The 71,879-nt window shown below is 38.5% G+C and overlaps 2 protein-coding genes across 6 annotated transcripts; one reads left to right on the forward strand and one right to left on the reverse strand.

The window, feature by feature from the left end:
* Nucleotides 1–8,013: 8,013 nt before the first annotated feature.
* On the reverse strand, nucleotides 8,014–13,668 carry ENY2 (ENY2 transcription and export complex 2 subunit). Of its 3 annotated transcripts, none has more exons than XM_055799454.1 (5): nucleotides 13,554–13,668; nucleotides 13,069–13,162; nucleotides 11,169–11,239; nucleotides 9,189–9,263; nucleotides 8,014–8,273 (listed from the first exon to the last, which is right to left on the reverse strand). In XM_055799454.1, exons 2-5 carry the CDS (start codon nucleotides 13,134–13,136, stop codon nucleotides 8,197–8,199), a joined length of 291 nt encoding a protein of 96 aa, XP_055655429.1. In that variant the 5' UTR covers nucleotides 13,137–13,162; nucleotides 13,554–13,668; the 3' UTR covers nucleotides 8,014–8,196. The 3 variants fall into 3 exon arrangements, with proteins under 3 accessions (XP_055655429.1, XP_055655430.1, XP_013161111.1); XM_055799455.1 differs by having other exon boundaries at nucleotides 13,443–13,554; XM_013305657.3 differs by lacking the exon at nucleotides 13,554–13,668 and adding an exon at nucleotides 13,257–13,395.
* Nucleotides 13,669–13,749: 81 nt separating this feature from the next.
* On the forward strand, nucleotides 13,750–55,279 carry NUDCD1 (NudC domain containing 1). Of its 3 annotated transcripts, XM_055799453.1 has the most exons (11): nucleotides 13,919–14,039; nucleotides 16,253–16,344; nucleotides 23,456–23,610; nucleotides 33,469–33,654; nucleotides 36,071–36,254; nucleotides 40,220–40,405; nucleotides 41,581–41,788; nucleotides 42,951–43,095; nucleotides 45,309–45,434; nucleotides 48,347–48,506; nucleotides 52,276–55,279. In XM_055799453.1, the coding sequence occupies exons 3-11, from the start codon at nucleotides 23,518–23,520 to the stop codon at nucleotides 52,566–52,568; spliced, it is 1,581 nt and encodes a 526-aa protein (XP_055655428.1). In that variant the 5' UTR covers nucleotides 13,919–14,039; nucleotides 16,253–16,344; nucleotides 23,456–23,517; the 3' UTR covers nucleotides 52,569–55,279. The 3 variants fall into 3 exon arrangements, with proteins under 3 accessions (XP_055655426.1, XP_055655428.1, XP_055655427.1); XM_055799451.1 differs by lacking the exon at nucleotides 16,253–16,344 and having other exon boundaries at nucleotides 13,750–14,039; XM_055799452.1 differs by lacking the exons at nucleotides 13,919–14,039; nucleotides 16,253–16,344 and adding an exon at nucleotides 16,371–16,389.
* The last annotated feature ends 16,600 nt before the right edge of the window (nucleotides 55,280–71,879 follow it).

The following is a 71,879-nucleotide window of genomic DNA, read 5'->3' on the forward strand; positions in this document are numbered from 1 at the left end:
GAACTCAGAGGTGATAAAGAATGTGTGACTTCAGCCTCATGTTGAAAAAATTTCCTGGAGAGTTGTTCCTGGATTCTTCTCCCTGCTGATGGCAACAGCTCCTCCTTGCTAGGGTGTTTCTGTATACAATTACAAAGGGTTAATATACAGAATCAGTGCTGGGAGTAGGTACCAGAACCCAGTTTCCCTTGTCCCTGCCAGGCAAGTGAGCTAACCAAGAGGATACAGAGCCAGGCTTCCTTTTGCTCTCTCAATTACTATTTTTGTCACAGTAGCACAAGTAAACAGAGGTATCGGAGTTCATCCCCCCATAACTCATGACAGAAAAGGCTGTAGCTTGTCAGTAAGGCCATTCACCCAGCAGGCAGAAGATTTAAAGTGAGGGATTACTTACATTTGGGGAGGTCGGGAAGGAGGTGACTAACCCATCTCTTTTCTTTCCCAAATAATCTACCAGCTGTTTAGATCTTGACTGTGTGATTTAACTATTAGGTTCTCTATACAAGTTAGCCCAATTCTTTCTTCTTCATTCAGCTGCATCCTAAAGAAAGCAGTGCCTGCTGCTGCACTTTGGCAGGAAGTAAATCCCCTCAAGAAGTGCAAGGTGTGCTTGGGATTCATATCTCAGGGGGATTAAAGCATTCTGCTCTGGCTCCTAGATCCCGGTTTCCTTTAGGAATGACTGGGTATCTCTGAATACTTTTAGCTGCAGACAACAGAGCAATAGGTGATTATGATTCGTATTGGCTCTCAGTCATTATTGGTTTTAATAGATAGAACAAATGCATAAACTAAAATAGAAAATAGTATTAGAATTGGCAGGGGGGGAAAAACAGCCTAGGGTTTTTATATCAGAAGAAAAGTTATGCTTTATATTCCTTATAAGCTTTATATTCCTTATAATCCTCATGTTCCTCATCTGCAAATTAAGGTGAAGATGATAGGACCTGTTCTTTATACAACTAATTTATCACTTCATTACTAAATAGAAAATCTTCCTTTCCATCCTGTAGCATGTATGTAGTCATTAAGTAATCTTGCTTGACTTACACACATAGCCTTTCTTGTGTTTCTTAGTAAGGAAAAAATAATTATATGCACTGAATTCAAGTTATTAGAAGATGGAACCTAGGCATAGTGTTAGCATTTGAATTCAAATTCTCTAAATACTTGAGTATCTAGCATATTGCTTTATCAAAACAGTTGTCTACATGGATATACTTACGTGTGCATGTCTGCGTGCATAGGAGAGAGTACATAGCGTGGAAAGATGATGAAGTTTTGTTGGAGAAAGCATTTAGGAAAGCAAAGGATTTTCTTTCTAGTTTTTTTGGGGGGGTTGTTGGGGTTTTTTTGGTTTTGGTTGGGGTTTTTTTTAGGGGGAGAGAATCATGAAACTGTTCTTTGTTTCTTCATGCTTCAGCATTTGTTAGAGAAATTTCTACCTATTGGTAAAAGGTGAGTTTCTTTTTTTGGATTTTGGTTTTTTCCATGTCCTTTTCCAGATCTAATTATCTCACTTCAAGAATTATTCCAAAGTTGAGAAAAGAACTTAATAGAAAAAAAAACACAAACCCTCCTTAAATTAATAATGAATCCTCCCTTTTCTCATTTTAAAACAAATCAATTCAGCAAAACCCACCTTCAAAAAACTTCAAAACTCAAGTTCTTATCTGAGCACTTGTGTGCCAAGCCTAAGTGGCTGTTGGAAATGTTGAGCTCCCAAAATCTGACTAAAATCAATGCCAGCTTCAGACAAACTTTACTGTCTCAGTAAAATGTGGATTGGGACATCTAGATCCCAGTTTTGATGGGGTGAAAAAAATAACAACAGGTGGGTTTGAATAGAACTCCATAAGCTTGTAAATATAGTCTATAGGAGACAGCAATCAAAGAAAGGAAATGAGGAAGTGAAATAAATACATTTTTTACTTCATTACCAAGTTTTCCTGTTTACCTCATGATAGTGAGAAAGCATTTTATTAAATGATCATAAAATATTATTGCAGCAGTCACTAGGCAGAAACCAGGCACAGATAATACCCTTTCTGATATTTATTTAACAGGGGAAGAACAATCCTCTTCTGTCCATTGACTATTTGGTGAAACACCTCCTTGCAAACAGTATGTCAACAGGTATTTTAAAATGTAATCTGAACTACTCAAATATTAGCAAGCTGATCCAGTATTTGCACAGAAACATCTCAGAGTGAAATGCACAGGAAAAAGTTAACAGATTAGCTAGATACAAGCATTTTTTAATCCAAGTTACAAAAAAATACTTTGTAATGCTTAATTGGCTATTGCCACTTCCATCACAGATTCTAAGGGCATTGCATTCCACCCAGTTGCACCTGTACTGGGCCTAACAGCTTCTGTTTGTGTTCAACTAAAGCAGCAGTTCTTTTTATGGAAACTTCATTAAAAGCTTCATCTTGGAAAGTGTTAGAAAACAGCATCTAAGATACCACTCATCTTTTCTAGAACAGAGGAGTTAAAAAGCAGAGGACATTTATACAAATCAGTGAACTGCTCTGGACCTTAACTGCCTCTGTTTCTTTTGCAAGGGAGCAGAAGTATAAACACAGAGTATTCTTGTTTTCCTTTCTCAGCTGGAAGAAACTGAGCTGCTGCTGCCAGCCTTGGGGAACCCTCATAGGCAAGTACTGCATTTCCAGAAAGTTTGGGTAACTCTAAACTAATGCAGCTCTTCCAGAAAGGTATCCTGTACTCAGGAAAGCATTGAAAAATGAAGGATCCACTCACTATACTACCTCATAGTTGGTTCCATTGATTAAGCAACTGTGCTTACACAAATGCCATCTCATTTTAAGTTTGAATTTGTTCGATTTCTATTTCTGTCTACTCTTTATTCCTTGCTCTGTTAAAGTGCCCTTTGTTTCCTGTTTTCTCCCTGAGGAAGTTCTGACACATCACAACCATATTTTCTATCAACAGCTTTCTTTTAAATAAACTAACGCTGGGGGATTTTTAAAGCTTAACTAGCAGTGCTAGTCACCAGCCACCAATTCCTTTTTCTCTTTCGGTACTCCATGTTTTCCTTCTTCCTCTCAAAACTGCGAGTTGTACATCATAAGCATCAGTCTCATCAATGCAGTATACAAAGCTAAGATCAGTGTTATGCTCATCTCTGTTCATATGTATTCAAAGATCCTGTGGAAGCAGATGATATTTTTTTCACTATGATTTCCAGTGTCATTGCTTTCCAGAGAATTAAGCATTGCTTTTGCCTTCTGCACTAGATGTAAAAACTCAACACTGCACTGACTTTGTACGCAGGCAGTTGATGGGAGCCAGCCAACAGAAGAGGCCAGGTTGCTCTGGCCTTGTCAGTATTCACCCATGGGCTGCCAGCTGCAGATTTTATCAGCAGCAGCTTGATACGTTACCTCAGGATCAATGATTGAAATAATACATAACCGCTTTCCTAGTAACTCAAAGAAACAGAAATCAGCAGGGATTTCTTAGAAGGATGTTTTTTATGATCTACTACTAAATCACTTCACTACTGATAAAGTAAGTGTAAAGAACATTTTTAATAATACTGTTCAGATGGAGAGCACCATGTTAATTGTGAAATACACTGAAGCGAGATTAGGCCCTTTCTCATTCCAAGCAGAATGCTGATTAACCTATTCATTACACTGAAGTGGTGAAGTATAAATTATTTATGAGGAAAGGAATTCCTTTTTCCTCATTTGGGGCTGCAGTCATTACAAATTTGGCTCTACAGCCACAGCTGTTTCTTTTAGAATCCGAACAGCTTTGAAAAACAGGCCAAGTAGAGCAAAATTCTGATTTCAATTGCAAACACTTAGAAATTTAAAGAAAGCCAGCAGGTAAAAACATTGGATATTTTTCATTGCTTCAGTGAAAACTCAATCACTAAGTTAAAGCCAAACTATCAACGTGCCACAATCACTACAATTAAACATATTCCATTATGTGAAAGAAAAGATGAAGACATGGCCTTGGTACTGCAGAGCTGTCACCCCAAAGAACCCTCCAGAGAGAAGAACTGAGAAGCAGTAGTAATTTTTTAATAGAACTGATGGACTCTTACTGGATTTAAACAGACTTCAGACATACTTGTTCTCCAGTGAATAAAAGTCCATTCTGAAACGTTATGACAGTAAACAAAGATGAAGAAGAATAAGAAAAAAAGAACAGAAAAATATTCAAAAGCCTGTGGTGGCAAAATGGTAAGGTTCTATCTAAGATGTGATGTACGTTTGACATCCCAGCAGGATTTCTTGGTGATGTTAATGTTTTATAACATTTTTTGACTGAACTATTTCAATGTGGAAAAGTATTCATGGAGAAATATCAAACCAGTTATAATCTAACCAGTTTCAGTTCACTGTGTATTTCAGACCCCTGAGGGCCTGACTAAGGGAGAGGCTAAATAACGTTTTTCTGTTGGTTTTTCATTGACAGAGTAGGACTATTCAATTCACTGCCACATAGAATTTGGATTAGTGCACATGCACAGCTATACCAATTTACTCTAGCTGTTATCTGACCCATTATTTCAATGTCAATTTACAAACTGATTGTACAGGCTCATCTACAAAAAGACTGGGCTGAATCAACTACTAGAGTGTATATATAGGGCTGTCATCTAAAAGAAGTATAAGCCCACAGCTGAAGTAATTCACATCACTCCTAAATTGTCACTTCTTGGCTACTTAGTTCTGAGTGCTGTCTACCTTTGTAAGGAACAGATGCATTTCATGACACTGAAAATGCTTAAGCTTTTTCTTCAACTTCAAAACAGTTAATGCATCTATCCGTATATACTATAGGTATGGAACCTTTAACAGTACAGATCTTATTTTTCAGTGTGTAGAAAAAAAACCTCAACAGGACAATAACGTTGTGGTTGAATCCTGAATGTTGCTGATTGTTTTCAATACTCAACCAAATGAGTAGAAACTGAGATAGTGCAGAGAATAGTTTGCAAAACAAAGCCACCCTGTGCATCTGAGAACAAAACCTGAAGTTAAAACCAAAATAAGGCCACTAAGGGGACCAATTTATTCCACAGGAAACCATCTCCCATTGCTGATATCACCCTATATCTAACTTCATTCTTAGAAGATCCATGAAGATACCTCTGACCCGTCAGCTCGGTGTAAGTTGGATCTGCACATGTTGTCAAACATGCTTTTTGCCTAGCTGCCAAGTCAAGGCTGCACTGATGTGATGAGCAAAACTCACTGCAGGAACAGACAGCAGCCAATGTTAGCCTGAGATGGAAGCCACTAACTGGTGTGTGTCTGGAAGGCAGGCACTCTCCTCTTCCTTCAGGGTCTTTGAATGCTCTTGCACTTTAAGCCAGTCTGGGCAGAATTTTACCACATAATTTTGGAGGTGTGTGAAAGAGCTGTTTGTCAAGCCTTTAACTTCAGATTGGTTAGCACAACTTTCTGAAAATCCATGCGACATTCAGCCTTCATTCTGTGCCAAGCACGAGCTGCCTACAGAGGAGAACTACACTGCATTTACAGCAACTGCACTTCAACTGTCATGTTCTGGCTGGAATCTCAAATGTTTACTAATGAGACAACAAGCCTTCCACAGTTTGCTCTATGAATACCTTAAGTCTGGCCCTCTTCCACCACACTAAAGGAAATAAAATGGAAGCTCTGGAGCACATTATTGTGTGCCCACAACACACTGCAGCCATTCATTAAGCAAAGGCTTTCAGAGTCATGCAAAATATCGAAGAACATTAGCAAAGATCTCTAGGAACAAAAAAGTAAGAATATTCTGCTAGATTGCATGAAGAAATATTCTGTACTCCATCAGTTACTAGCTTTGGGTAAATCAAGTCTAGAATGAAGATTAAATGTACATATATGCAATTCAAACAGAACATACTCATTGCAAATGAAGTTGCAATCAAACTCTGAATTAACATACTGTGCTGGTTTTGACTGGGATGGAGTTAATCTTCTCCATAGTAGCTGGTATGGGGCTACATTTTGGATTTGTGCTGAAAACCATGTTGATAACACAGGGATGTTTTTGTTACTGCTGAGCAGGGCTTACCCAGAGCCAGGGGCTTTTCTGCTCCTCACGCCACCCCACCAGCAAGTGGGCTGGGGGCACAAGGAGCTGGGAGGGGACACAGCCGGGACAGCTGACCCCAACTGACCAAAGGGATATCCCGTACCATATGATATCATGCTTGGCATATAGAGCTGGGGGAAGAATAAGGAAGGAGGGATGTTTAAACTGATGGCGTTTGTAATCTTTCTGCGTTACGAGGCCGTGCTTTCCTGGGGATGGCTGAACACCTGCCTGCCGGTGGGGAGTGGTGAATTAATTCCTTGCTTTGCTTGCGTGTGCAGCTTTTGCTGTACCCATTGCACTGTCTTTATCTCAACCACGAGTTTTCTCACTTTTACCCTTCCAAACATCTCCCCTATCCCACTGTAGGGGGAGTGAGTGCATGGCTGCGTGAGGCTTAGTTTCCAGCTGGGGTTAAAGCATGACACAAATTCAACGCAAATAAACTTTTTAAAACCCAAGACGGACTTCTAAGTGGACAAAAGAATTTTCTTCTTTCTGACGTCCACCATTACTCGATAGGGTAGAGACAATAATATACAAGTATGCTCCAACGGGCATAAAGGCAGATTTGAAACAGTGCAGCCCAGGCCCTCGGGAGGAGTATCCATATACTGCAGCAGATTGATCCTGGCTCCTGCGATGTTCCAGCCTCAGCAGGAACTTGCTCTTGTGTAGACAACAGGCGGCGGTGCCGGGTGACACCTTGTCCCATCGAGCGCCGGCATTGCCCAGCGTACACCGGCTTTTGTCCAGCGCCACACCCGCCTCTCGCGTCTCTGCCGCCGTTCGCTGCCTGAGCGGCCAGGCCGGCAGCACTGCCGCAGCCCTGCGCCGCCGAGCCGCCCCCTCGGCCGCCCGCTGCGCCCCCGGCGAGCGGGCGGGCGCAGCCCCGGGCGCGGCGGGGCCAGTGCCGGGCGGGGCGTTTCCCCGCAGGGAAGCCCGGGGCGGAGCAGCGCCCCCCCGCGCCGTTCCCCACGCGTGAGGCGCGGCTGCCCCCGCGCGGCTCCGACGGCAGCCGCTCGCAGCGGCGGCGGGAAGGGCACGAAGCCCCCGGAGCGGGCGCCCTGCAGTGACAACTTGTAAGTGCTGTTCTGCTCAGGAGTACTGCGAGTCATGTCGATTCATTTTTCCCAGTAGCCGAATCCCAACAGCACCTACCTGCTCATTCGGCTTCTGCTTCTCCTGCGCTCCCTAACCTTTCGGACGCCTCAAACCGAAGCTGGCAAAAATGAACTGCTGTCACTTCAAAGCCCCTTGCCTGATCCTCTCTATTAATTAAGTTTATTTTTTGCAGTTATTTATAAACCTGGCTGATGTTGCAGTTACAAAAATTTAAAATGTATCTGGATCATCGTAAGAGACTTCTATTGGCAAATTATTGTATTACGCTGAAATTTCAAGAGGCCCCAAAGATACACATAATTAAAAAATTACCAGCAATATGTGCAAAGCTGGAAAACAGTAATTGTCATGGATCAGAATAGTTACTCTTTTTTTCATTAAAGTAAATGTGAAAACAAAAGAGAATTGCTGATGAAAATACAACTGCCTTTTTTTTGTTTGAAGAATTCAGCCTCTTACCAGTTAGTATTTGCAACACAATTCAGAGGCTTCAACCACTCCCTCTAGCAAAGAAGTCGCAAGAGGAATGCCACCAACTGTTTGATGCAGTCTTAACTTCTTCGTCCTGTCCGGCTACTAGAAAGGATATGCTCAGGAGTATGCCATATCACATTTTCCACAGGCTTTTTTCCCCCCATTCTGCATTTCTAGTCAACATAACTTGTTAATTGCTTTTCTTTAAAAATCTAAGCAAGTTTGCACAACCATATAAAATTATGGATTATTAAAAAGTGGAATAGGTGATACCACATTACGGTGCACTGACATAGAGAAAAGGCTTAGAACCACAAGTCCACAAAATTTTTTATCAAAATAACACCAAGTTTAAGAAACTGATGCAGTGCAAAGAAACTTCAGCTCATCATACAAAAAAAAAAAAAAAATCCATACTTAAGTATGTAAACTGCTTCCAATCCTGACATGACTGACATAGTACAGAAAAAGAAAACACTGTAACCCAGATGAACATCAAAGTTAAAGACTGGCATGCTGGGCAAGAAAGGTTCTTATTCTTTGCAGGAGTTCCTTCTTTACACTGTCTGGTACCAAGGCTGTAACACAAAGAAGAAAGGAAGAGTTAAAAAACCCAAAATTAAAAAATATGCCTACATCAACCTTTTACAACAGCTACTTTATTATTTGTTATTGCAATTCTGTTAATTCCTAAAGTAACTGAAGCTTCTTGATTTTCAAATAGCAGATCTATATTTTCCCATTCAAAATAGGCTAAAACTGAAGTCTATTGAGAACACTTGTTATTGGCAGGTTTTTGCCTAGCCATAGTCAAGAAAATTGGAAAGTTTAAGGGAAAGAACTATTGAACAGTAAGTAGGATATAATCACTAGAAATTAGCTGATTATCCTACCTTTTCTTCTTCACAAATTTGAGACCAAAAAAAAATAATCTCAGACATGACCTCAGAGTAAGGGTCTCCAGCAAGTTATTTCAAAGGTCTATTTTCATTTAAGACTTAAAAGTTTCTCCCACTAACGCTAAAGCCTAATAAAGAGTCCAATATAAATTGCCTATATAAGTTGTCTATCCAAAGACAACTGCAATATTTCCTGAAGAGATTCTATTTTTCTCTATATGCTACATCCTTTCCTTTTCCCATTACACAAGTACTGGTAGTTCCTATTTTCCATCTTAAAAAGAATTGGAATTTTTATCTCTGCTGCATACCTCAGGTTGTCTTGAGACCATTAAGTCAATTATAAAGATGAATACAGACTCATGACTAAATAATGTAACCTGCAGAAGTAATCTACACACACAGCTCATTACATATTTTTAACGGCTGTTGCATAATACAAATTCACTTTTATTTGTAGTTAATCTCAACCTATTAACATTTTTCCTTGAATCCAACACAGGCAAATTCATAATGATGCTTTCAAAATATTAATGAAATACAGGTAGGTATGTTTACTGTGGTACTACCATATCCACATTTGCATTTTCTTACCTCTGCCTTTTGGAGTGATTTCTGCCACCAAATCATCAACAGTAACATGCTCTAATCCTTTTTCTTTAATGACATCTGAGGAAGACCAAGACCAATATTTTAAGTCTTTTAATCTATTCATTAGAAGACAAAAGCTGTATGCGTAGGTCATCAGAGAATATGAAGTCATACACTGCAGGTTATTAACTCAGTACTTACTGCATTGTACAGTGCATTTAGTCTCTCATTCATACCGCAGGTTTAAGGATGGGAACTTGTCACTACTGATGCATCTTGATCAGCTCGTATCTTAAAATCCAACGTTACAAAGTTTAAGCTTATCTGAGCATTACCAGATGTGTACATTACTGGAGTGTTGTAGCAGTTCACAAGTTGGTCTGCTTATCTCTTCAAACACATTTTATGTAATAGTGAAAGAGATGCAATTGGAAAAAGACTTTGGAACATACAAGGGAGAGCAGAGAGACGGCAAATACTACTCTTCATAACTGGTTTAAACAATGTCTCCCTCTCTATTTCAGCAAAGTAAAAAAGCATATCTGAAAGAATGGCATACATCTACAGCAAAACAAAAGCTATGCTTAAGACATACCGTGTGATTAATATATACCAGTATTTAAACGATTGCCTACTTATAACACCCTGAAGACTACTGAAAAATGCAGAAGTCAACGCTGAGTAGAAACTTCAATTCAGTAGCATAATCCTAAAATATTTTGTCTAAACTTGAATAGTTTTAGCTGTATGTCAGTACATAGGATTGATTGTCCCCAAGACACTAAATGTTTTCTGAACTGACACCACATGAACTATTTATAAAGTAATTTTCTTGGATGAATTGTCTGTAGAAATTAATCCTGGATTCCTCAATTACTGGCCCTTATCCACAATGGCAAGAGGCTCTAGAACAAGTTACCAAAAAACCCCAATCCCAAACCAAAAACCAATTCAAAAAACCCCCACCACAACAAACCAACAACAGCAAAAAAACACCTAACCCCCACAAATTCCTCTCTGTCCTTTCTTTTGGAGGTTATTAGGGCTTTAACAGAGACAAATGAACTTATATTTGCATTCTCAGCAGCTGAAGTTACAGTTCAATGTGCTAATGTAAACCAAGTAATTTTATATAACTTTACTATAGCACAGGATAAAGTATGCAATTGAGAAGGCATATAAATATCTCTTTTGCTATCTGTACTATTGAAATGGATTGTCTCTGGCAGTGACATCAGGCAGACAACTGCAAGCATGGATCATTTCAGCCTTCTCTGCAAAACCACCTATAAAAACAATTTAACACACTCAGCCCTACAAAAAGAAAGACTTTATAATGGAATATTGAGTTGCTGGGCACAATAGACCAAAACAGAATTAAAGCTCAAGGTATTTTTTATTTGCTTTAAGGAAATTTCATCACATGATCACATTCCCAGATGCTTAAATACCATTTATAACAGTTTCATGCAATTTACAAGTCAGTAAATTGTAGTAATGCTAAAACTAAAGATTTGGTTATTTAGAGGCTCATCTGCTTGTTTTCTCTCATCTAAGTAGATGATCTTAGTTTCAAGAATGTATTCAGAGAGTACAAATGCACTTCTTTCTCTCCCATGTGCAGAAAACAAAGTTCTCTTAAGTTTCTAAGTTGCATACTGCTGCATTTGCTCCATGTTCCTTTATCTTAGCTTTTATTCTTCTGTGGTAAGGAAGTAATCTCTCTCAGAACAAAAAGTCGTATCATCATGATAAAGAATCAGTTGCAATGCTTTTATCAGAAGCTTAATAGAGATCAGATCAGAGAAGAAGTTTCAAGGTTTTTTTTCCCAAGATGGCAAGATTCTTGCATGCAGAGATACCTTCCTCTGGCCCAAGTCCCATTTTAATTGACTGTTAGGCAGTAAAGCCTTCATCTGGGCCTTTTATTTGGCCAGAACCACAGCTGATTACAAAGGGCATTAGTTATCTGACTATTGTTACCTTTGCAGTGTGCCTTCAACTGATCTTTCCAGCCGCATTCAATTAATTTGGCTCTCAGCAACTCTTTAAGGCTGTTAAGGCAATAAATAATCTTGTTAGGAACAGCAAACATGCCTGAGAACTTAAATATGCTTCAGTGCCAAGCCAAGCCTACAGTCACTACTCATAGCAGAACTCCCAGACCAGCAGCAGAAGTGGCTGAACAGCATGTGAATCCTAACCCAAATGGGTATCAATTTCTGTTTACCGTGTTGAACCACAAGGAGTTGGCAGATCAGGAGCTAATTCACAGTATTTCTTCAGGCAGTGTTGATGCTGCAGCCATGGAAAAGAGGTAGAAACCCTTGAACCACTTGAACTGTCAGAGTCTGTTAGCAAACGTATGCTAACTTTCAAAGTTAGAATATTTCACCTGAAACCTGGCCTTCAAAACAAGTAAAATCTTCCCCCCTCTTTTCTGAAAGCAGAATTCTATACCACTGTCTTCAACTGCAGGTTTCTCTCCCCGGTTACACTTTACCTCATGCTGAGTGAAGGTGAAGGGATCATATCTTATCTTCCTAAGTATGGTTAGCAATTATAAGTGTAAGCAACAAGAATTCAGGCATTAAACAGAGAAGACACACAACAATCTGCTGCGATGATACATCTACTGCATATATCAGAAGAGAATATTGAAAGCTAACTAAAAAGTGAAAATTAGTACTGAAAAACAGATGGGAAAATGAAAGTAAGATAGGATAAAATAACCTTTAACATTTTTATCCTTTATTCCATCAGCTAGCAAGCATACTTACCTTGTACCATACTAAATAACTCTAGCAAGATTCTGTTTTTATGAATCAAAGGATTACAGCAAGAGGCTGAACTGTGTAGGTCTAATCCCTTTTACTCAGTGCATTGTGCAGAGGGCAGTTGAACTGATGACAAAAAGCAGAGTAATAATACAGGTTACATTCACTGCTTCTGGGTATTCAAGAAATCCGAGTGCTGTCTCTGATCACAGTACAGGTCTGGTAAAGGATGTTTATATTAGAGCTTTTGACACCCTGTCAAAACTCTTCTCACTCTTAAATTAGAATAAAATAGGTCCCAGTACCATTTCAAGAAATTGCTTGGTCTGCTGAAGCTCTGAAATCTCCACAGATACCATGTCAGTCTACAAAAGTTAAGGCTAGGTACAGGGCTATGACCTAGAAACAAGACTCCTTCTCATAAAGGCCTCAAAAAATGAAGGAAATGGAGGTTTTGATGTGTAGTGTTACTAGTAAAATCATAAGGGAAACTTCACAAGCATGCTAGTTACATGTAAATACAATGCAAATAGAACAGAGTGAAGAAGCAACAAAAGGCCAAGAACTAGCTGCCACTCTGCCTTGGATAATTTGTTGCCTTTATTGAGATCTCTACAACGACTTGCACAAGTGCTGTTTTATGTGTTTCACTGTATACTTCTTTCCCTAACAAGAGAAAAGATGGGAACCCAAGAAAAACTTAAGAGCAAAAAGGAAAGTTTTGCCTCGTTCTCTTTATCAAAAAAAAAAACACCATTCAATGCAATGAGTTGCATTTAATGGTGATTTTCATACGAACCAAGAGCTTTCCAACACAAAGTACCAGAATAAAATAAAGCTTTAGAATTCATAAACCAACCGCCCCATCCTTTATTTTCCCAGCTTCTCCTTTCAAGTATAAACCTGCAATAAAACTGTTCAAAAGGCAAAAAAAATCAGCTGTTGGGTTTTTTTTATATATATAACTTTATATAATACATAAGACTTTCACATGCAGGCATATGAAGAATTTAGAGTTAAGCTTAATTAATCTTTACTGCTAGGTGTACTTCATGGCTGGTAACATTTAACGCCCCTTACTGGCACGGAGTAGGAAGCTTACTTACCGTTCTCGCTCTCCTGTCTCTATTAGCTTTTGGTTAATGGTTGCTCTCATCTGGGCGTCTTTATTCATGTTGGCAATCTGGGTTTGTCACCGACCTACACAGAACAGAACAGCGCTGTGACAAGCATCGGTGTCACCGGCACCACAAAAAGAACAGTCACGGGCGCAGCACTGCGCCCATTGACGCACCCCCGCAGCGCCTGGCCGGCGCACCGGTACGTGACCTGCCCCGGAGGATAGCACGCCCGCAGCCCCACCGGAACGGCACTGCCCGCCCCCCCAGCGCCGGGGGCACCGGCAGGTCACCAGGCGGCCGCGGCCCACCTCGCCGGGCACAGGCCCCCCGCAGCCCGACCCTCCCACCCGGCGCCTCACCCGCCCGGCCCACCCAGCGGCTCCCCCGCCGCGGCCGGAGCGAGGGCGTGGGCGCGGGGCTCTGGCAGCGGGCACAGCCCCAGGCCCAAGCCCGGCGCGCTCCCGGCTCACCCCGCCGCGGCGCTGCCACTCCCCGGCGGCAGGAGGTGGAACCGCCTCCCGGACGCACGTGCCGCCGCCCGCCCCCCTCCCCTCTCTTGCGGGGGCCGCCGGGAAACGTAGTCCGGGACGGTGCCGCCGGCTAGGCGACTACAACTCCCGGCGTGCCCCAGGGCTCCTGGCCGCGACCCGGCGCGGCCTACAGCTCCCAGCGCGCCCAGGGCTCCCGCCCCGGCCCGGACTACAGCTCCCGGCGTGCTCCGTCGCCGCCGCCGGCCGCCAGCGCGGCCCTTCCCGTGGTGCTCCGGGGCGGCTCCCGCGCGTCGCCTGAGGGGCCGCCGAGTTGCCGCCTGCTGCCAAGTTTTCCTTGGGGCCGCGGCATGGCGGGCGCCGCCCACTGCTCCCTGCGGGTCAAGCGCCTGCTCTTGGACCCCAAGTTCGAGGGCTACAAGCTGTCCCTGGAGCCGCTGGCCTGCTACCAGCTGGGGCTCGACGCGGGTGAGGAGGGGGGTGGGTCCGGTGGCGTGCGCGGCGCGGGAGGGAGAGAGAGCCCACCGGGCTTCGCCTTCGCCCGGCGGCTCGGCCGGCCCCGTGGGCAGCGGGGAGGGTACCGGCTTCGTCCCAGTTGCCCTCCGTCCTTTTCCAGTGCTCCACAGCTCGGCCCGGCGGCCCTCGGTACAAGCCAAGTGTGCCCTGAGCCGGGGAAAGCCCGGCCCGCCTTACCGGGAGGCCTGCACCACTGTCTTCTGTCGGGAACAGCGGACGTTTCGGGACCTAGCGTTTCATCGCGATTTTTGTCGTTGTAATTGACTGAAATGTCATTGGTATCTGCCCCACCCCTCTCCTAGCCTCATGTGGCTTCATGGTAGACCAAGGCTTCTGACTGCTGTCAGATCACTGCCTTACAGCTGTCTGCCCCTGTGAGTTTGGACTTAGTTTCTAAATGGGTAAGAAAATGTGTGTGCTAAATCTGGTCTTGGCTTGTGCACACGAGGTGACCAGCAGAGGTAGCTCAAAATGATAGTGTATATGTGAGTGTGATGGATTATGTGCAATTTAGAGAAATGTGTAGGAAACTGATACCGTCTACAAACAGAACAAATCTTCAGCAAATTAGTTATTTTTCTTCCTCATCCCACAGTTCAGAGGTGTATCTTCAGGCTATGTATTCCATGCTCTGCTTTTTCTGCTAAGTATTACTAACGTTTGAGTTACTAGTCCATTAATGGGCTAATTCACCGAGAAGAGCATTAGTGCAAAATTGTGTTGGGTATGTGCATACAACCTTAGCCACGCCCCCTGAAATCTCTCGGCATTGTACCTTTATTGATTTGTGAAATTTAGGCCTTTTGTAAGGTGGATGAATTAGTGCCCTTTTTTTTAATAAAGCTGGGACAGTAATACACAATTTGGGTGGACTATCTATTTCTACCTCTATATGTTTACTGGAAAATATACCACTTTACAGTCACCCATTATGTGTTACTTTAGTTTTCTGTTGAATACAATGTATTTAGTAATGGATCAGAAAGGTATGTTTGCTGTGGTGAATTGTCAGCAGTAACATGGAAGTTGTATGTGAATTGTGTATTGGAGGATAAGTGAATGAAATTGAGGTGAAACTGTATATTTATCTATGATAGGACTGGAAAATTTAATGAGTAACATTTTTGTTATGTATTTTTTCTTTTTACTGTAAGACTGGTTTAGGTGTCACCTTTCAAAAGGCAGTCCAAATGTGAGTGTATGTGTGTTGGGAGCATACTACAGCTGTGTCAAAGATGGCAATGGTTTGTGTAGCATAGTTACAGTCTCTTAGTTTGTCCTTTACTTGATGTTCTGCCTATGGTCAGACAAGCAATATGGTTCTTGGATAGTCAATTGTGCACCTATTCTAAATAGATGAGGATTACAGGTTTTCGTTAAAATATTTGAATGATGAAGTTGCTAATGGAGAGATGGATCTAGTCAGTTCTTGTTCAGATATTTTACATAACAGTTATAGTAAATCATGTGGTAGGTGTCTATTAAATCCTACTAAATCATTAATACCAAGTCACTTATTCTGTTCTCTGCGTGCATGTGTGTATATATTTAGCTAGATATTGATCCACTGGAGACTGGAAAGCTGCGTTGTTGTTATTTAAAACTAGCAACGTGAAATATAAACCAAACCAGGCCTAATATCTTCTAGATGTTTTGTTTGTCCATATTTCAGCCTGCCTTAGGCCATACAGCTGATGCTCTATTGTTGCTGGTTTTATTCTGCTTACTTTCAAGGTGGTTTCCTCTGGTAGCAGTGGTCTACATATGGGTCCTTTGATAACTTGACTTTTATGTTGTGCATGGTTTGTAGGCCATGGCTTTTTCAAATTACTGCATGGGAGAAGAAATTAAAACTGTGTGAGAAAGCCAAGGACTTTTGCTTTCCAGCATATTTGTGAGCAGATAAAGTGCCTCAGGAACATGATGAAGAACTTAGTAGTTTGTTGGTTATTAAATTAATATTTGTTACTGAGCAAAGAGTTTGGTTTCGTTTCCTCAAAGTGGGAGTTAGTAAAGTACAATAGCTGAGAAAAATGTCAAATGTTTAGGAACACTTTCAGCTGGACTAATTTCTGATTTTATTCACAAACTGTGTGCAAAAATGTTGTAGTAGAATCTGGACAATAAATATAAAAAGGCTGTTGAATTTTTTGTTTGTTTTGCAGGAAATTATTTCAGGAGTGCTTGTCTCAAATGACCTGGGATTTGGAGTTCTGCTTGTGTGGCATCCCAGATTTCATGGCTGTATGATGAACATGTGAGGTTTAGAGTACTTGGAATACGTGACAATAAGTAGAAATAGGTACTCATTCTTAAGTAGAACTGAGTTAACTCAGCTGTAGTTGAAGTTTTTATGCAGTGTTATTACAGACTTGCGTATTGAATATTAGAGTATTGATCTCCTTTGTTGATATTTTAATTTATGTTTTTATATTTATCCATTTTTATGAATTTCACTACTAGCTATAAAATAAAGTTATAAAAAAAAAAATTGACACATGGATTTGTTGCAGGTTTCAACTGCTAGAACAGGTGGATAGCAGCACATGGTATTGCAGGGCGGCGACTTGTGGTTGTCATGCTCATGTGGATGGACTGCATTGAGCTTCATTTCCTGACCATTGTGTAAAACTTAGTATTCAGCTCAAATTTGCCTTTAACTGTCAAACTGTGGTTGCCAGGAATTTGCTGTGGTCAGATGTACAGCTGAAGCAGAGAGAAATTTAAAACACTTTTTTAGTTATTTACTAGATCTGTGGTAGGGAGGCATTGTCTAGTGAATTTCTGAAATATATAGTCACAGAGATGGAGATTTATGAAATTCTGATATCTTATGTTCCCTTTTAAATACTCCGAGTTGCATGTTCTTTTATTTCTTCCTTATTTCTACCCATTCTGTCTTAATCTAAACTTTCACAGTCTTTTGTCTTTTCTTATCTCTCATCCTGGTAACATGTTTTGACTAATAATGCGTCCCACACTATTATACCTTTAATTCTCAACTCTTCATCCTAAATCTTGTCTATTTTTCTTTTTATTTTCCTTAGTTTACTTCCATAACTTATTTTGGAATGCTTCCATTGCATTGAGCTTTATAATGCCTTTCTTTGAGATCACGGAACCTTTGTGAGGGAGGAAAGAGTGTCTTGGTTACAGTCACCTCTTCTGCCCTGATCTGACCTTGGCAGAGTCCAGTACAGTGACTGTGGGGCAAATCCTTGTCTCCCGCAAGGAGCATGTCTAAGACACACAACATTTTTAAAGGAATTAAAACCTTGCTCTTGACTTCCACTAGTTAGATGTAACTTTGTTCCCTTTTCTTTCCAGAGGCTTAGGATTTATTCAAATGTGGACATCCCTCATGCCTTTCCTGTCTACCTTGTCTGTCTGGCAGAAGCGTTACACGTATGATGTACTGCATGCTTTTTGATGCAGTAACAGCTGAAAGGCATAGTAAACAGTCACTCAAACATGGAGCTCCTGTTGCAAGTCAGGAGAATATGCAAGGAATGCATTCCCTTGATCACATATGCATTTATGTTTTTTAATCACTTTTTAAAAAAGTGTTGTTAATAAATGACTGCCCTATTTGCAGCCTGTTAAGACGAGGTCTGTGCTTCAGTCAAAAGTAGCTGCCCAGTATTAGTACTGCTACATGGAAAACGTGGAGCCGAAGGCACTGATACATTTCAAACATTTATAGAGATTTCCATTTGCATTTTCCAATTCTGTTTGAAAAATAAAATATAGAAAAAAGTGTTTAAAGTAATGTAATGGAAATACTGAGAAACTGTGAGCCACAGTTTTTTCCAGACATTTGCAGCTATAGTTCATGAATGTAGGTTGAGGTCTCAGGCATGTGTGTATCTGTTCTTGTGTTGCACCTCAATTTCTTGAGAAAGGAAAAGATAATATATAGACAAGTTCTGCCTTGAAACTGTTGTTAAAGAAAATGGTTCTTGCAGCTGGTACAAGTCAACTTACAAATCAAGGCATTGCTATAGTGATACTTTCACAAATGCATTGATAGTTTTTGGATCTTGTTCAATTTAGTGCATGATAGATCCTATTTACTTTTCACACTTGTGTAAGTAATTTGATCTGACAGAAATACTCCATTACATGGTATCTGTCAGCCTGTGCTTGTTTGCAGCAAGCTATGTGTTTATTAAACAGTAAATTTTTGTGTTGTCTATTAACATACTTCCTGCAGTAGAATAAAAAAGCCTTGTACTTTTACTCAACAGGAGCAATGAGATGATCCTACCATTAACAATAAAAACATATTTGTTAATTAATATTTTTATTAGTTAACATTAATATTAAAAGAAAAAAATTAATACAGGGTTAGAGGCATCTTTGAATGCTGCTATTAGAAAATAAATTAATGTGATCTCTTCCAGTAGTAGATAAGTGTATATGAAATACTAAATTGCTTCCACCGGGTGGCACTGCAAAACAAAGTATGACATACAAGCATATAACATTTGATGCCCCAAAATAATATGTTGATATAATTATTTAACATATTTTCTGGTACTGTAAAGTTGTTTTGATGTATTTGGTAAAACATTTAGAATGAGAAGGGAGATGGTTCTCACCCTTTTTTTCTCTACTTCCTCCCCGGTGCTGCTTTTTAGTGATTGATGGCCCATATATGACTTCATTTAAAGTATAAGTCCATTGTTAGTGTTCTTTATTCAGAGGTTGTTGTTTGTTTGGGGTTTTTTGTGGGGCAGCGTAATAATTATAGTAAGATTCAGTTAGGTTAGGGACATCTTACTCCTATTGATTCTTATGAGTTACTTTTGCATTCAGTGATTTTGCTTTTAAGTAAAGGTGGTGTGAATGAAAATCTTTGCTTAATTATCTTTGAAGTATTCCAAGTCAAACTAATTCTTTTAAGCATGGTGCTGGAAATGAGTACAATTCTAGAAAAGTGGCATAATTTTCTTTGTACTAGTCTGAAATATCCCAGCTAGCTAGGGTTGTTGGGAAATAGTATTGACAGCTGAGATTTAATTTATACATCTTGTATATTTGCTGTCTTCTGGTGTGACAGAGTATCAATCAATGTTCCTGGGGTTTAGTTGTGCAGATTTATTTATCAGAAACTTGCAGGAGACCATGTATCATTCTGTTGAATAGCTGCCATTAACTACTGCTTATTAATTGAACCCGAAAAGCAGAAGCTTAATGAATTAGTATACTCTTAATAAAACCCAAACCAAACAACGCCCCCCCCAAACCAAAAACAAAGAAAGCAAAAAATCCTGACCAAACACCCACACAAAAACCCACAAAACTGTGACTGAATAAGGTGATGATCTAATTGAAGTATTTCTTCTTTTCTCTTTATTTTAACTTCTCTTTTCCTGAATTTACTTTATTAAATGTCTTCATTTCTTCTCTTTTTTGTCCTTCATTACCTTGCACTTAGCTCTGTTGGCTTTCTCCTTGTTTTTTCAAGGACTTTTTTTCCAAGTTTTTCAAGGTTTTTCCAAGAAAACTTGAACCTGGAAGGCTATAGAGAGGAAGGAATGAACTTCATCCTAGTGTAAAATCTCCTATGAACTATCTGAGCACATGGTATGTGATAGCAGATGTCATTTGTGCCCAGATTTCAGTGAATCACAGAATGGGTTTCAGTTAATCAAGGATGGAATAGTTTATCTAATTACTTTTCCTTGGCAGGGAGCTATATATACAGGATACATTCTGCAAGCAGTTGATAACCTTCTTCACAGTGTTTCATGACAGTGCCACACACATTTGTTTGATTTCCTGAAATCACATACAAATTTCATAGTTTCTGACTGCTGTTTATGAAGAATTAATTACATATTGCAATTATGCAAGGAATTTGGATCTCCTATTCCTGACCCATTGTTCAGGGCTGTCAGGACTACAGGCTGAGAAACTCAAAGAGAGTTATTCATGTTCTTCCAGCTTTTATAAAGCTTATCACCTTACAATTAGCTAATTAATAGTATATCGTTCCAAGAATTTTCTTGAAAGGTTATACATTTGCTTTAGGAAGCATCTAGTTTGGACTATTTTCACTATTTGTATGTGCTTTAATTAGAATCTAATAGTAGCAACGTGTCTAGGGGGACGGGGAAGAAGTAGAGACAAGAAGCTTTACAAAATAAGGCAATTTTAGGTTTTCTGTGCTAAAAAAGCTTTATATGCTTCTGCATGTGTGTTCTAATTTCAGAAGATCAGTTGATCTAGCTGTACAGGAAGTAGATGATGTGCATTTGGTTTCATTGAAAATAATTATCTTGGATTATGCTAGGTTTTGTCTTTAATTGTTTATAGAATATTCACATCATCTCTTGTCATGTTGGGAAAATTATCTCTGTGATAAAGCTTGATTGTACAAACAGCTTTAAAACACATTTTCACAACATATCCTTCTAATTTCTTTTACAGTGTAATTTACAGCAAAAATATTCTAATTAGTTAAAGTAGAAATTAGAATGGGTAGCAGTCTTTCCCATTATGACAGGTATACTTTCTTATCTCCTCCTTTGTTGATATTGTAGGGCTTTTTTTGAAGTGCCATGGCTTGGTGAACAGTAATTTATTAATAGCAGAGGTACACAATCTCTCCTGTGTGGTGGATATGAATAATGATTTGAGCTGAGTGGAATTAATGCTTTCGGTTTGCAAATATCAACAGTGATTAGGAGACTAATTGATAATTATACTGTCATTTTGCAAGCATTTTTTGTAGTATGAGTAGATTTTTTTTTTATTAATCAGGCAGTATAATCTTGCATAGTTTCCTATAGCCACTTTTATGTTAATAGCCAGTATTTCTAATGAGGTCAGTTCTGAGACATCTGGTGACCATCTGATTGATAGTATTGTGATGGCTGTGCAGTGGCACTGATTGCATTAATTGGTGTTCTGACAGAGTAGAATAAAAGCTACTGAAGAAGCATTAGTTTAAGTAGATTCTAAAGAAGAGTGTAAAATCTGAGATGAGGACTGCTGCTGCATACAGTTGTGAATGATGTCTGTTACAGGAGTGGATGGAAGTGGAATACTGGGTATAGCTTTGCTCTGTTTCTGAGCAGAAAAGAGAAGAAAATGGAAGCTGAAAAAGTAGAAACTAAAATAACTGTTGCTATGAGAAGGATTAGCCTTGAGGTGCTTTCCCCTCTGGGTTTGAAGGCTAATCATCATAGACTGACAGTTGATGACTTAAAACTTTCTAAAGGATTTTGCTTGTTGTGTGAAGTTTGAGGTACGCTTCCTGCAGGGAAGCTAAGGATCCTGGGACAACTGTACTGGAGAGTAAACTGGAGTTCCAGTCTGTCTGAGACTACGTGCAGAAGGATGGATGAGACCTCTGCTAATGTCTTTGCTAAAACTTGGGGATTTTCTGTGTTTTGAGATGTTGAGGCTACAGCTGCTTGGTCTCTGTATCGGTATGGAATAGGATGAAGGAGCTGCAGCTAGTTTAAATAAAAACTTGATCAGCCTTAGATAACTCCAGTTCTTAATAACTTCTATCTGAGGAGAGGTTTTCTATTTAGAAAAATCTTGCTCGAGTGGATGACTGTAGGTAGCATGCTTCTTTCCTTGAAGAAGGTACCGTTACAATGGACAGCCATTCTCTGCAGCCTCTTTCAGTTAGAAAAAGCTTAGTCTGAAATTTTGATGGTACCTTGGACATTCCTCAAGATTTCAACTTCAGCAGGAGTGCTAGCAGCATGGGGTGGTTTTTTTTTTGTAATGACCATATACTAATTCTGCTTTTTACTGTTGTAATCTTCTGCCTTGCAAGTGTTGATAGCTTGGTTCAGAATTTAAGACTATGAAATGCATGTAGTTAGATGGGATGTTTCTTTTGGCTCTTGTTTGCTTGAAATTACTGTAGAGCAGAAGGTTTTTTCCTTTACTGTAATACCATGTACATACTGGAAATGATTTGTGCTCTTCCCAAGCAAATGTAAAGTAGGTTTTACATAGCTGTTGTGTGTGTGTTTCATCTTGTGAGGGTTATCGAGAAACTGGATCTCAGCACATCCTGAGAAGATGCAACATAAGTGTATTGGGTTTGCATGGCTGGGTTTTGGTAGTGGGGGGGATAACAGGAGTGGCTTCTGTGAGAAGCTGCCAGAAGCTTCCTCTATGTTCAACAGAGCCAATGACAGCCAGGTCCAAGATGGATCCACTGCCAAGCCAAGCCCATCAGTGATGGTGGTAGTTCCTCTGGGATAATGTATTTAAGCAGAGGAAAATGTTGCTGCACAAGAACAACAGCAGCAGATAGAGGACTGAGAGTATGTGAGAGAAACAACTCTGCAGGCACCAAGGTCAGGGGAGGGAGGAGGTGCTCCACGAACCCGAGCAGGGATTCCCCGGCAGCCTGTGGTGGAGCCCATGGTGAAGCAGGCTGTCCCCCTGCATCCATGGAGGTGAACAGCGGGGCAGATCCTTACCTGCAGCCTGTGGAGGACCTCACGCCAGAGCAGTTGTGACCCCGTGGGAAGCCTGTGCTGGAGCTCCTGGCAGGGCCTGTGGAAAGAGAGGAACCCAGGCTGGAGCAAGTTTGCTGGCAGGGCTTGTGACCCCGTGGAGGACTCACGCTGGAGCAATCCATGAAGAACTGCAGCCCATGGGAAGGATTCACTGTGGAGTTGTGGAGGACTGTCTACCATGGAAGGGACTCCATGCTGTAGCAGAGGAGGAGTTGAGGAGTCCTCCCCCTGAGCAGGAAGGAGCAGAAGAGACAATGTGTGATGAACTGACTGCAGCCCCATTCCCCATCCCCCTGTGCCACCTGAGGGGAGGAGGTAGAGAATTCAGGCATGAAGTTGAGCCTGAGGAAGAGGGAGGGATGGGGGAAAGTTGTTTTTAAGATTTGGTTTTATTCCTTATTACCCTACTCTGATTTTGATTGGTAATAAAATAATTTCCCCAAGTCAGGTCTGTTTTGTCTCTGACAGTAATTGGTGAGCGATCTTCCCCTGTCCTTATCTCGACCCTACGAGTCTTTCGTTATGTTTCCACTCCCCTGCCCAGCTGAGGAAAGGAGTGATAGAGCAGCTTTGGTGGGCACCTGGCATCCAGCCAGGGTCAGCCCACCTCAGTGGGCCACTATAAATGGTAATAGCTATTACGTGATCACAGTAAAGGGCTGCAGTGGCCTTCAGTGTGGATGACCTGCTTTCCAGGATTATGGTGACATTTTAAAGTGTGTATAAATAATTTATTTTTCTTCAAGTAAACCAGACCTATGGACTAAGGATGGAAGAATTATTTTTAAATTACTAATTTGAACTTTATAAATTATTAAATTATAAATATATAAATTTTAAAATAGGCTTTTTTTCTTTTTTTTTTTCCTCCAGCTGTAGCAGAAGTAAAACTTCGTGATGACCAATATACCCTTGACCACCTGCGTGCTTTTGGCATGTATAATTATCTTCACCTTGATTCCTGGTACCAGGATAATGTCTACTATGTTGATCAGTTTGGAAGGGTTATGAATCTGTCAGTGACTCTGGTAAGAATAAACTTTTTTAAAAAATTACTGGATTTCAGAAGATGGGGGTAGTTAAGGTAGAAAATATGGCAGGTAGGATCTACATGCAAAAACTGGGGGAAGCTATTGCCAGGAAGATAGGTAGATTAACAAAAATACAGTTAACCAGGAAGGATGAAAGATTTTACATGAGGTTTCCAACATCTTTTTGTTAATACTGTTGCATTAGTATTGCAATAGCATTGAATCTGCTTCCAGTATGGGGAAGATAGACATGGTGACAAGCTGAAGAGTAGACACTTCTTTTCCAGTTGCTGGCTGTTTCTCCCCTACGTTACTTGGTGTTTGTTTGCTATTAAGGAGAGAAAGAAGCTGTACATGTTAGAAATGCAAGTCTTTATGGACTAATAACTTAACCTGAGTGTCACTTGTTGGAGGCAAAAAGGTACTCCCGGCCCTGGGGAAACTTGAAATAGAGTGTAAGCAAGGTAAACTGAGTCTGAAAAACATGACAATTCTCTGCTTTTATGCCGATGTTTTTAAGTAGTCAAACTTTCTATTTCTTTTGACCCATTTTAATGTGTGGATGCCCTAGTTTCCATTACAAACCTTTTTTTCATTCTGGAGGGGAGCATACGTAGCTCGATGTACACTGTTTCTGGTACATGCAATTGTAGTACTTGGTCATTAAGGAGTAAAAGACTGTGGAAAGGAAAATATCCATCTTCATGCTACCAAGGAATTTGACTTGTAACCCTGTGGGATGAAAGAAAACACAACATAGAGAGTGTGACTTACTCTGTGCAAGATCCTGGTGGTGGAAATTACTAGGACAGGGCTAAGCTGAGAAAAATCTGAAGTAGTAGTCCTAGATTTTTCAGGAAATAACAGGTTTTTAGAGGATAGTAGGCTGAAAGCTGAAGCTGCAGAATAGTTACTTTACTTTTCATAGAATGTAGAAGCAGTTGAAGCCTTTGGCAGACTCTTGCTGAGACAGAATAATCTTCTGGGACTTCTTCCAAGTCTTCTGAGATCATCTGGATTCACAGTAGGAATGTCTAAAGGAAAGAAGCTTGTTAGGGGAAGCTGCCCATGAATAGTGGCTTGTAAAAATCTCATTTTTTGTGTTTTTTAACTTGTGGTTGGTTAACCTGGGCTTGCTGCCAGACACCCACCCACCCAGACTGTCTCTCACTCCCCCTCTTCAACAGGGCAGGGAGAAAAAGACAACAGAAGAGCTTGTGGATTGAGATAAAAATAGGAAGATCACTTGCCAGTTACCATCACGGGCAAAACAGACTCAACTTTGGAGAAATTAATTTAATTTATTGCCAAATAAAACTAGAGTAAAATGATGAGAAACAAAGTCACTCGAAGCTCTTACCAGGAGCTTGCTCCAGCATAGGCTTTCCATGGGCTGCAGGGTAGCTATCTGCCCCGCCGTGGTCATCCATGGGCTGTAGAACCTCCTTCCCCATGATCTTCTCCAAGAAGTGAACCTCTACTCCACACCACCATCTTGGCTGACAGGCTCAGCCGTGCACTGTGGTGAGTCTGTCTGAGCCAGCTGGAAGTGGCCGTGTCTGGTGTGGGGCAGCCCTGGCCTCTCCTTACAGAGGCCACCCTGCAGCTCCCCAGTGCCAGCACAACACGGACACTCAGTATATTCCTTTGTTAGGAGGGCTCTGAAGTGTGTAAATTTCTTCCTTAGCAGATAAACTACATAAAGACTTTTATAACAGGCAATAATTTGCATTTCTGTGTGCAGTAAATTGAAATGATAAATACTTTTCCCTAAGACTGGTGGGTTCACTGGAATCTTCAAGAAAATGATGCTTGGTTAATACCTTATCATGAGTTTCAGTTCCACCGGACTGTAAAATAAATAGCTGCCACTTTGTGTCTTAATATAAAATACAGTGCTATTTTGCAAAGAAAACATGTTTGCATATGTATTAAGAGGAATGTGTATTCAGAAACATCAACAAGGTGTCTTATTACAAATGCGCCTGGCCATATATTAGTCAGATGTATATTACAAATAATATTGTTTTCAGCCAAGCCTAGCTTACAAGTTAGCAACAGCCACAATTAAAATTAATGTTGGTGTTCTATAAAACAGAAGATGGAACAAGTTAACATGCTTATCCTAAATCCAAAGAGAAAGAACACAAAGGCTTGTAACACATAATTATTTCTAATTCTGCTTCCTATTTTGGTTGCAACCTTGATCCCAATATGGTGGTGTGTTAGTTATCCGTAAGTCACAAATTATCTGTGCAACTTATGTGTTTAAAAAGATGGCATCTGTGAAGGCAAAAAGTATAGCTAATACCATGCCACTTGCTCAAAATCAAGCATAATTGAAAAAGGTGATAAACATGAGCAGTTTTTCTAAGTCAACAGATGAATATTCAGGTGTTGTGTTTCTAATACCAGTTCGAGAAAGTTATTACCCTTACTTGGCTGGAAACACTATACAAGGTTCAACATTCTTGTTAGAGCTATTGGACTTCTTTCATTCAATAAACCCGCATCTTTGTTTTAGAGATCAAATGGGTGGTGTAGTGACAGGATTACTGAATTGTTTTTTTAATCGTTGTGGGGGTTTTTGCATCTGAATTGGCTTTTTTAGTTGCTTGATGTTTGTCAAGCTAGGAAATACTCAAAAGTTTTCTCCTCCAGCTGTTAAATACTTTGACTTGATTTTGTGACCTTCAGCTATTCTTATGAAGATGACTTTGTTTCTTCTTATATTCAAATAATGAGAAATGGCAACAGTAACTCTTCTCACCTTGCTTAAAACCCTTAATGGCATCTATATTTTCATCTGAATTCCAGTAAGAATTAGCTGTGGAATGCTCTTTGTGTAAGTGTCAGTTACCTTTAATTCAGAGCAACGATTAGTGGCACCAGAAACAACTTGAGAATTCTGTTTGAAACAAGTCAGAATAAAGAAGCAGATAAATTGAAGAAGTCTTAACAGGTTTTGTTGTTCTATATCGGGGGTTTTAAATATTTGGTTCTTTGTTACTCAGAATGCTGTGTGTGGGCATTTTTGCTCAGTTAGAGAGGTGTGTCAAGTGCCTAGATATTTTGATTTGTCATCAAAATGAAGTTTTGTATTTGTTACGGCTGCTCTGTGGCAATTGCCACATAACTTAGAGCTTTTATCTTTTCCTTTCTCTTTTGGTATGTTTTGTCTTTTCTCATTCCCTGTCTTTTCTGTGGAAAAGTCATTCTTATTTGAAATGTCTTCTGAAATATTACTTGTTTTTACAGTACAACAAACTGTTTCTGACTTTGGAACAATACTATTTCTTAATACAACTTAAAAAATTTAAATCTTACAGGCATGCCAGAGAACCCAAGTAAAATTTCACTACTTAACACTATGTAAGCTAAGATATACTACTTAAATGGAGCCTGGCATGGGGAAGTCAGGAATAGTAGAGGGAATTCCTAACCTTGCATTTTACATTTTGCCTCTTGTACCTGCATGCTGGCTCCTTATCCTGAGCAACTGGAGTACACCCTGACTTTGCCTGTGGCGGAACCATTTGCTCAGAATTGCTACACAAATTTGAAACCTGGGCTGCTTAAAAGGCTCAAAATCAGTGTTGGTGTCATAGGCAGATGAAGCAAACGAGCTGCTGAAAGGAAAGGGGGTTGTTGTAATAATGAAGACACCCAGAAGAAATCTGGAGTAGACGAACAGAACAACAGAGGTCAAAAGGAAGCAGAGTATGTTGTCAAGGAGTATAGAAGTGGCAGAGCTAGAGTTAAAAGCCAGTGGAAAAGATAAGAGACTTGGGAGTGAAAAATAGTTAAACAGATTCAGAATCTTTGTAGAGAAGTGAAGGAATAGGAAGAACTGGGTCTGATGAGAAGCTGCCTCTATTTTTTTCTTAAAGAAACTGTGTTGCTGTCATTTAAACCTAATTACAGTGAGTAAACCTGACTTCTAGCTAAAACTATAGTAATTTTAACAGTTCTTGCCAGTATAATAAATTACTATAGTATCTCAGCATCCCCTCATACTTCTGAAGTAGAAAGTTACTATTAACCCCTGTTGACCAGCTGGTGAACAGAGAAACAGTAAGTCAAAAAGCAGATCTGACACAAAAGAGTTTTGAGGGCAGGTGTTGCTTCAGCTTTAAGTAAGTTCGTCCTTGTCGGACTGAGATCAGACACTATTGTAATAAATTCCTAAAGCTAAATTAATGAACAGAAAGGTGCATAAGAGCATTTCCTTTCTTGCCTATTGAGAAGGAGGCTTTTTTGTATGTAATAAAGATTATTCTTCCCTTGTTTTCCGGAGATACATTGAGTCTTGACATTCCTGCTCAGTGCTGATAAGTCTGATGAAAGCTTTAGAAGAATAAATGGTTGATAGTTAATTTTTTAAATTTTTTTTGTTTTCAAATTTCATCCAAAACTATTTGAACCTTACTGTTAAGGTTCACTTGAAGGCTGAAAAAAGTGTGGTCTTCTGTAATGTTGCATAGTATAGCCCTTTAAATCACTGTTAACAGGGATGATGATGCTTCTTTCCATGATGAGATGCATGGGATTTTGATTGATTTATTTTTTTTCCCTAAGTACAGTAGTCATTGCTGATTACAAAGGAACGTTTTTATTGTGGAGAACACTACCTACCTTTCAGTGAAACCTTAAAATCAAGTAAAAAATGAGGAAGCCAAAATACTTTGTACCTAGTGTTTGTGGGATTTTTGTTTGTTTTGTCTGGGTTGTGGGTTTGTTTGTGTTGGGTGTTTTTATTTGTTTTTAATTCTTCTATTTGCGCTCCTGAACATGTTAAAAATTAGTGGAGTAGTTCAGGGGGCATAGTGACACAACTGAATCTACAAAGTGACCCTGAATACTTCCAATAGTTAAAAATCAAATTTGCATCTTTTTAATTGCAGGTTTCATAATAGCCCTTGTGCCTTTTTGTAGTACACAGTAATCTCTAATATGAATTCAAGTAGGCCCAAAAGGCAAGCTGGCTATCTGTTTGTCATCTGGTCTTTTTTGCTGTTGCTTATTAAAATGGTACTTACCCAAATCCAATTTATCTTGCTTACCTTTGAATGTGTTTTAAATGCACATCTGGTTTTAATAACTTCTGGAAAATACGAAGGATTGAAAGCCCCTCAAATACAGGTTTCTCAACAAATGAGGCATGGCATGCTTTGCATGCACAAATGTATTGTTTCTGTATTGCATACATGTGCACAAGTGCAAAGAGGTCTTTTAAAGATGATGCTTTGTGTGTATATTTTTAACTGCCTTATTTCACAGATCGGAATGAGTGAGTTACATTTACTAGAAGTAGATATGTTCAGAGGTGATTCCCCACCCCCACCCCACCCCAAGCTGTCCATTGCTTGGGTGAAAATAGAGGGCCAGGAGATGATTAGAAAAGAATATAGTAATTTGTGGCTGAAATTTCAGGGCCTGTAGTGAGAAGCTGTTTTAAAGAGACACTTTTTCACTGCTATTTCTTAATCTCATGCCCACCCTTACTATAGAAAGAGAGTGCATTTTGTGTGGCACAGGATAGATAAATACTTATTCCCTCCCCAGATTTTCATCATAAAAATATGTTTCTGTTTGTGCTTCTTTTTACGTACTTCTAAATATCTTCAGAATTGTTCCTGTAATCTTTTTCTTTGAAATTTTGTTTTTCTATTTTTACAATATATTTGTAATTAAATATCTTTTCATTTTAGTGACCCTAATGCTGATTTTTAGTAACAAGGGAAGAATTTCCATATTGTTAAGCAGAGTTTTCTGGTTTGTGGAGCTTCTAAAATAATTGTAGATCAAATGGTTGGAAACAAGCCTAGTAAAATAAAACTGATAATAGTTTAATTGGCTCTATGACCTATGTTCTCAACATAGTCTGTTTATTGTTGGATTAAGAACATAGATTGGGTTTAAAAAGAGAAATGTTGATCTGTAAAGGCCAGTCGGGCACCTTTTTTTGCAGAGATGACTGTTTATTGGTTCAAGTTTATGTAGGTACAGTAGCCTGCAAAATATCTACAAAACCTGTTGTATCTCGTTTTGTTTCATTTATTTCACACACACACACATATATATATATATATAAAAACCTGTCTGTGAGATCACAGGAAAGGAAAGAACCATAACTTCATGAGAGATATTTCTTTAGGATACAGAACAGAAACAATAGGAGTTGGTTTTGTTTTTTATTACTGCAAAACCTTTTTGGAGACCTCAGATCAGATGCTGAAGTCTATGAATTCGTATAAGGGGTAAGGTAGTGAATATTTTTTTTTTTAAAAAAAAAAATTTGTTAGTGTTTGCTGTTTGTTTTAGAATCATAGAGCAGCCCAGGTCGTAAGGGACTGTAAAGGATCCTATGGTCTAGTCATAGGGATCATATGGTCTAGATGGCATTATCTAGTGTCCTGTCCAGTTGCATCCTGAAAACCTCCATTGATGAGGACTCTGCCATGTCCCTGGGGAAGTTGTTCCAGTCATTGTTTGTTCTCACTGTGAAAAAAAGTCTCTTATGTAGAGTTGAAACCCTTCCTGGTGGACTTTTACCTGGTTGTTCCTTGTCTTCTCCTTGGGACTCCTTGTGAAGAGAGAGTCTCCTTCCTCTTTGTAGGCGCCCTTTAATTACTGGCATAGTGTGATGAGGTCCATCCTGAATCTTCTTCAGGGAGACAAGACCTCCTTCATTCTTTCCCCATAGGGTATGTACTCCAGCCCTTTCGCTGTGTTCATGGCCTTCCTTTGGGTCTTTTCCAGTCTGTCCATGTCTTCTTTTCAGTTTTGGGGACCAGAACTGGGCACAGTACTCCAGATGTGGCCTAACAAGTGCTGAGTGAAGTGGTATGGTCGTGTCTCTATCTCTGCTAGTAATGCTTGTGCAGATGCAGCCCAGGATCTGATTTACCTTTTTTGCTGCAGCATCACACTGCCCACTCATGGTCAGACCCCAGGTCTCTTTCAGCAAGGCTGCTCCCCAGCCACACAGATCCTAGCTGGTTCTGGGCTCTTTGATTATTCCACCCCAGGTGCAGGACCTTGCACTTGCCTCAGTTTCTTTTCAAAATGTTGTTGCTGCCCTGCTCTTCCAGGCTGCCTGTGTCTTTGTGCAAGATGGCTTTCTCTTATGATGCATCTACCTCATCATCTGGTTTAGTGTCATCAGCAAATGTGGTGTGGGTGCTTTCAAGCCCATCACCCAGGTAATTTATGAACAGCATGAGGCCTGGTATCAATTCCTGGGGGACCCCACTTGTAACAGACTGCTAGTCCATTTTATTTAGCAGCTACTTAGTTCAGTTGAAAAACTTCAAGCAATTAAGTTCCATTTCAGTTATCTGAAAGGTTATAGAGATGTGACTGTGATGTTGCTGAATCTCCAGTCTGCATCTTATGTTTTTCTGTAAGAATATTTTGTTTGTGCTCTTAATACTGCAGCTTGATCTACTTCATAAGTAGCTGATCAAGTTGTATTGCAGATAAAGGATGCCCTGACCATTTTTTAAACTGTGATGCCAACTTCTTTCCAAATCATAAAGATTTGGTCAGTTGTTTGCTTTTTTCCTAAGAAGCCTTTTTTATACTTAGAGATTACTTCAAATCTCAAAAGGGAGGTAGATTCTAGTCCTAAGCAGGCAGCAGCATTGCTGGCATTCTGCAAGCCAAATAATGAGCAGAGAGTTACAAAACTTTATTCAGCAAAGAGGAGGCTGTATGTGAGAGTGAAGGCACAAGATAAAAGAATAATCCCTAAAAGATATCCTGGAAGACATGCATTTGTACTTAATGACAACAGTTGGAAATCCAATTTACAGGATGAAAGCAGTTGCTTCTCTTAGAATTAGCAGGAAATAAAGAAGGCAACGCAGGACTTCTGAGAACAACTACTAGAATTATAGGTGAAATTGGTAATCTAACATTCATTTTGCACTATTATTCAACCAGGCTGATTTGTGTAAAGTTTATACGGCAGGAAGTACTGGATTTTTTTTTTTTTTTCATTTTGTTTTAGGGTGGGTTTTTTTGTAAAATGTAGTGATATGTATAATTTTTTTAAAGATCCATACGTCTTTATTGTTCACTGGAGAATTATATCATCTGTGCAGTTTGTTCACTATAGCGTCTCTGTTTCTTCGTGCTCAAAAGCCATCCACGCTTGTAAGTTTGGCTTAAAAAATAAGATTGCAGTGTGCCACTGATACGTTATGCTAAGTAAGTTTATCCTGATGCATAGTAGAATCATAGAATTGTTTAGGTTGGAAAAGACCCTTAAGATCATTGAGTTCAATTGTTAAGCTAGCACTGCCAAGTCCATCACTAAACCATGTTCCTGGATGCCACATCTACACATCTTTTAAATACTTCCAGCAATGGTGACTCCACCACTTCCCTGGGCAGCCTGTTCCAGTGCTTGACAACCCTTTTGGTGAAGAAATTTTTCCTAATATCCAATCTAAATTTTCTCTGGTGCAACTTGAGGCAATTTCCTCTCATCCTATTGCTTGTTACTTGGAAAAGAGACTGACACCCACCTCACTACAACCTCCTTTCAGGTAGTTGTAGAGGCCGATTAAGGTCTCCCCTCAGCCTCCTTTTCTCCAGGCTAAACAGCCCCAGTTTCCTCAGCTGCTCCTCATGGAACTTTTTCTCTGGACCCTTCACCAGCTTTGTTGCTTTTCTTTAGACACAGCCAGGCACCTCAGTGTCTTTCTTGTAGTGAGGGACCCAAAACTGAACACAGTATTCAAAGTGTGGCCTCACCAGTGCTGCGTACAGGGGGAAAATTACTTCCTAGTTCTACTGGCCACTATTTCTGATACAAGCCAGGATGCTATTTGCCTTCTTGGCCACCTGGGCACACTGCTGGCTCATATGCAGCCGGCTGTCAACCAGCACCCCTAGGTCCTTTTCTGCCAGGCAGCTTTCCCCAAGCCTGTAGTGTTGCATGGGGTTGTGACCCAAGTGAGGGCCCAGCGCATACCGTTGTTAAACTTCATACAGTTGGCCTCGGCCCATCAGTCCAGCCTGTACAGATCCCTCTGCAGAGCCTTCCTGCCCTCAAGCAGATCAATAGTCCCCCCCAACCTGGTGTCACCTGCACACTTACTGAGTGTGCACTCTATCCCTTTGTCCAAATAATTGATAAAGATAAGAAACGTTCTAGCCCCAGTAGTAAGCCCTGGGGAACACCACTTGTGATCGTCTGCCAACTGGATTTAACTTCATAGTATAATCATGTGATGGAAAAGTTATTTGCAAATATGATATTAATGCAGCTTTTCTTTGTTAGCTAATCACAGTTGTTGCTTCTCCAACTTACTGCATAAAATGACCACTCTAGGAAAGCTGAGAAATAATATAGCAGCTTGAATATACCAGTTGTGTAAGAGAATAGGCTAAAATTCTTTTAAATGTAGAAGTGAGTTTTTATGAACTAGTTTGAGTACAATTTTAAAGCTTTCATTTCTTTTAAAGTCTCCACATTTTTCCTGAGACTAGAATTATCTGAGGTAAGTGATTAATTATATAGGAATGCTAGGGGGAAAAGAAGTGAAAAGCCTTTTTTTAATGCAAAATGTAATTACTGCTATAAAATGGAAGAAAAAAGTTGAGTGCTGAAATATCAGTTACAGAACACATTTTTAGTAAATAGAAATCAACTCGATGAAATTCTACAACCTTTTCCACATCTGTAGGAATGATGCTTGCCACCTACTTTTTTCCAAATATGCTCAACTGAACAAAGAAACCAGTAAATTGCTACTGAGATTTGTTATTCTCAATTTGTCTGTTATACTCACTGAAATTGATAAATACTTCATGAAGTCTTAGTGTGTGACTGTTTGCTTATAGGACACTGCTCTACAAAAACCAAGAGAAGTTTTCAGGCTACCTACAGACTTGACAGCTTATGATAATCGCCTTTGTGCCTCAATACACTTCTCATCTTCCACGTGGGTTACCCTTTCAGATGGTACAGGCAGACTGTATTTAATTAAATCAGGCAAACGTGGAAACAGTGCATCTGAAAAGTGGGAGGTAAGTCTTGCAGTAACATTTTTAAGAATTGTACGTCTGTCAAATCTTTTTCTTGCGTTTCTTCTAAGAATTGCGTGTAGGTAATGTGAAGAATTAAGCTTTAAATCAACTCTGTATCACTAATATGGGATTGTGTTCAAGTATAAATGACTAAATGATTCTTTTATGCACAGAACAGCTAAAATTCAAGTGTTTGAAAGGGAACAGCCTTTTAACTGAAGAAGAAACTGTCTTAAGTAAAAATGAGGTTTTTTTAAACAGGTGGTTAAGTTCTTGCCTAGTTGAACTTTTTCTACAAAACATTTCCCCTTTCCCTTCTCTATTCCTACGTTTCTGTCTAGGATTTTTTCCCCCCATTTATAATTGTTTGCTATTTCCGTGGGCCTGTGAAATAGTATATATTTTTTAAAAAACTCCGAAATTATTGTCAAACAACCTAAAAGCTACTTTTGTTTTTAAGTTTAGAGATTTCTGTTTGTTTCATGTTTGTCTGTGCAGATGTAATTGTTCTTGAAATATTCACCATTTCATTTACCCCACCTTAAAAATACATCTATGGAGACTAGAATAAAACTTAAACAAAACTCTTGATTAAAAAACTTGGACTAACCCTGAGGGTTACCTGCAAATCGGGTATAATGTAAGCAATATTATTTCCACCTCTCTGGCAGGGAAAATCTTCATAATGTGCACTTAGCTGTGGAAAATTATGGTGTTTAACATTTTTACTTAAAATTGTTAGTTGTAACTGAAGTATGTTTTATGCTTTTCTCTCTCATAATTATTTACGTAATTCTTTCAAAGATTCTTCATAAGGAATATTTTTTGTATCCAAATCAAAGTGATCTTACTACACTAATAATGGTATTGGTTATCCTGCTTGAACACAACAAATATAATTTAAGTTACATTTTTACCTGAGCTACTGTGAGTCTCATGGACTGTGGTTACTTCTTATTCATGAAAGCCAGATCTGGTATAAAGCGCCCACATTTTGCATGTATTTTCTTTACTAAAGGGCAGTTTCCTAAGCAGTCATGGAGATTTTAGTATTGGCAGGAACTCAAGTGTATGTCCTGAAGTGGAAGATTTTAGCATGATGGATTAATAAATAAATACAAACTGGTTTTTATTCTGTAGTGTGAGAATGCTGATACGTAAATTAGTTACATTGGAGTTGTCAGTGTAACAAAATATGAGATTTATATGTTCAGATTCCATCACCATTTAAATTCACTTTTTGAGTATTTAGAGCACTCGGTGTTTTACAGTGATGTTAACATCCCAACCCCATAAATCCTCAAACTGTATCAGGTTTCAGTAACAACAGCTGGTTTGAGCTTATACTCATTCAGCCACTGTAGCTTGAATTCCTTGTCACTTATTCTTTCAGTTTCATATGTTATTGTTCTAGCAAGTAAAGAATGTTTCGTTTATTCTTCTCTGCTATTTGGATTAGTTTTGTTTTATCTTTTTGGGGGGTTTGCTGAATGAGTACTTTTTTTGAGAAAAGCTGAAATACATGGTTTCTAGAATTAAAACTTCCAGCTATAGGTACCAAATGCTACATCTCTCAAGCTACAAGATGTGTAGTCCTTCTGTATAAAAGTATTTCATGTTTACAGTGGTGCTTATTAACCTTTCAGTATAATAGTAATATTTACATACTCTTCCTATCTACTCCCATACAAATATTGAATGGACTTTTCCAAACTGTATATATAAAAATTTAAAAACTTCTGACCCTAGCTTCTTCTAAACATGAATATTATACTCCTTCATTTAATTATCCATTTTTGCTTCTTAGTCACCTTCACAAAACTTTATAGAGGAGGAAAATTGAATCTCTTTCTAAAGATAGTAGCCAAATAGAGAACCCCCCTCCCCAGTACTGGTTGATGATTAAACACTGGCAGTGATGCACTGGACCTTTTTATCTTCTTGTTTGCATATGTCAAGGTCTACAAAGATTATCAGGATGTTGGGGTGTCTAGAGAAGTAGTCAGTGCCTTGGAGAAAACCTCGTATTTGCATCTTGAGTGTGAGACTATTTCTCCCAGTATGCTGTGTTTATAGATTCTGTTCATCTGTTGTTGTACTTCTACTTACTGTAGTAGTAAATAGCCATAATGCAGACAGCTTTTTTTTTTTTTGTGGCTCTTTGTGCTTTAATGGGCCCTTATAATGATTTTCTAATACAAACAATAATAATTAAAAACATTTCAGAACAGTGGCTTGATAGCCAAGGAAGGGGGAACCAGAAATGTATGACATTCATGGATTCATATTGGCAGAGAGGTTTGTGGGAAGCAAACTAACTGATCTGACATTCACTGAAGCCTTTCACTGCTTTCTGAGAAAGCCAGTTAAAACTGGAAGTCTTGCTCTGACTTTTCACTACAATTTTGTCTTCTAGATTGTGTTTAATGAAGAGCTAGGAAGTCCATTTATTATAGCACACAGTGTTTCATTTGTAAAATCTGATACGCATTCCATAGCTGTGCTGATGCTTAGGGTGGAAAAAGATGAATTGGACACAAAAGGAAGTGAATTTCATATTACTTTGGAATGGGCTACAATTACAGAGATAAGCAAAGAGGGTAAGTGTTTTACATTTATATTATTGATGAGTAATGTTTAAAATATTAAATAAGCCATGCTTTATTCTTTGTCTCGGAAGTTGATTGTTCCTTAGGTTCTGGTATTCCCTTTCCACAAAATTTCAACTTGGATTTTACATAGGTAATTTTTTCTTGCATTTTGAGGTCAAGTTACTGGTTTTAGACCTAAATTCTGACAAACATTTGAAAGACAGGAAGAAGTAGTTTTATACATGTGTGGTTAAGGTAATTAGAAAACTAGATAGAACTTTACTTTGTGATGTTGTGAAATGCAGTTCCTGTTTAGTTTGATCTTGTAAAATCAAGGTTATACAAGACACATGATTTAGAAATAGTTCTCTACTTTTCAAAATTTTGTGGAGCTGGATATGGGGATTTGTTGGGGTTTTTAGCCTACAATTAACAGTGTCATAGGATTGGAATTAGTGTGGGATAAATACAAGAACTGTAGCATAAAAAGTAGTACGTATTTGAGGTGGTCCTACAGTAAAAGAGTATGAAATTATTCAGTTAATATTAGACCACATTTAAAAACATATTAGTGCTTAATACCTACTAATTAATGTATTATCCTAATAAAGTTTGGCAAAGGATAATTTATCTGTTCAATATGACCATATATACTTAGATTAAATATCATGACTTCCATAAAGGATGCAAGACCATATGCTTCAGCCTTTGATATAATGATGTGTAGATTATATTAACATCTTTGGGGGAAGACTGATCTGGTCTCGTTCATTATCTTCTAAAAAGTATAATATTGATACAGATAGAAAGAAGATCTTAAACTGCTTGAACTAAAGCAGTTTGCATACTGTCATGTTACTATCCAAATGTTCCTTAGTCTCCTACATACATGGTATGGATAGGATAATAGAACAGGACTCTTTCAGTCTATTCAGAATAGACTGTTACTATTATAGACCATACTACTATCAGAATAAACTGTAGTCTATTCAGAATAGACTATTTCACCTACAGTGATCATCTAGTCCAACTGCCTGACCAATTCAGGGTTGACCAAAAGTTAAAGCATGTTATTAAGGGCATCATCCAAATGCCTTTTAAACACTGACAGGCTTGGGGCATTGACCACCTCCCTAGGAAGCCTGTTCCAGTGTTTGACCACCCTCTTGGTAAAGAAATACTTCCTAATGTCCAGACTAAACCTCCCCTGATGCAGCTTTAAACTATTCCCATGTGTCCTATCACTGGACATCAGGGAGAAGAGATCAGCACCTCCCTCTCCACTTCCAGTCCTCAGGAAGCTGCAGAGAGCAATGTCACCCCTCAGACTTCATTTCTCCAACCTAGACTAGCCCAAAGCCCTTAGCCGCTCCTCACAGAACATTCTATCCAGCTTTCACCAGCTGTGTTGCCCGCTGTCTGTTGTTGAAACCTTGGATAATGGAAATATTTGTAAAAGTCCAAAAGCCAGGTAAGACTGCCTTTTGCTTTTTTGGCCAGCTCAACAAGAGAAAGGAACCTCTGAACGTTACTGGTTGTATCTTGTAAGAAAAAATAAATCAGTAATACTGGCAGTCCAGAACTGAAAGACCATTGCTTAAAGAGAGCACTGACACAAACTTATTTTGTAATACTTTATATTTTCATCAACAAATTCTTCTTTACATTGTGTTTTTTATAACTTACAACAAATGTTCATGGAATGAAACTTTTTCCTTAACAGTGGGTTTAAAAACCTGTCAAAAAATCTTGCCAGTTCTCCAGCATTTCCAAGGATCAGACAAAATTTCTGTAATTACAGTCAGCAGATGTGTAAATAACAAGATTCAAAGCAAACTTTAGTTATGAAGAAAGAAAGAAGTTTTGATTTCTTTTAAATAAGGATCTTGCAAATCGAAGTGAGGTATGAATCAGTCTCGAAGATAAAAGCTGTTTTGTGGAATTACAATACTTTACATCCTCCTTCATCAATAGGCAATTGCTATGCATAACTTTTTTTGAAACTCTGCCTGTGGGTGCAGTTTATCAAATGAGACTGTAGTAAAAATAAGTACTTAATCAACAAGCTATTTATCAAATTACGAAAATCTATGCTTCATCAAAGCTAAGCGGTAAAACATAGTTATGTCTCTTGACACCAATAACTGCGAGAATCTCTGCAGTGTCTGGTTGGCTAGATGAAGTGATCACACCTACCACTATTGTATTACCAAAAAAAAAAAAAAAAAAAAAAAAAAAAAGGCATGAAAATAAATCTGAATGGAAGCAGTGATTAGGTCTGTTCACATCTTGTGTGGTACTTCAGCGGGCTGTGACAAAGGTATACACTTTCAAAGTTTGTTCTTTTTTTGTTCGTTTTTTTTAGTAGGAATCATCACTGTAGGAGCTTGAAATGAAGAACTACCATGCTGCTTTATTAGACTTGGAAAATGTTACATGCTTAGCTTTCTTCTGACCTTTACAAGAAAAATCATGTAGTATAAATTTACCAAAAAGATCATAAAGACTTACTTAAAAAACTTTAAAGTGTTGATGATTGATTGAAAATACTCTGCAAGAGGTTTGGCCACACAATGAGGAGTTGTGAGGATGTAGAACCTTTTAACAAATGAACAAATGCCCTAGAGACACGAAAATAAATTTTATGTTTCAGCGCATGATTAAATTCAATCAGTTAAATAACAGCTTGTTCAGTGAGTGGCTAACTTCCCACTACAACAAAGACTTGCTCGTTTGGTCATGTATCTAAGCCAAGCTAATTTGTTAATCTCTTAGAACAGGTTAACCTATTGCTTGGAGCCTTCTGATTGTATAGATCTCTTAAGTCTGATAAGAATGGTTGAATCTCTTCAATTCATACACACACACCTGGCCACCCACCCTGCCCCCAACCAAATTTTTTAGGAAAAAGAGGGGGGCTTTAATTAACACCACTAAGTACCAGATTTGTGTTATAGTCTGGTTATTACTCTTTACTCTGCTGCTTGCTTAGCAAAGGAGATAACAAATTGAGAGGACTTAAATTATACCTTGTTTATCCATCATTATGTGTATTCTCCTATGATTCTGATATTTCTGTAAGCTTAACATTGAGGTCAAACAGGAACACATTTTGGAGTACTAGAGTGGCATAGATGATTTTTACCATCATGATCTGATTTTGTCTAATGTCTCTGCTAATGTTTTTCCAGTTTCTTTCAAGTAAAGTTGTAGTTACAAATACAGTGATTCCTTGATATTGATCTTTCTTGATTTCTTAATGAAGAGATGAAGCATTAGAAAAACTAAACAATTCCTGGGGAAAATTTTATCACCTGTGAGAATTTTATCAAGTTGTTTGTTCTGTGCTAAAAATCAATTTCTACTATCTGTTACTGTTCAGAAGTTGATCAGTTACTGAGGACTTTGTGGGCAGTAAGATTCTGAAGGAAAAAGAGCAAACATTGTGCTAGAACCTGTGACCTTACTGGTGTTTTGAGTTATCGCTACTCATGTGTTTGGGAGCACAGTGGGGAATGAATGTCATGGTCCTTCATCGTCCTTGACACCAGTAGCTAACATCTGGGACCTCTCTTTTAAAGGGCAGTGTTCTACAAAAGTTGAGGAAGATGAGCATTTTCCGCTATGAGTAAAGTATTACCACTAGCTATTTCATTGCTTCTCAAGTTTTTACAGCAGCTCAAAAAGTATTTGGAAAACTTATTTGTACAAAGGCTGTGAGTGGTTTTGTGAATTGCTGGGCTAGCTGGGATAAACAAAGACATTGTAAGAAAAAAGGGCCATGTTAGTTTAATTTTACAGTCTGCATATTTAACAAACTTACTGGAAAACAGAAGAGAAATTTTTTAAACTATGCTGCTGTGATTTAACTGGTAGGCTTGCTTTGTATGTATTTGTAACGAGATTCTTGTATAATAATTTGTATTCTAGAAAAATATTACTACTAAGATTTCTTTTTTTTTTAAATTGTGTAGGTGATCATAGATATGAAATCTTTAAAAGGAGAGTTTTACAAGGAAAATCAGTCCCCCATTATGCGGCAATAGAACCGAATGGGGATGGTCTAATGATTGTTTCCTACAAACCATTCAAATTTATGCAAGATGAAGATGAGAAATTAGAAGAAAATGATGATGCAAAAGCAGCAAATGAAAAGAAAGGTAAGACTTATCTGGCAGATGATGATAGGCTGCTCTCTCTTGGCTTAGAAAACAGCTTGTCAATTTAGCATCTGTTTGGAAACTGTAGCGATAAATGTTTGTCTTATAATAAATTTGAAGATAGCTTTATTTATTTTTAAAGGACAGATTGGCTTTTTTTTGTTTGTTTTCACACTATAATTTTGAAGACTGTCCTGTCTCAGTTTCTGGGAAGTGTATCTGTAGCACCTGTGACTGATACTTTGTGAACAGGAAACTTGTGGTAAGAGACAACAGTGTAAGAGTCCTTCCATAGCCACAGTTGCTTATATGAAGCTTAGATCAAGCAAATCTTGTGTTGTGACAACTCAAGAGCTTCCAAAGGATCTATCCATACTTTGCTTTTCTTTTAAATAGGAAGATAACATGTACAACATGACTCTTTAGAAAATGAATACATGTGTATTTGTGTTTTCTGTGACCAGCTGTGCACTACCTACTCATGCTGTCATAGCCTTCCTTTAATATAAATATTTCTCTTAAAAGGCCACTTCTTGTAGCAGTTCAATAATCAAGATAGACATCACGTAGATTCTAGATCCAGGAGCAGAAGTCAATCATTACCTCTGGGCAGGCAATTTTATTTCATCTTGAGTTCTATTTCATCTCAGTTTTATTCCATCGACTGAGGCAGGTGAAGACTTACTTAATCTTATAAAACAACTTCTGTTGAATAGTCAGCATAGCTTCTAGCAAAATAGGTAAGAAAAAAATGGTATATATTGTCTGAGCATGCAGTAACTTGTCAGCACCATTGCATCTGGTGTCTCTTCAACCAAATTATTAATCATTAATATTTCAGTGTATTTAAATACATTTTGGTTATCAATTTTGTAATGTTGCAATAAACTTAGTGATAATTAATGCCCATTGTATAACTTTATCAGCATATTTGAGTATAGACATGAATATAAATTGATTTCCAGATGAGGGAAACAAATGAACTTGATTGCTAAGAAAATGTTCCTCCATTTTATAATCAGAATATTTTTTATTTAATTTTTTTGTTCAGAGTAGAAGTTAATTTCCACTCTTCCATAAACTTCTCTTCTGTATCTCCCAGTATTGCATGCTGTGGAATCCAGGACAGAATTTTGTAATCTAGTTTGTATTTTTCTGCATGTTTCCTATTGTAGACCCTCTCTATTACTGGCAGCAGACTGAAGATGATGTGACAATAACAGTTCACGTTCCTCAAGACATCACTAAGGATGACATAAAAGTGCACTTTTCCCCTGATAACATATGTGTTACACTGAAAGACCAGCCTCCTTTGATGGAAGGAAAACTCTATTCATTTGTGGACCATGAAAGCTGCACATGGATAATTAGAGAGAACCAAAGGTGTTGTATATGGTTTTCAGTTTTCCTATTGATAAGAATTTACTTCAAAGTGTACACCATTATCTTTGACTTCTGACCCCTCTGGGAGTGGACTCATTTAATGCTACAACCTGCATCCCTTCTTACAAGATCCTATTCCCTGTACTGAAAACAGTTCACTGGCTTTTGCTATGCTGTCTCGTGATACAGTTTCTTCAGCTAATTGTGAAAGTAATCCCCTCCTCTTACAGTTACACGATTATAAACTGCGTGACCAGCTATATTCTACAACAATTGTAGAAGAGCCTTTCCAAAATAATAAATTATTTTATTTCAGGAAAAAGGGATTATGTGTAACTGTCTGTATGACAGCTATACCTGTATCAGACCAGGAAATGAAGAGTTTCTACTACTGAGCTGTGAAGCAGGGTTCTTTGCAACATTAGGGATACATTGATGCTCATAATGTTAACCTCCTGGCTTTATTTTCACATGCTTTGTTGGTGTTTATTGGCAGCCAGGGTTTTAACATCCCTTTCTAATGTTGTCAGTTGCCTTTCTGAAACAGTGGTGATAGGAGTCACTGGAGGTTAACCCATGCATGTCCGTATGACTACTTGTCTGTGTGACTACCTGTTTTTTTTAATTCTCTTTGAGATTTGTCTTGTCCATTCACTTCTAGTTGACCACAGTAGAGAAGTGAATAGGTAAAATGTATTTCTGAGGTCTATAAAATACAAATGTTTTGTCCTAGATGTTATATCAAGGTAGCGCATACTTAAGTAGCTCTATTAAGTACTACTTAGGTTTCAGATAAACTTCCGTAGTTCTGTCACTCTTTGAATAGATTTCTTTTTACAGGTTCTCTGTGATATTTAAAATGTTTTAATAAGGCTGCTTCAGGGGAAACTGCATTTACATTGAAAACTCTTGAGGATACTTACATGAGTATATTCCCTTTGTTCTTAGGCTCATGTCCTTGGACTATTTCTTTAGAATATTTTTCCGACGTAATAATTTACTTTATAAATTGAATGCTAATGGTTTCTGTTCTGTGATTTTCATTATTAATTCAGTTTGGAGAGGAGAAGTGCTCAAATCTACATTTAAAGCATTTTGACTAATCTGAGAAATGGCTGCAGTGTTTTCATGTACTGTTCTTTGTCTTCTGTTTGCATTTTAGTTTAGAAATTTCTCTAATCAAGAAAAATGAGGGATCCCACTGGCCAGAGCTAATAGTTGGTGACAAAAGAGGGGAATTCATTATGGACTCTTCCCAATGCTCTGAAATAACAGAAAGCCTGATGCATCTTACCTCTGAAGTAATGGTAAGGAGTTGAAAATAAACAATTTAAAATTCTTGTACATTTGCATCTTGTCTTTTCTTGTTACTCTAATTTGCACTTCATTGACACAGCTCATTAGTTCATTTACTATTCAGAATCTTAACTCTACATTCATTTCTAACTGAAACTGTTAACAAACTAATGGCACTAGAGTTGTGATTATACTTTGAACAGTAATATCATCTTTGTGGGGGACTGAATTTAGCACAGATGGCACCTGTGCACCAAACCAGAAGTCTGATTTAACATTGAAAATAATTTTTTTTTCTCACCACTTGAATGTGGCAGATAGTTTTAAAGCAGTGGATTTAAGTAATTTTGAAGAATGTCTGTTTCTTGTTTATCAATAGGTTAACAATGTTTTAATACCGTCTTCCTAGGGATACTGCACTTGGCTTACAGACTCTTAAGTATAAATAACATTTTTAAAAGGAAAGCATATGCATGACTCATTAACTTTCTGGTGTTATTGTTATACAGGGAGTCTACTTAAAACTAAATAGAATGCGATTTTTAACTACTCTTTGCTTGATACTTCCCCTTTGAGTTTAATTAGAAAATGGCATCTCATCTAAAACTTGTGAAGTGTGGCTCCCTATGAGTCTTAATATATTAGTTTTGGATTATTGCTTTTTTTAATAAGGCTGAAAAGTGTTATTAAAATAAATTCTGTTTAGCACTCTGAATTGATTTATCTCCTCTTTCCCTCACTATTTGTGGGCAAGATATTGTAGTACATCTTTTGACCATAGATTTATTGGGAACTTCAGTTTTCTTTTCTTTTGTAACTCCTACTGAGCTTAGTGATGATCTTTTTTTTTTTTGGTCACAACTTTTCAGCTTATGTGCAGTATGATCATGTAAAACAAAGATCTTTCCTTAGGTACCTATTAATTTAAATAAATACTATGCATTTTGTTATACTGCGACTTCTGCTACCTATGTATAATAAAGGCATGGATTCTTTTTGGTTGTCTAAGTTGCTTATGGTAATGATGCTTATCTGGAAGGCTTTTAAAAAAGCTACCGAATGAAATAGTAAACCAGAGGCCATCAAGAATGCTTGGTAGAGGAAAGGTAGATCCCAAAGTGTAGCCTCTAAAGAGACAGATACCCTGTGCATTAGGTTGCAGTATACGACACCTGATTTTCCTTGCTTCTGTCACTTAAGGATATTTATTTATCTCTTCGTGTTTATTTTCTTTGAACTTCAATTGTTGTAGCAATTAAAAAAAAAAAAAGAATATGTTCTGTTCTCTTTAATTTTGTGGACAGAACCAAAATAGAAGTTCTTAATAATCAGCTGAAATGGGTGAACTCACAAACTCCTTCCTGTCAAATGAGTCAGTGCCCTTTCTAACCTTTCCTTACAGATTCTGTTGGTTTTACCTTTCAGCTTATATTAGTTGCCAAGATGCTTTTTTGTGCGAGAAGCAACAGGAATTCATATTTAAAAAGGAAATATATATATTTTGCTTTCTGTTAAATAAAGGTCCCTTTCTATTATAATGAAATTAGTTCTTTAAATATATCGCAAAGGTAACATAGCTTGGTGGTTTTGAAAATTTTCCAAGGAAGATGTGATCAGCAGAAGTAAGCTTTTTCTATATGCAGTAGTGTTATATCTTGCTCTCAGATTAGTAGTGAAAGTGATGGTTTTTCCTTTCTTTGACTTGTGGAATATGGAAAAATAAATGTGCTTTTTTTCTTGTTTTGAGCACGTTGAAAAATATACGTAACATCATTATTAATTTTAAATAATTAGCAATGCTAAAAGTAGGCATGTATTTAAAGATACCTATAAAATTAATTAATCCATTTTTAATACAGTTTCCAATGGCAATTTGAAAGAAGCTTGCACTGATGTAAATTTACTAAACCTGTGTTTGTTTTCAGGATTGTGTACTTTTGCTACTTACAGAAGGGAATTTATTGTCCATTTTTTAGTGGCTTTTGTACCTTTCCTTAAACTGAAATGGATTTTGTTGTACCTACCACTCATGCTATTCTCCACAGCAGAAATGATTCTATTCATCTTGAATAAGTACATAGCTTGATCTTTAAGTATTTAAGGATATGCAAATGATTCTTCCTGTTCTATTGAACTTTTTGTATTGAAAAGAGATTATATATATATATATATATATCTTCAGTAGCTTTGATTTTCAGTGTAGGTTGTTGCTTTTTTATTTCAGAATCCAAACCCTGAAAAGGAAAATCCACCTTGTAATGCTCAAGAACTAGAAGAATGTGATGCTTTTCTTGAAGACAGCGCAAGCTTGTGCAGGTTTGATGGTGATACTTTGAAAGTCACTCATGTAGTAAGTGCTGCAAGTTATTACAGAAATATTTTAAAACGTTAAGATATGCAAGTTTGATTCTATTATCAGAACAAAAATCTGTGCAAACTCTTAAAACCACATAAATTTCTTCCATAATGTAAAATCACAGTAGCAACAGAAATTATCAACAAGCATTATGTATTCTTCAGTGTCATTTTAATGTAAAAACAAGGCTGCTTTTATTCTGTTCAAAAATATGTGTATACATTAACAAGTAAGCCATTTGAAAAAGCAAAGTTATGTCAGAATTGTTGTAAGAAAGGGGTGTTTTTCAGTGGCATAAAATTCTTCTAGATCCTTTAACTTGCATTTTTCTCAGTGACTTTTCAGACAGCCTGGTAGAAAGTTGACCTTTTTTACTAATGAGCGGGGGCGTAGATCACTTTATGGCAGGGGTCCTCAAACTTTTTAACCAGGGGGCCGGCGCGCGGATGCAGTGGCAGGCAGTCATCTGCGGCTGCTTGGTTCCCCCCCCAACCCCCGGCGGGGGGGTCTGTAAATACCGGGGGCTGGATTGAGGACCCTGGGGGGCTGTATCCGGCCCGTGGGCCGTAGTTTGAGGACCCCTGCTTTACGGTACTTTGTCAATCACACTGAAATAACAGACTGTAAGAAAAATGCTTCAGTAGGAGGCTTGATCTGGGTTGTAAGCAGCCTTGACTATCACTAAGTTAGGACTTGATATGGTCGATGGCGTAAAGCAGGAAACAAAATAATCATATGAAAGCATCAGAGATTAAGTTGTTGTCTTGGGGTTTTGGGGAGGTTGGGTTTTTTTCCAAGGTATCTCTACTAAGTGTGTAATAAACATTGGTGTTGCACTTCGGTGCTACCTTGTGTCACACAAAGTACATGTAGGATAACCTGTTCTGTACAGCAAATGTGATAGTTACAGAGTAAGATTTTGAATTGGTTCATAATTTCCCATTTCCTCAGAAGAGCTCTAGAAGATGTCTTGGGTATCTTACAGATCTTGGTTTGTTCTTGTTTTTTATTTTTTTTTAATGTATCTTTTTTCCTTTGGCAGTACAGATACATATGCATATGTCTGTATGTGTCTGTTTGTTTATATATGTGTATTGTGTACATATATGCTTGTACATGCATTTATCCTGCCCCCCCCCCCCCAAAAAAAAAATAAAAAATTAAAGGCTAACATGCTCCACCAAGAAAGTAGTCTGTTTTGTGGATACAGTGTGTGAAGTTACATTTGTCAAAAGGTAAAACCTGTAATTTGTAGGAGGACACTTTATAGCAACTCAGTTGAAATGGATTTTAACTGGTCAGTGATGCACAGTAGGAGAACAAGAGACAGCAGACATGAATAGAAACAAGAGGTTCAAACTAGATGGAAGGAAAAACTTTTACACCATTGTTGCAGCATGAATAAGGTTGCCTAGTAAGGTTGTACAGCCTCTGTCCTTGAGGTTTTCAAGATCAGACTGGATAAGATTCTGAATAACTTACCCTAAACTACGGCTTCTTGCCCTGAACGGTGAGAAGTTTGTGCCCCAGAGACATTTCACAGACCAGGAGGAACATGGTATCAAGGAAGGCAGATCTGATGTATGTTGCTTTCCAGGAGGCAGCAAGACATCGTGGACAAGTCTGAACTCCAGGGTGTTTGTAAAGGGCTCTTGAAAAATTGGTTGCATAAAAGTAATGCAAAGGCTCATGTGTTTAAAGCATTACAGTCTTGAAGTTGAGCCATTGGACTTGAACTGAATCAGCTGAAATAATTATATTGGTTCTGCCATAGACTGTATAATCTCAAATAAATATCTGGGTCTGGATAGCTGCTGTTTCTGTCCACTGGATCTTATGTTAAGGTTAAATTAAGGTTTTCAGGACAGAGGCCCCATCCTGTGACATTGATACAATGATAGGGTAAAAAGCTAGTTAATAGTTATTGCCACAATACATGTAATAAATGGTGCTGTGACAACTGTTCAAGAGCGTCTGAAATGCTTATTGAATAATATATTGTACCATGTATTAGTGTGTAATCCTGCATGTTATTCTTGCAGACATAGCTTCTGGATATAAAAAACCAGTTCAAATGTATTGTTCATCTAGTAACATGAACAATGTAGATCAGTTGTAGGTACAAACAGGAATTCTTGAGAGTTCTTCCTGGACAGACCTTAAGGGAATAGGTTGGTTTTTTCCTCTTTGAGCATTTGCTAGTCATAGTGCTGCCTTAAAAGTATTGCTGTTAACTTCCTTTAGAAGGCTTTACATAGAAAACTCAAAATATGTGTTGTTTTATTGTTTATTCTTACTATTGTTTATTCAGACAGCAGGATATGTCTGTCTTGCCTTTCTTATATAATAGGTAATTCGTGGTGAATAGAAGTGGTTATTGAATGTTTTTGGTGATCAACATATCTGATGAAGAGTGTACTAATCTGAAATTTAGTGATTATTTGATTGTGAGTAAATAGAAAGTTGTTGGCATTTCATAATTTTATATTTCTAAATAATCCTCGTTCCACTGCTTATCAACTTTTACTGCATAGAGACAGCATTTCCTTCCCTGGTCACATTGCACAAGACCAGTCATGATTACATAGAGAGAATCTTTTCCTAACCTCAGAAGTCATAGGTTAGGATCCCCTATCCTAGCAAACGATTTCTACACACATTTGCTTGTGTGGGACACATGTTTCCCTAAATATTATCCGAAGCAACTTAATTGTATCTTCTTGAAACGTATTAGTTAGCCCTAGTGTATTGAGCTGCTGATCAGTGCAAGGCGGTGTAATATATTTAAACATTTTGTCAACTAACAAACATGAAGCTGTTGGTCATCTGACTTTGGCAGTATGTATGACAGAATCTGCTATTTGTGCTTTGAATCAATATTTTGTATTTCTTTGTTTTGTTTTCAGATTAATCTTGGAAGCAACCAGTATCTTTTCTCAGTTGTTGTGGATCCCAGAGAAATGCCATGCTTCTGCTTGAGGCATGATGTTGATGCTCTTCTTTGGCAGCCCCACTCTGACCAACCAGAGAACATGTGGGAACACATTGCAACTTTTAATGCTTTAGGTAGGGAATTTAACTTCTGTGTCACAGTCCTCTATCTGAGACTTTTCTACCTGAATACTCTTAGTATGGCTTCTGTTGATATTTCACTTCATTAAATTTGAGTTGAAAGGTACTATGATTCTGTTGAAAGCAGCATTGTAGCTTAATTCTAGAAATACTAGAATGTAAGAAATAAAATGTTTATGTCTTGGGAGGAAAGTAAGCCTTTTTAGACCATGTACAGGATGCACACACAGTACTGCACAGTAAAAAGGAGAGTTCCTTGAATAAGTGAAGTTGAGTTAAAAACTTAAAAGCACAATCGCCACTTTAGCACTCAGACAGAAATCATCAGGGAAACAGCTGCAGTTCATTGTTGACATGTCTAGGTGTATATATATGCTTATGGTAAGATGTTTTAATAATTCACCTTTAGATTTTTCATATCTCGTCGTCCTAGGTGATGATTCTGAAGGATTCAACATGATTGTTCACTGTTCTAGGAGCATCAGATTATGCCAACATACAGTAGGCTCAAAGGAAGCTAAAAGAAATACTTCACATACGTGCATTTAACCTATGGAACCCTCTGCTGCAAAACTTTGTGGATGTGGAAAGTTTTCATGTATTTGAAAAAAAAAGTAGAATAAAAAATCATCATGACAGAAAAAAAATCAATCAAGAGCATAACTGTCAGCTCCGGCTCAAGAAGCCCATAACTTCTGAAATTACAGACTGCCAGAAAAGTAGAAAATGTAATTGTGAAGAATTGTTAGTTATTGCTGTATTCTTGCAATCAGGACTAAGAATTTGTTTTTACCCAATGTTGGAAGCAGAATCCTAAAGCTGAGAAGCAGAAAGTACTTCGAAAAATACGGAATCAAGTGTAAGAATTGCCATGTCAGGTCAAATAGGATGGTCCATGTAGCCCTGCCAAGTAAGAAACAGATAAATCAGTTGTCATGAAAGTTAATGTGATACAGAATTTAATTCTGTTCTGACAACTATACTCTTCATGTTCTGTAGGTGTTCTCTAGACTCAGTCCTTCAATAATGTTATGAGCATGACAATTTATTCCCTCCCTCCCCCAAATACATTTGTTTGACCACACCACTCTCAGGCTGGGTCCAAAATGTAAGGGAAGATATTAGCTGTTTTATAGAGCTCACATAGGTTACCGTGATACATAATTCGTTTTGTTCTGAGGTTTTGCAATTTATTTAGTTTTGTAATATGAATGATTTTTTTAATTGCCTGTTACTTTAACTTAAAGTCAATTTAAACTGTAAGCATCTTAACACATCCTCTAACAAAAGAGATTAAAATCACAATTTGTTCTTTTTTTACTCATTTCAAATTTCATTATGCTGGGAAAAAAGTGGATGACAAGGATTGTGATGTTTTTTCAGATTACTGTAAGTTTCATAGTTTCTGTGCTGACTTTGTAGTAAAAAACTATTTTTGTTGTTTTGAAAATAATGGAAAGGAAATTATGATATCTTGGAGCTTTTTGTACCTAATGTGAGAAAAAACACTATTGATCCTCTACTTCCTCCTCCTTACAGTACTATCATTTCACAGTATTATATTGAAGTTTATACTTCTGTACTAATCTAGTTCACCTTTTATGTGCCAGAGAAGATGTCAGTCATCAGTATGTAGATGATCTACAATCAAATTTAGAAGTACTTTGCAGGAGCTAGTAGTAAAAATTAGTGTTTTCTAAATTAAAAGGCTAGTTTTCCAAAATCTACAGTATTCATTATATTGACCAAAGCAATGTTAGTAGTCCTATTTCCTTCTTCCTCTGCTTGGACTTTTGGAATTAGTTTTTAACAAGCTATACAAAGATGATAATTGAAAACTTAGTATTTTTCAGTTTGAGTCTTGGACTGAAGCCTAAAGAAGGAAGCAAAAGTAAAACTGAATGTACCAAGTTTTTTGTTCTGTATTTCTGTCCTAACAGCTTTCTGTTGAAAAAAAGCAATTTGTCTTGAATAGAGCTCTGGATGCTAACATCTAACGATTTGCTGCCGGTCAAAGGAGCAATTGTGTGATCTTGCCCATTCTTATGACAGTTTACTGAAGAAGTCTGTATCTTTCACTGACTACTCATTAGTCTTGCTGTATAAATCCCCTGCTCCTAATAGGGGATCTATAAACCAGAAAAACAGAGGACAGTGACTTTTTTTTTTTTTTTTAATAAAGAGCCTATGATTTTCTTTCTGGGAAATCCCATTTAAATACAAGTCCCCTGGCTCAAAAACTTTTTACCTGCAAGCCTATACTTAAATCCTGCTTTTATTGTTAGTGCCAGTGTTTAAATATGTGAATTAAATTAATGAGCCTGCACTTGGAAAGTTTTTCTGGCTCTCCTGATATTTCACAGTACAGCAATCACGTCAATTGATAATCTAGCTATATATTTACTAACTGTTTTGTGATGAAAACTGTCAAGCTGGATTTGAACAGAGATCATGTTTTGAGGACAGCAGCAAGCATCTGTAAATTTAGAAGTCTTGGGGTTAACATTAAAAAAAAAACCAAACCAAACCAAGCAAGCGAAACACTCTCAAGGCTTGAAAATGCACTGTTAAAGTGGGAAGGTGCTGTTGTGGGTTAGCCCTGGTGGCACAGGTTAACCTAAGCACCACAAAGCTGCTTGCTCTCTTCTTATGCCCACCCTACCCCCAGCCTCAGTGGGACAGGGGACAGAACAGGAATAGCAAAAGCAAGAAAGCTCATGGGTTGAGCTCTGGTCGGTTGGCATCACGTGTCTTGGTTGTGTCCCCTCTCAACTTCTTGTGCATCCCTAACCTACTGAGGGGCGGGTAGAATTGGAAAAAAGAAAGCCATGACAATGTGCAAGCACTGCTCAGCAGTAGCCAAAAAAATGTGTGATACTAACAGTGTTTTAGTCATAAATTCATGCACCTTATGGTCTGCTGGGAAGAAAATTAACTCCATCCTAGCCAGCCCCAGTACAAGTACTTTGACCTCTACCCTATGGTCTGGTAAGAGGGAGAGCCCAAAGAAGTAAACTCTAGCATGCTTGCTGTTCTCAGAGGTGGTGTCTTTCAGTGATAATAACCTTTGCAATGCATTGTTTGATGGTAGTGAAGCAAACAACCTTTCAGAAAGATGGTAGATGACTTGCAAAAATCATGTCTCAAGTCTCTTTACTAAAAGGAAGTCAGTCTGGAATAAGTCTGGTTTCCATTACAGAATTCAGTTAGTACAGGAAAAGGAAGATTTTCTTTCTCAGTGAATATCAACAAAGATTGTATTGAAAAGTAACCTTTTTTTTCTCCACTCAGTTCTAAATAGAAGACAAGTTTTAATTATCTGTTTGAGATCAGGTAGGCTCAGAAATCTTAAATGGTAAAAGTAATTACAAACTGGGAGATGAGGGGAGAGAAGAGGCTTGTTCTGCTTAGACTACTGTTACTGGGCCAAGATGTGTATCTATGCCTTTTGATCGTGCTGAGAAAATGGAAGACTTTGTGAGGTAGAGAGGGGCTAAATGTAGGAACAGTATCTAGCTATACACACATACGCATCAAAAACACCAGTTAGGAAGTTGTACAGAAAAATTGTATATTGGTATTAAATTGGTTAATGCATACCTCCAAAAACTATTGGCATATTTAATAACAACATATAGCTCGCTCTTTTTGTTATTAATTGAATATTATTTTTTAAACTAAGCTTGGTTCAGTCTTAGTCAGCCAAACTTCTGTTAAAACCAATATATTACTTATCCCTTATGCTTCTTTGTGGGCTACGCAGGTTATGTCCAAGCATCAAAGCAAGACAAGAAATTCATGGCATGTGCTCCAGATTACTCCTACGCTGCTCTTTGTGAGTGCTTGCGACGAGTTTTCATCTATCGTCAGCCGGCTCCTCTGTCCACAGTTCTCTACAACAGGAAGGAAGGAAGGCAAGTAGGACAGGTTGCTAAGCAGCTAGTAGCAACCCTGGAAGCCACTGATCCTATCTTAGGCTTTCAAGCTACAAGTGAGAGATTATTTGTTCTCACAACAAAAACCTTGTTTTTAATAAAGGTGAACTCTGGAAATTAATTATTCAGTATATTCTGCTGTAGTTTGTGTTAACAATTTATTAAAGAACTGGCTAGGTAAATCATCAGAGAAGTTCAGTACAATTTGATGGATTTAAAAAGGAGATATTTTACAAGGGACTCAAAATTTTTCATTATAATTTGTCTGTAAGGTAGTGAGAAAGTTTTTCAACTTTGCTGTCACTGAAGTAAGCTTTTTCAGAGCTATGGGAAATTGTCTTCTGCACTACCAGCTTTCTCAAAGCAGTTGTCAGAGGCTGCTATTGCATAGGTGAATAATTTATGCATTGTTTTTTCCAAATACTCTGCAATACTTCTGAGGTTTGAGAATTCGCTTCTGTTTTTGAATACCATTGTTTACCTATGAAAGAAGTAGTCAGATAAAGAGAATAAAGCCTTGAGTTACAAGCATACGATGTGCAAAATAAAAGTGTGTATTATAAAAAAATATCCCAAATTAAAATACTATAGACCAAAAAATGATTTAATATTGCAATATTCAGTAGTATTGAGTGAAATGTGAATTGAATGAATGGAGGATTATATTTCTTACACAGGTAATTATTTCAAGTGGAATAATGTAATTGTATGCACAGATTTTAGATTATTGATTTGGGACTTAATCATGCTTGCAGTGTGATGTTCACATTTTAAGATACACTAGAGTAACTTTTAGTAGCTTTCTCCTGAAGCAAAGTAAGGGTCAGTGTGTAGCTGGTGATTACATATTGAATGATATTAGTTAAGGTCTAGTTATACTCTCGGTTGTGTTCATTTGACGTTGTACTTCATCTCAAGCAAATAATTTACAATTAGAGAATTACTAACAGAAAAAGAACCTGTATTATAACCTGAGATGGGAAACTCAGAAGTACTGCTTCTGCCTCAGATACTGCTGTAAATACTGTGTTATTAGTTAACCATTCTGTCGGTGATGCGCAAGTCTAAATGTATATTTGCAACATAAGAGTACACAGGCCATGAGGATGCTTCATTTTAACAAACTGGCATGGTTAATTGCATTGAATAGTTGTATCTGAAGATTTTTGTTTCTTATTTTAAATTGACATTGTCAGTACAGTTAAACCAAAAAAGGGTTGGTTGTGACAGCTCCACCCTGGGTTGCTTTGGGTTTTTTTTTCAGTTTGCTTAGGACTTTGTAGCAAAGAATGCCTAACATACAGTGTACTGGCAGTAAAGCTGCTGTGATCTGTGATAACCAAAGTACTGAGATAGAGGCAAATACAAGTGATTTACTAGTTTGCATCTCTTCCAGTATTATTTTAGACCTTTGTAAGAATCTATTGAGACGAAAACAAGTGTTCCTTTTTTATGGACTAAGTTTCTTAGTTGTGATTGTTTTGACCCTCCTATAAATTCTCCAGACTGGTATTGGTGAAATGATTAAATAATATAGTGAGAATTTGAGAGGGAGAAATGCAGGTTGTGGCTTGCAAAAAAACTCCAAATGTAGGAGCTTTTTAAGGAACCTGCTTTTCCTCCTGCTTTACAGAAGTATTATACTGTATATCCAATACTGAAAAGTTTTTTCCTTACTCTTTCCTGGGTAAGTTGATTTTCAGACGTTCCTTTCTCATTCTGTTTTTTTAAAGCTGTCTTGAAAATGCTTTTTAAAGAGACTCAGTGAATGTATTACTGTTTCATGACTGTTTTGCATCTAAATTTTCATCATTGGGCAATAATGTCAAACAAGGTGGTAGAATTCATGCAGAGGTCCTTTAGAAAAGATTTTATGTAGTTGATTACTTTGCAGTGTAAATTGTGTGCTTACTAACCTGAGATTTAATAATTGGGAATGCAGAGTTCTGAACACAGGTTTAGGGAACTGAGGAATGAAGGATTCGTAGGCAACATGCTTTCGTCACCTCGGGTACGTTGCAGGAAGCTTCAGTATAGATGAGAATTTCAGCTGTTCCTTGTCAGATTCTCCTTCTTGTGGGTTAGGTGTCTGGAAACATACTTCTGCTGTCTCCTGCAACAGGGGAAACAGTCAAGCCTCTTCAGAGGCTGCATTACAATATGTAATGACAAAACCTCACATTCTGCCCAAATGTCTGTCTGTTTCATGTGAGTTCTTGTTTGCCTCTGGGAACAACTGAACATGGAGAAGAGGTTCAACCCTTTTTCCATGTTACTCATGTATTTGCAATCATGGTGTTCCCAAAACTGATATATCAGAGAGTCTCTTTCATTTTGCTTTCTATGAGAGTTGAAGACATTTTATTATTTAAAAGATTCATTGCCTTGAGGAACCTTGCATGCTGTTGCACAGCAAGCTACGATAATTAAATGGCTGCAAGCCACAGGGAGGCACTTCCTGTCAGCATTCCCATTTCTCTGTTCACTTAATTTTAAGGCTTATTTGTTTAGCGTATTAATGTAGGCTTACAGAGTATAGAATGTAGATATTTAAAATAGGTGGTTTTCTGAGAACCATTCTTCAATTTTTCTAGGTTTTTATTTCTTGAAATTTTACATTTAAGACACAGTACTTCCTGAGAGGTCCCAATCATGATCTGTTTACAGATTTTTTGAGAAAATATTTGGCTATTACAAACTTGCATTATTTATTTCTAATATTCTTTTTCACTGTTTTCCTTGGCTGTGTATTTGGAATGTATCATGTATTCTTCTACAAGGTTAAATAAATAGAAAAATATTAAATTTATTAATAAAGGGGTTTTTTAATTATTTTAAAGGTTTTCTGTTAACTTTAAATGTGCATCCTTCCTATGCTACTGAAGCAAAATAGAAAAATAGAAATAAGAAAATCCTTAAAATAAGACTTGTTATGTTAATGAGCTTTCTGTTAGGGAAAAGTTCTCTTGGGTGGCTGTGCTGCAAGGTCGTATCTGTTGCTAAGACATGCACTATTGCACTCCATGTTCGTTGCTGTGAAAACTGCTGTACAGTGTTTTTCATGTCCCGTATCTCCCAACATACAAATTTATGGAGGTAGTTACTGGAGGGGGTTGATAAAGTATTCGGGTGTATTCTTGTGTTAAAATGCACGTTGCATCCTCTCATCTTGTGCCTTTGTTATATACAAGATCCAAATGATCTGGACAAACCCTTCCAAATGGAAGAAGAAGAGAGATCTGCACTTCTTTCCTCTCCCCTACCTCAACCCAGAGTTGCTGTTTTGCAGGAGACTGAAGGAGAAGAGGAAGGATTTGGTCTGTATGTACTTGCTGTGCCAAAAGCAGCTCTTTGTTAATGAAACAGCAGACCATGTGAGAGTAACAAATGAGATTGAAGCTTCCATTTTATTTCAGCTTGCTGTGCTTTTTTTTTGATAATAGATATTATTACCACGGTAACTTTTGGATTTCCTTGCCTTCTGTTAATTTACATTTTCTGCTTTCATTATGCAGATTAGATAAATGTGAAACCTGCAGTCAATCACACATTAGCATGTAATAACGATTTTCAGTTTGGTTTAAAGTTTTGGGCTGCCAGATCTATGTGTTATTGGTAACAGCTTCCTGGAAATCTGGTGAGATTTGTTTCCCAGCCTCCCCATGCAATGCATTTGCATTTTTGCTATGGATAAAGATCAGCAAGGTCAAAAGACAACTTAGCTGCAGTCTTTGAGGTAGAAGAACCAAGTATCAACCAGGCCCTTTAGTCAAGACTTGCAATAAATTCAAACTCAAGTTTTAGTACTATTTTGGTTGGAGAGGTATTTGCTGGAGTCTTTTTTTTTTTTCTTTTTTTTTTTTTCTTTCCTCCCTTTAAAAAAGGTTTAAGCTATTTCCAAAAGATTACTTTCTTTTAACAAAGATGTTTACTGTGATGTGGTAGCTGGGTATCAATTAAAATATGATGAGAGAGATAATTAAGAAGTTCTGTTGTACACCTGGAAAATACTTACCATAATCTTTACCAATCTAATACTCTAGGCAAAACATCCTTTATAGACCATTCCACTGTGTTTTTGCAATCCAGTTAAACTGGCACTTGCAAGGAATTGTCAAGAACAATACAAACTCAATTTTGAAAAATCAAATTTTTAGAGTGTCACTTCTGTTATGCTATGATGAATTTACATTATCCACTAGTTTTTCTTCATGTATTAGTTGCATTCTGAATGTGCAGGAGTTGTGTGTATATACGTTTGTATATTTTCATTTACATCTATATATGCACACACCATGTATGTACACATACTGCCTTAAAGTATTGGGGAAGATGAGCTGGATTCAGGAGATGGGAATCTTTTACCATTACTGACGGCAAAGCATTGATTCTTCATTAACCTGTCCATGAGTCTGTTGTGATGCCAGCAGTCTGATCTTAAGTATAAATACTTCACTGTATGCTAAAACATGGATTTGCAATTGGGAATAAGTTCTTGAATGTGAAGAAATCCTGATTCTTAATTCAGAGGCTCCTTGGAATCTGAATTATGGTTTCAATTTATCTTTTTTACTGTTTAAGTCATCCTGGCATAAATATGTTGCAATGTCATAATAACTGCTTTGTGTGGAGACATCGGCTACGAATCCTGTGGAGTTTTTCCCCTGCTGAGGATTAAATATATGATATCTCAGTATTGCGTTATACCCAAATTTAAACAGCTCAGAGGCCAAGTATTGAGCAGATGCCTCAAGTTGAAAGAAATTATGCAGGAATAATAAGCGTTTATTTTTTATCAAAACAAGTGAGGTTTAGTGGGAAAAGAAATAAGATTGACTGAATACTAATTCTGTCCCTTTATCACTGAAATTACTGCTGATTAACCTTTATTGATTTTTCTCCTTGAAGCTGTTAATTCTCCCTGTTCCATGCACCCCCACTAATAAATACAGAGTACCTTACAGTAATTTAAGGTTGAACAATTTATTGGAATTTCGTGAGTAACTGAATTAGACCTGCACATGGGATATCTAAAATATGAGCATGAGGTATAAGATGGATACATCTGTCATAAAGAGACCAGAAACACTGGCTTTTGATCAAGAACTGATGACCATCTGAACAGAAATAAAAAATGATGCTGTGAAGACATTTTCGTGAGTCACAATGTCAGATTCTGAAAAGAGTGAAAACATGGGAACTTGTGCAGAATAAGCTTGCTTAGAAAAGAGAACATATACACAGGTTACTTTTTAAAATGTAGAAATATGTGCAATACTTCACTCAAAGCAGTTGGATAAACATCTGTGTGATCACAGCATCCTCTATTCCCATTTTATGTGCATTTGGTAAGGGCAAGTCAGCAAAACTGCCTGGTTTTGCTGGTGTGATTGGTGTTACTCCTTTTGTGCTGCTTCTTGCCTGGTGGAACTCCAGGTGCTCGCTGTGTCTGAAAAACTCACAGGTATAATAGTTAACAAGATATTTAAATAAAAAAGTATTGGCTGCTATTAGCAGTGCAGTTCTGAACCTCTTTGCATCCAATGTGATATCTGATAAAATCTGCCTTTTCACATGAAACTACTAAAATTTAGGCTGTGTTATTGTTTCACTGGTGTGTTTTTTCTGGGAAGTACTTCAACAACCTTTTTCTGTCTGTTCTTAGAAATCTTCGTCTTGTGCTTTAAAAAACAGGTGCAATATCCTCAGAGTTTGAACCTGGTATGTCTTAATGCCATGGGGATGTCAGTGTATCTCACTGTCTGTTTCAGAGAAATAATCAGTGTGCGAGTTGCTTGAACTGCTAGCTGTTCCATCGGGAAGTGGGGAAAAAGTAAAGTCAGCTTATTTTTCATAGGGTCACTGTGTCTGTTTACGTGGCTGCTGCCTCTGAGCTCTGTGTCATTCACCATACTGGAAGGTCTTGGGTGCCCAAAAAATGGGAACTGTGGGCTAGTTAGCACAACATCTCACTCTGTGAACCCATCTGATGTGCCTACGCAGGTTTTAGTGCTCTTAATTAGCTAATGTCACAAATCTCTGTTTTCTGTGATAGCAGAAATAAGTTGCAAACTGACTGCAGTATCTGCTTTGGAAGGAAAGAGCGCAAAGTAGATTCTTGAGATACACTTCTATATCAAATGTGATTCATACCATGACAAATCATTTATGTGTTTTCAAGTTGATTCATGTTTACTATTAATGAATTCCCACAGTTCAAATTTTCTAGTGGAATTATTCACAGACCTGTTGGTAGATATATAAAAACATTAATTCAGAACTGGAGAGACCTGGCACTTCTCATTAGTATTTAATTTTTGGTTGGTTACTCAGTCTTTATTTATGTGAACTGAATTTCTTGAAACCTATAAAAAATAGTTCAGTTTGCAACTCTCGAGTGCTACCAACTCAGAAAGCGAAACTTTGCCTACTAAGTACTGGCAGTGGAAAAAGTCAACAAGGCCAGAGAGGGCTACTGAGTACTTCAAAAGCACCCTGCTAAAAGCAACCTCCCAATGCAGAGGGAGCACAGCTGCTTAAATCCTACCGCTTCTGGATGTTTCTTGAGCTTAGCAGCCATCATCATTCCTAAGCAATGTTACAGAGGAAGAAGCAGCTTGCAGAACCCACCCCATACTGCCTTTCAGCTCCGCAGAGTTTCTGACTGTGAAGTTAAAACAGTAATGTATTTCTACCAATAACGTCCAGCTGTTGCTTTACGCTCAGAATTTTCATCTGAAATGCTGCTGTGTGGAGTCCCACATGACAAGTTGCAGAAACTGCTGAAGGACAAGGTGAATCGAGTCAGTTTGCAGAAGTGAAACCTATTCAGCTGCCTTCAGATATTGCTGAATGAGAAAAACGGCCAGTACTTTATCTCCATACAGACTCATGGATAGTGGCAGATGCTGTATGAGGCAACAGCATACGATATCTCCTACAGCAACAGGAGCAGACTAACTGGCAGTGCAGAGGTAAACCCTTCTGGGCTGCTGAATTATGGGAAGATGTTGCTGCTCAGGTAGAGAACCTGGTTGTAAAAATAAGTCACGTAGATGCACGTGACAGATGCAGAATCCAGCCACTGAAGAACATCAAAACAATGAGCAGGTGGATCAGGCTGCTAAGATGGAAGTGGCTCAGGTGGATCTGGACTGGCTCTGTAAGGGGGAATTGTATATAGCTCACTGGGCCCATAATACTTCATATATAAGTATATATATATACTATATATGAGGCTGTCAAGGAAGAGATGCAACATATAGATGGGTTCATGATCGAGGGGCACTACTGTACAGGCTGTCCATGAATGTGAAACATATGCTGCAAGCAAGCAAGCCAAGCGGCTAGAGCCTCTCTGGTATGGAGGACAGTGGCTGAAATACAAATATGGGGAGGCCTGGCGGATTGATTATCACACTCCAACAAACCTGCCAAGGCAAGCACCATCTGCTTACAGTGGTGGAAGCAGCCACCAGATGGCTGGAAACATATCCCGTGCCCCATGCCGCTGCCTGGAACACTATCCTGGGCCTTGAACAGCAAGCCTTGGGGCAACATGGCACCCTAGAAAGACAATGGGACTCATTTCCAAAACAGCCTCATAGACACTTGGGCCAAAGAACATGGCATTGAGTGGGTATATCAGATCCCCTGTCATGCACCAGCCTCCAAGAAAATCAAACGATACAGTGGACTGTTAAGGACTACACTGAGAGCAATGGCTGCTCAAACATTTAAACATTAGGATGCACATTTAGCAAAAGTCACCTGATTAGTCAATGGTAGGGGATCTGCTCATCAAGCTGGCTCTGCCCAATCGAAGCTTTTACATACTACAGAAAGGGATAAAATCCCTGTAGTGCCTGTTAAAAATATACTAAGGAAGATGATCTGGGTTATTCCTGCTTCAGGCAAAAGCAAACCCATCTGTAGGGTTAATTTTGCTCAAGTACCTGGGTGCATTTGGTGTGTAATGCGGATGGGGAAATCTGATGTGTGCCTCAAAGGAATTCTTAATACAAAAAGAATGGTTTTCAAGACTTAGCCATGCAAAAGCTTCTAAAATTTTAGGCAGATGTTAAATTTCTCCATGCGTGTTCTCCCTGGGTAATATCCTCTTTAGTAATCCTGGGTCAATGTGCAGCTGTCCTAGGTAAGAAGAAATTTCTGATTGCTGTGGAAATAAAATTGGCTCCTACAGCTCAGTCAACTAGAATATTCCCTTACAAACTACATAATGCTTCTTAAACAACAGTAACAAAAAGGTATTTTGAAATAATGTACAACTGTCACACCTTGGGACATTTGATGGAACTGGATTTAGTGGATCCCAACTTTTCCCTGATTTGGGGAAATCAAGAGGAATCAAAGTTGCTGTTAGAGTAAGTGAGCCCTAACTCTGTGTGTATGTAAATGTTCTATGCAAACTATATGCATAGTATGTAATTAAGTATAAAATATAAAATAACCTGTAAATGTATTAACAAAACTAATTCTAGGTCTGCTGGGCTTCTATTCCCATTTGTGGTTTATTATGATGCAAGCATGAAATGAGGCTTATAAAAGTTTTGTGCTAATTAATACATGATAACCACTTCCAAATTAACATCTGGTTTTTACTGTGCTAAAACCAAACAGAATGGATTTCCTTTAAAACATTTCTTTGCTGCCAATTTTAAAGCTTTTGGAGATTTTCCTTGCAGTGGGTGCCACATGGGATATATAGAAGTAAATAGCTGGAAATTGTTGGCTTCTTTTTCCAGGTGTTTAATTCAGAAACCATGGGACTTCTAATCTTACTGTTTTATGATTTACCGATTGTTTGAGTAGCTGTTGTTACCTTCGTATTGCTGCAGCAGCACCCTGGAGTCAGAAGTGCATGGATTGTGTTTACATGCATTTGTGTTTGTATGCATTTCATGTCACTACAGAATATAAACCCATAAAAAGGAGATGTGAACGTAGATAAAAGCAAGAAGAGTAGTGAGATTCAGGAACACCTTAAGGCGGTCTTTCCTTTTTAGATATGGTTTCTTGATGAGGTGCTGTCTTTGGTCTTGCAAAGTAAATGTTGAAGGTGAGAAAGGACTATGTTGCAGATATGGGATAACTGAATCCAACCTAGGTGTGTCAAGTAGCGTTCTCCTGGAAACCATCAGTTTCTCTCAGGTACTCATTACTGTTTAAAAGGTATCATCACTATGTATCCAAGGTTTCTCAATCCCTGGGATTTTATTGATGGGTTCAATGCATAGAAGTATCTAGATGAACCCTACCCCATCTGCTTTACAGCGCTTTGCTGATTGACTGTCCTGTTGTATTTACCACAGTTTCTGGAAAAGTGCATACTGCTGTGTTTTTCAGGAAATCGGACCTATTTTTTTTATTTTTTTTTTTTTTAAAGAGTAGGAGGGTAGCTCTCTAGTGGGCTGCTGGCATGGCCTGGAGAGATACAAGCTTATGGTCTACTACCGTGAGTAATTCTGCTTTTTCTTAGAAATATTGGTCATAGAAGTTGACAAAGCATGTATAGCAAATGCTTCGTTTAGAAAATCATACTGCTTACAGCTAAGTTGTCTGTACAATGAAAGTGCACTTTCCACAACTGAAGAAATTAATGAAGGACACAAACCAAACCCTGCAGTGATCACATGGAGTCCACCTAGTTGTCATTGTTCTACATGAAGCATGAAAATAGGATACTGTGTTAGGAGAATGAAGAGCTGGTGATGGATACTCACCAAGAAGTTAAGGTAACTGAATGATATCTGCTTAAAAGAATCCTGCAAGGTCTGTTGTGGAGATCATCAGGGACAGCAAGAGAGGGAGAATCACTGAGAAGGGTTAAAGTTCAGAAACTTTCAAAATTCTGTAAAATCCCTGACAGCTGCTAACTGACCACAGTTGATGAGAACATGCTATCACAGATCCCTTGCCTTCTATTTTGAGGAAAAGTCTATGGTTTTACACATATGCCTTCTCACACTGTTCTAAATCACTTACTGTGTCTTACAGCACATGGTAAAAGTGTTGTTGTCGGAACCATGATAAGTTTTTTATTGCTTTAAGTTGAATTTGCAGTATATTCTGTATACTATATTAATTTTTAATATATTGGAGAGTGATCCACTGGCAGAGAAATGGCAGTACTTAATAAATACACTGTGACTGTGGTGGCTTTCACTATTTTTAGTGATTTCTTAGTATTTCAGCAATGTAGGTGATTTCCCCCAAAGAGAAATGTCAGAGATAGCACAGGACTTTCCTAGTAGGACGCTGGGTAAGAGTGTGTAGGTGTATGGAAGATCACGTACAACTACCACAAGAATTGTTGCAGTTTTGATATGCCTCTAGGAATTTCTGTATTTGTAAAATGTATGCCAGCGAATTTGTCCATAGGCAAGAGGAAGATGACAACTTCATTACCTAAATGTGGTGTTTCTTTGAGAAACTTCATAACTAGATTTTCAAAAATTGCAGAGAAAGGAATTTCCCTGAATATTTATAGATGAGTGAAAATGGAAAAGGTGTGTATAAAAAATGCATACATAGAAGAAGCCAGCAATAAACTTTAATTTCTAAATAGTGAAAACATTGTGATACACTTGGAACTTTTATCTTATCACAAAAAACTCTGACTTACCTTTCCTCTTGAGAGCCTTATGAAGAACCGTAATTTGTTACTTGAAATGCTGGAAGACCAGAGATGATAATTCTTGCCTCCACATTGGAAAGATTTGTTTTCAGCTTTGGACAGCAAGGGATCCTTGCAGTGGTTTAATATTTTCACAGTGATAGTTTTCCAGGGAATGTAAAAAGAGAGACCGGTGGTGAGAGAAAGAAAAAGAGTTTAGTAGGAAGGGGTGATGGAAAGAATGAAACAAAACAACAGATGGAGAATGCTGTTCAACACTACCCATTGGTGTGGAGCTCATTTTTACCCTACTCTGGAACGGGCTTCTTGTTTCAGCAGGCACTTCTTTCACACATGTTTCCTAGTTATGGACCTCCTTACAAGTTTTTCACCAGCCCAGACTTGAAGCTTGTCTATACTTTTGCCTGTCTCTTGGATAATCGACCTCAACTGGTTGGAACATTCCATGATGTTACCAAATATTTTATTTCTTTTTTTCTTTTTTTTTTTTCTTTACCCTCAAGCTCATATTTTAAGTATGTGGTAGTTAAACAGAGGACACCTCATATGTAGAGCTGAAGACAAAATTGCAGGCATCTATGGTTGCAGTTGCAGTTCAATTAACAGGCAGAGAAGTAGCAGGAGCTGATACTGTTTAATTTCCTGAATCAGCAAACTGATTTGGAATTTTTTTCAACCTCAACATACTACACATAGCAAGGGGATAAGGGATTAGTATTGCACTAGGGTAAGAAAACACAGATCATCTCCTATAATTCTGAAATAAATATTTTTTTTTTAAATTACTGTGTTTATGTCAACATGGAGACAAATGCCAGGTGTAGATAGCCAAGCTAACTTCAAACCACCAGTTCTAGAACTGAATGTTCCATAGGTATATCTATGATGTGCTATCCACATTAGTCTACATGCAATTCTGCCAAAAGAACCTACCTGTAACTACTGTATCTGAATGGCATTTGCTACCCGTTTGGGTATTTTAGCACTGTACCCTAGTATGATTTGACTCCATGCCGCTTATGAAGTTTAGATCACATGGAAATGTTAAATGGCAGCTATATAAATAAATTTCCCTGTGTAGTCCTGGGAGTCAAACATTTTGGGTATCTACTTCTGACTTTAAATCTCTTTTGGATCTGAACATGTAAATCAAAATTCTTGTACTTAAACCTGAAGAATCAGAGGGAGATCACTCTGGAGTCACATATGCTCAGACTCTAAAAGGAAGCCACTTTCAGAGCCCAGTCTATAGCATAACCTTAATACCTGATTCCCAATGGTGACAAATTAGTTTTCCAAAAGGCTCAGAATTGAAGAGCACTCCACAAGTACCAGACATTGTTAAAAATTACCAAGCCCTCAATTACTCTGCTATTTACTGTGACTAAAGCAGGTGCACCTGACAGTACAGATTTATTTTTTCTAACTCTATCTATCAGTCTTGCCTGGCTGAAACAGACAGAATCTCTGAGAAGCACAGCCACAGTTTAAAAGACATCTTCCCCCAAACTCTGATTACTTTAAAAAACTAAAATTCTGATAGGGGAAAACAAATCCTAATTCAAAGCCTAGATACTTATGGGACTCTTTACTTCTTCCTGTCTTGCTTGACAGAGTTTTCAAGCTGCTAATACTTAAATATTTTGTAAATTAGGCCCAGAGTACCTAATTTTCACCAGGAAAACATTCATCTTAAATTATTCAGCTGAACAGGAAAGCATGTCTAGCTCTAAAGAACTAAACAGTGTGCAGCTCTGATTAGTCACCCAAGCACAAACATTTTGCAGCTTTGGGTACTCATCTAGTTAGGAAGAGTTCCTAGTTCTAATACAGAAAGATTATATTTGCAGTAAAACTAAAAACAAAAAACCTAAAAAACAAACAAACAAACAAAAAAAGGCAAAACCTGGATTTGAAAATGACAGAGATGAAAGCTTGTTTCATCTTCTTAAGAGACCTGATGTGCTCTGGCACATTTGAGACAACATCACAGAGAATTAAATATGTTCACTCAATTGTGGAGAAAGCTACAATAGTTTTTGCTTTTGTTACAGGCACCCTCACCATAATTGCAGAAGTTCTAGAAATTACACCAGAAATTCTGGTTGGCATTCAGTGCTGCTGAGACCTGCCTCCATTAAGGCCTTTCGGAATTTCAGATTCAGTTAGAGATTTTTGTTTAGAATACAGGTTGGACTCCGCCTATTGAACACAGGCTTCTGGTTTTCCGTGGGAGGATCTGAGATCTGAGCTCCATGACTGCTCAGGGGCAGTTTGGGATCCCTCACATCACCTTGTGTTTCCTTTGCAAACACTGTAAATGAGACGGGTACCTTCCCTACTTAGTATTAGTCACCTCTCTACAGTATCCTGCTGCCTACAGCAAAACACGGCATACCTCCTTGCTCAGGGAGTTCAGTGTCTCACCCCAGGATCAATGAGGCTGTCTTTGAATCTACACTTTCATCCAAGATGAGGCTACCAAGGGGATGACAAATGAAGGACAATACAGGTCATAATTATATTGAATTAAATACCATGATATTATGTGGTTAAAAAGCATTTTACTTTAGCATAAAAAGGCAATAATCATGAAAAAAGGAAAGGACAAGAAAGTAAACAACTGACACACAGCTAAACACTGGGGATGAAATCTTGTGCCTATTGACATTAATTGTCAGAATACTACTGCAAACGCTGCCTTCGTTAGGAAAGCGGTTGCGATGCCTGTCTAGTTAATGTCACTCCTACACAGCACTATTACGAGTAGGGTAGCTCTGTCTACTAAATCTTAAGATTTGGCTTTGACCTGAACCATTCTTTGAAATCATTTAATGTTCCACATAGTCAAATAATTTATTGTTTTTGATTGAGAGTTTTCTGCAGCTAGAAGGAAGTATGTCAGTCCCGTTGAATGTAGTCTTCAGCCTACCTAAATTACAGGTGAACAACTTCTTATCTGTCCCTTTACTTCACTGACCTGGAAATCCTAGCAGAGCTTTCTGAACACATGTGGAGACATGATGAGAATTTCACACAAAACTTTCACTTCCAGCCAGAGACATGCATGGAATATCTGGCCTTTGCACCAAAGAGGCTAAATCAAGTCTCAAGAGAGTATATTAACTGCTTGAAAAAACAGTTTTAAACTTAAAGCAATCTTCAGTTTGCTCTGAATCTTCAGATGTACTATGAATTTAGGAAAAACACACTTTTCCTACGTAACTAGCCCTAGAGTTTTGAGCATAAATATCAACTCGTCATCTAGAAAATACATGAAACAATCCACTGAAGAAACATAACCAATTGTTGTTGGCAATGGTTTCATTAGAGTTATGATTCCTTTGAACATGTCATAGGGTACACCTTCAACAGCTGTGGAATCAAGATCACGTTGTCACACTGTTATGATAAACTTGATTTGTCCTAGAGTCAGTGTCAGTTGCAATTAAAAACCTAATGTCTTCCCAGCTTCTGAAAGTTGACATGATTTACTAAAAAGCAAAATCATCCCAAACCTTCCTCAGCAAGGCTACACTTTATCAGTACCTCACAAAAGTGAGCTGTCACTCATTCAGAGTGGATATTTTGACTCTCCATAATGTTTCCTTTTGTTTCTTATGTACTTAGAGGGTTATAAAAATTAATTGACAAAACTGACATTTAACAGCATTATCATTGGCGTCTTCATTTTTACCTAGTGCAAAGAAGGGTAGGTCTTTACCTTTTGAAGCTTCTGGTTCTTTCTGTCTGAAAAACCCTAGAAAAGTCAAGGCTTATTGTTTCCTTCATAAAAGCCCTTGTGTCAGAGCAAAATTGAGACGTGTCTGGGACTCCTCCTTACCTCCTCACATTACCAACAGGTTACGCTCCTCTGTCACTGGGAAGGTGCTCCTGTAGTTGACAGCTTCAGTCTACTCTATTTTTAAATTGATTAAACTGCAGAAATCCTTTGCAGTTTCCAGAAGTTAGTCCTTCTTCACAAAGTTCTGTTGGGCCAGCTTGAGCCTCTCAGCTTCTCCATCCTGGGATGCAGCAGGGAAACCTGTGCAACTCCACGTGCCAGGCTCCTAGTCCAGCAGAAACATGCAAGTGAGTCCTTGGATATCCTATCTAAGTGTCCATCAGGACTAAGGTCCACTCCATTAAACTATGCCTTTTTTGGTAGCATAGCTTCTCTGAGAGACTTCTTACTGGAAGGCAAGGCTCAACCAGTGCTTCAGTGTCTCTGCTGCACGGCTCCATATAATGGAACAAGCTTGTCACCTGTAAGTGCCTAGCTGGTGCAGTGCTGTGTTTGGGATTTGGTGCAAGAACAATGCTAATATAGCACACTGACGGTTTTGGTTGTTGCTTGGTGATGTTTATTCTAAGTCAAGGACTTTTCCATTTCTCAGGCCCTGCCAACAAGAGGGCTGGAGGGGCATGGGGAACTGGGAAGGGACATGGCCAGGACAGCTGACCCCAACTAGCCACAGGGATATTCCATACCATATGAATTCCTTAGCTTGCTTTGCTTGCATGCAGCAGCATTTGCTGTTAAACTGTCTTTTTCTCAACCCTTGTGTTTTCTCACTTTTACTCTCCCCACTGTGAGGGGAATGAGTGAGCAACTGCGTGGGGCCTGGTTGCCAGACAGGGTTAAACCAGAACAATCACCACAGCTGGGAAAAGTTCAAGTACCTCAGAAGGAGAAGATAGGCAAGAAAGATGAACTGAATGAATTTCATGCATAATATGTAAGACTTAATATAGCACTATTGCATCCTCAGTGCTTGCAGTGCCAAAAGGTGGTTCCAAATGAGTGATACGTTCTTTATATCCATCACCTTTCTTTTTCATTCTACTTAAAGAAAAATACTTACTTATCAAAGCACTAACATTAAGTTACAGCACTGAGCTACTCGCAGGTCTTTACCCACCACAGCTTTCAATAAGCACTGAAAGTTGCACATAGAATCAAATCTGAAATAAACCAGTTTTTTCTCAATGTAGCTGTGAGGTGTAATTAGCATACAAAGTCTAGTGTCCAGTATACAATATCCCTTTCCTCAGCATTGTCACAAAAAACGGAACTACTGCAAGTACTTTCCCCAACCAGGTAGTAATTTCCTTATTTTATTACTCACTGGGAGTTACTCTTTAGTAGTGAGTAATGCTTTTAGGTCTTGGGGCTAAAACCACCTACTACCAGGTCTAATGCTCACTCCCTAGCTACATCTGTTTAGCTGTCTGGGAGAGTTCACCACTGCACTGCACTTAAAGGCAAGTACAGGATATGACATTGCAGATGTAATAACAACTCTAAATTTTCAATTAATTTTGATATTTTACATTTTTGGGATGCTAAAATGTGTTACTTGCAGAAAGCGGTTTCTGAACTCTTCAGATGTTTTGCTCAGAACACATCTGCTGTTTAGCTGCTGCGAAAGAGTCTGCAATAGAAACAGTCTGTGTATAATCAAAGATGCTCCCTGACCAGTCCTCATGCTGAGCTATTACAGAAGCAGCGGCAGCTGAAGGGAGTGAAAGGGAGCTGGAAGTGGTGCATATTTTGCTGGACTCTGGTATCTTTAAAGCCTTGGGGAGCTAGGTCCAGAGACTCATTTCCTCGCACTAAGTTTGCAAGTTCTGAACCATGTTCTTGATTCAGAATAAAAATATTTCCTATCAAGATTTATCCTCTAATTTCACATGATATTATTAAAGGAGAGACAGCACAGTGCAGTCTTGTTTCCCTTGCTCCAATCCCTTGCATTTCTGAAACTACCCATCCTGAAAAGCAAATGCTGTGGTACACAAACCTGTTACTGCTTGCTTTTGTTTCTAATACCAGCTGGATCAGTTGTAGGAATAATTGGTCTATGCTTAAGTAATTAATACTGTATCTTTCAACCAAGTTCCAAAACTCAGAACATCTCAAACCAATTCTTGATCTATTTCTATTTATTGATGGAATTGATGGTAACAGATGTAGAAGCAGAAGGTGCTTTTGCCTTTCCCTTCCATTCCTGATCAGCAAAACATGACTCTAATTTTCAATTAATTGTCAGTTAATTTCCTCAAATGAGAGGCTATGAAAAATGACATTCTGAAGCAACGATGGATTAGGTGGGTACAACTCCTAGTCATGCTGTCATGGAATGATTCATGTGACAGTCTCTCTTCATGTCACAAAAATTAGGCTTTAAATCCCTTAGTCATTCTGTAAAAGGTGACACAATAACACATCATTTTGACCTTTACAGTGAGTTATAATTTAGCTGGAAAATTCCCCCCTCTCCCCCACAATACCTGTTTCTCTTTTACAGACTTGCTGCTGGGGAAAATAAGCAGCAGGGGTAGCTGCACTGACAACCAGCATTCCTCTTACCCCTTTCCCAAAGGAGCTTTGCAAACTTCAAGTACTCAAACCTTATAAAGACACGGTCCCTGTTAATGCAAAGCACCTGTTGATTAGCCATAGGCTTTGCAATTCACACCTTAGCCTGTTCCAGCCACATAATTGGGGAAACAACACATGAACCACTGAAGAAAATAAGTGAAATAAAAGCCAGGATATAAATAAGTTCTCTACGCAGACTCCTTAAGTATTGGAAACTTTCCTGAAAATGAATGTACAAACTGGGAGAAATTTTTGGGTTGGACATAACGAAAGGCACTAAGACTGAAAAGTTCAACCGCAAGAAGAATTTGCGTGCCAATACAACTGCCTCATCTGACATCAGCACAATCCTCCGAGTTTTCTTCAGAGTGTTTGCAAAGGCTGGGCTCCCCCGGCTTCCCCACCCTGGAGTCCCACGGCTATGCCCGGTGGGCAGAGCCAGCCCTGTGGCATGGGGCAAGGGGCATGGTGGTGCGGGGAAGAGGCCCAACGCCACGGCCCTCCTCCTGCCACCAGCTACAGTTTGGGGTCATGGGAGGATGCAGCAAGCCGCCTGCCTGTCTGGTGGTCAACGTGCTGAGTGCCCTTGTCATGGACACAGCTTCAGCCTCTTGCTGCCTGTGCTGTAGCAATAAGTGGAGGCAAAATCAGGAGCTGCTCAGAGATGGCGATAACCAGAATATAAAACAGCAGAGAAAGAAGCGGCACTCATGGAAACAAATGTTCAAAGACTTTTTTTGCAGGGAGGTTCCCATGAAGACTCACTGATTCTTACAACCGTAGTGGTAGAGAGCACACGCTGTGGGATAATGCCCCTGCAATGTCCTTACTGCTGACAAAATCAAGAAGGTAGGATCTTCCTCAAAAACGAGGCATAAGATTTACCAAAGACATCTACCTGCTAAGAGTAAGCCTTATACAAAGTCAGTCTCTCCAAACAGCAGCTTCCCAACGGAGAGATGTTCTGGAGAGCAGAAGGGACCCTTGTCTTGCTGGGGCTTGTGCTAGTTTTTATGTGCTCAAAGAGTTTCACTATTTGAACTTTGTGAACGGAGAAAAACAATCAAAGTCAGAAATCAAAGTCCGACTTCCAGCTGCAAACCATCAAATGGCATGTGCAGCTTGAACAGCACAGTTAGGGCATAATAAATGGCCTAGAGCAAAAGGGAAAGGATGCATTAGGTAGCATTGTTTGGGGGAAAAAGAACGGGAAAAAGAAAACCTTCTGACAAGAGACTAAAGGAAAAACCATCTTCACTCAGAGATCTGGAGGTGGAATCCCTGTTGCAGAGCTCAGAGGTTACTTGTTTATTTCTCTTATGAATTTCAATATATGTTAATTAAACCCATTGTTAATAAACATAGGGTTTAGACTTTAGCCTTACAAGATACACATTATACATTTGCATTTAGCTGCCTCGCTGATGGCAGCTTTCCTATATATTCAGTCTGTTCACTTGTGTTTACTGAGGGATATCACTTCAAAGCGTGCCTTTTGAGTACTGAAATAGAAGGAACTAAAATAATTTATTTCCCATTTGAGATATTTTTTGATGCAGTTTGTTATTCCCCACTGTGTATCTAATACATTCACACAGACTTGCTGCTTCTGGCAGTATTAGAGATCAGATTTCTGAAATGCTGACAGAAGTTCAGTGTTTTTGCTAAAACCATAATCAGAAAAATCTGACTTCTGATAGTTCTCAAGAAGTGGGAAGAGAGAATTCATCCCAGTGTCTTCTTGCACTGCGATGGTTGTCCCCACAATGACATTAGTGTTTAGGACTCAGATCCCATCAGGCTTGGAAAGTCTGCAATGTCTTATTTCTGGGGAAAAGCAGAAAATACCCCCCTGTTCCAGATTTAGTTTAACATTTTAACAAAAGATAGAATTTATCTATTGTTTGCTATAGGCATTTGATAAATGGTGCTACCGTTAATGGTATTAATTAATGGTGCAACCATCACAACTCCTCTTTTATCCAGGTGTGCTGCAGCGTACTTATAGCAACTGGCATGGGTAAGTGGGAGGAAGGGGGATGGGTTCTCTACAAAGGCGCTGGCTCCGTGTAGGTGGTGGTGATGGTCCCTTGTGCAGTGAGGGGTCTCAGGCAGAGGTCATGGTCTCAAGCGCTGTGTGCATGGTCAGGGAGGAGTTGTGCTGGGTTTCCTTGGTGGAACACAGAACACCAGTGGTAGGCTTTTTGGGTTGGAGGCAGCAATTGGAGTTGTGAGCTTAACCTACAGGGTGCAAAGGGAAGGTGATTCATCTCACTGAAATGAGATTGCTTATATGTACTTTCTTATTTAAAAAGAGAATGCTCATTCATTAGCCAATGCTGTTCTGCAAAGCTTTTAAGCTCACAGAGATCACCAAGCCTATGCTTGTG

This window comes from Falco peregrinus, chromosome 3, assembly GCF_023634155.1.
Source record: "Falco peregrinus isolate bFalPer1 chromosome 3, bFalPer1.pri, whole genome shotgun sequence".
Classification (NCBI taxonomy): Eukaryota; Metazoa; Chordata; class Aves; order Falconiformes; family Falconidae; genus Falco; species Falco peregrinus.

What these genes read in the sequence shown, in the direction of transcription:
- ENY2 (XM_055799454.1), bottom strand. Translation starts at nt 13,136, where the DNA reads ATGAATAAAGACGCCCAGATGAGAGCAACCATTAACCAAAAGCTAATA. An exon ending in GTTGAAGGCACACTGCAAAG is followed by an intron (nt 9,264 to 11,168) that starts GTAACAATAGTC and finishes GGTCTTCCTCAG; the next exon opens with ATGTCATTAAAGAAAAAGGA. An exon ending in AATCACTCCAAAAGGCAGAG is followed by an intron (nt 8,274 to 9,188) that starts GTAAGAAAATGC and finishes TTTGTGTTACAG; the next exon opens with CCTTGGTACCAGACAGTGTA.
- NUDCD1 (XM_055799451.1), top strand. Translation starts at nt 13,922, where the DNA reads ATGGCGGGCGCCGCCCACTGCTCCCTGCGGGTCAAGCGCCTGCTCTTG. An exon ending in GTGCATCTGAAAAGTGGGAG is followed by an intron (nt 33,655 to 36,070) that starts GTAAGTCTTGCA and finishes TTTGTCTTCTAG; the next exon opens with ATTGTGTTTAATGAAGAGCT. An exon ending in AGCAGCAAATGAAAAGAAAG is followed by an intron (nt 40,406 to 41,580) that starts GTAAGACTTATC and finishes TTCCTATTGTAG; the next exon opens with ACCCTCTCTATTACTGGCAG.